Source organism: Pocillopora verrucosa, chromosome 3, assembly GCF_036669915.1.
Source record: "Pocillopora verrucosa isolate sample1 chromosome 3, ASM3666991v2, whole genome shotgun sequence".
NCBI classification, from domain to species: Eukaryota; Metazoa; Cnidaria; class Anthozoa; order Scleractinia; family Pocilloporidae; genus Pocillopora; species Pocillopora verrucosa.
The window spans coordinates 26,331,155-26,400,364 of NC_089314.1; the positions used below are offsets into that span (position 1 = coordinate 26,331,155).

Genomic DNA, 69,210 nt, shown 5'->3' on the forward strand with positions numbered 1-69,210 from the left:
TCTGTACTTTACATATATTTTATCGCATTGTTTAATTTAAAGTTGCTACAAAATTTATCTTCATGTTAATAATGTGCAATGCTGTTCTATTGTACTGAAGAATATTTTAAGACATGAAAGGATAAATTGTTAACATTTTGTATTTCAGAAGTGATCTGACATCTTTGTCGGTAGCAGGTCTACAAAAATTTGTTTCTTGCTCTTAACTTAACTGCTGCAAATTATAAGGACAAACTGTTCAAGGTTTGTATTTGAGAAGTGATTCAACACCTCTGTCGGTAGCAAGTCTGCAAAAATCTGTTTCTTGCTCTTAACTTAACTGCTGCAAGTTCAAAGTTAAACAGGCTGAAAATAAACATATTGATAAACTCCTGTTACCTCCGATAAGGGTGATGCGCTCTATTTCGTTCTTCTCCGAAGCTTTATAAAATATTATGGCTTATCAGAATGAGATAAAATTTACAAGGTAGAGTAAGAACTTAAAAATTCTCTAATGCAGACAAACAACAACGGTCTATTATTTTCCTCTTTTTGCACCTTTTGCAGTTGTTCATTCACTTTCGAAAATATATATTTAATATGAAGAAATTCATACCAGGTTTCTTTTTGTGCAAGGGATGACACAAGCCTCTTAGCATAACAACGTGTTTTAGGCCAATAACGAAACTGAACGAAGTATTTGCCTTCGAAATACTGTGCTAATTAAGAGTCTCTTTAAGTGGACAAAGCTGGCAAATAATGCCGAACATCTGCCTAACATCACTATCATATTTATTACCTTAAAATTTATAATTGCTATTTATAGCGATGCAGTTCAAGTTTTCTCTTCAACCGATCATTAGTATTCTCTATATCTTCCTTGGAATTATTCTCCCACCATGCATCTGTTGCACCGGTGAGTATAAATCCCTTTTTCAAATTTCTTTCGTTTCATCTTTCTGGTGTCGTTTCCTCAAAACCATGACACGAACTGCACATGCTACCTGCTGATCAAAGCAAATAATCTTTAAGCAGACAATCCGCTTTATCTAGCTCAAAATGTCTTCTATTATGGAATAAAAGAAACGAAAAGTCAGTGAAGTTTTGAAATAAAGTGGTTGAATGTGCCTTTTTCATCAGTGAAAATAAGAACTTATGTCGAGTGAGAACAAACTAAACGATTTATTTTTTTGCCTACCACAGACAACGATAGGCGACTCATCAAATTCAAGGACCCAATACCGAACATGGCCATGAAAAATCGCGCGATCAAAAGTGCAGAGGTGCCAAACGAAGGGAGCTGCAGAATAATGTGTTTGATGGAGCCTAATTGTGTGTCCATCAATGTTGGACCTGTTGCAGGAGGAAACCAAAAATGCGAGTTGAATAACGCCACGGAGGAAAACCATGCTCCATTTCTTCTCGTGAACAATCCGGGTTACACATATCTTGCAATCGAGGTAACATTTCACATTCTTACGAAAGTAAGAAGGTAGAAGAGATTGTTTCATTTTCTGAGGCTAAAGTGATCTTATTCTTGACATAAAAAAGATCTGCACAAAAGTTTACTTTGGTTTGTCAACAGAATCCATGCAGCATCAGCCCATGCTTAAACAGTGGCACCTGTCAAGCTGGATTCACTTATAAAGGTTTTCGTTGTGTCTGTCGGGAGAGATTCAGTGGACAAACCTGCCAAGTTGAAGGTGAAATTACGTGGGGCAGCCCCTCGTAGTGCGCGAGGAGTTACTCACTCAAGTACCAAAATTGACTTCAAAAACAAAATATTAACCACTGAAGTAAAGCTAAAAAGGAAAAGCCTATTACTGTAACTTTAAATGAATATAGCTGGTAGATATTAAGGAAAGAGAAATTATACTAATAAATGTTCAGAATCAAGTTTTATCAGCCAGAGCAACAGTCAGGAAAGCAAAAAAAAGGAACTAAACATCCAAAAAATCTAAAGTGGGAGTTCTGTTTGTTTTTATGTTTGTTTGTTTTTACTGATTTTCAGTCAAAAGAAACTGCGCAGAAATCTTCAAATCCACGGGTAAACCAACTAACGGTGTGTACACCATTAAACCTGATAATTTGCCTGCCTTTGATGTATTCTGTGACCAAACAACAGCCGGTGGAGGGTGGACAGTGTTCCAGAAAAGACTGAACGGCTCGGTTGATTTCTACCGCGACTGGAACGACTACAAACATGGCTTCGGTGACCTGAAAAGTGAATTTTGGTTGGGACTGGACGAGATTCACCGGCTGACTTCAGATAATAACAGTATGCTGCGTGTGGACTTGGAGGACTTCGAAGGGAATACGCGTTATGCTGAGTATAACTTGTTTGGTGTTATGAGTGAGAAAGACAAGTACAAGCTGATCCTTGGCTCTTATTCAGGTAAAACTGTCATTCCGTCGCTTCTATTCTAGTCATTCTTAGAGGGGGAGGGGGGTGGGGAGGAGAGTGCTGAATAATGTAAATATGCTTAACATATTTTACATCAATAGCTTTGGAAGACAAAAAAGTAATGTCAGTTCATCGATATGCAATCCTGAACAACGCATACCGGACGTTGATTAGTCCAAAGGTATTTGCCGGTGGATCATATGCAGCTAACCTGACTAACTAATCCAACTCTGATGAGTGCCTCGGCAAACATATTCATCGGCATCATCATATTGAGTGATTCAATCCCTAGAATCTTCGACATGAATCATAGATATTACTAACAATACTTTTACTCCATATCATTATGGTTAAATTATACTTATCTGATATTTCAAGGTTTCTTTTGAATTACGAACTGCTCATTGTCGGTCAAACGTAATGCTCATAGTGCGGATTGTTTTGTCAGGAAATTCTGGTAACTCTCTTGCTCTACATCGCGGTATGCCGTTCAGCACTAAAGATCAAGATAATGACAATCAGGGAGGTCGCAACTGCGCCATTAGGTTCAAAGGAGCCTGGTGGTACGAGAGGTGTCACCACTCAAATCTCAATGGTTTATATCATCGTGGCAATCACCCCTCCTTTGCTGATGGAGTGAACTGGAAACACTGGAAAGGATATCATTACTCTGTAAAGAGAACCGAGATGAAAATAAGACCAGTGGATTTCTGAACTGTCATGTTTATGGCACAACAATGATACAGTACCAACTTAACAAAGGAAACGAGTGTCTTCATCAAGTCTTTTCAGCATGTAATAGTCACTCTAAAATTGGAGCTTAGCGAAATGTTCTCCAGGTTTTCTTACTTAATCTTCTTTGTGCGTGTTTTTTTTCAAAACAGGAATAGTTGATTCTGTAGAATCAGCCAGTTAAACAGTGATAACAATAATAATAATAATAATAATAATAATAATAATAATAATAATAATAATGACTTAATCTGTGTAGCGGTACATGCAAAAAGTTCCTTATTGTAGTTGGAAATTGACAGCTAATCATAAGTAGCTCTGAAAAAACGCGTCTTTAATCTTTTCTCCGAAAACAGAAAGTAGAAAACTCAGTTTAAGGTTTATGGGTGAGACATTCTATATCCTGGGGGCAGAGGCTGAAAAGACCCTGTCTCCATAAAATTTAAGGTGGGTCTGAGGTATTCACAAAAGTTATGCTCGAATCTCAACGGCTTGTATCATCATGGCCATCACGCCTCCTACGCTCCTACAATCTCGGTTATACAAGTTTTGATTGTTCAAATTTTTTACTTGTCTTTTCACTTAACGGAACACAAAGCGATCACACAGTCTTCATTTTTTCTAAGTCAATATCAGAAGAGTAAACCGAGCCGCTAATTCAGTTCTAGTTCCCTTTGATTTCTATAACGAAACTCCAAACAATTACCCAAAGTTCTGGTGTACACTGGAATGCAGTAACGTAATGTCGAAAATTCTAAAATGCTTTATATGTTGTTTTTATTTGTATTTTCTTAGCATTGGTTAAAGTAAATACCTTGCGCTGTTATTGATAATCATATTGCACTTTTAATCATAAGAACACATTGTCACGCCTAAGGTCCATTTTGTAGATATGGCTCATCAGGTCATTATGTTACAAAGTGAGTTTGTAGAAATAAATGTAGGGATGAGTATTGACTGTTATTTTTTGTAATATTTTTGGGTCATATCGGTCGTTTCGTTTTGGTCGATAGGTTCGTTTTGTTAGGATGGTTTTGTTTCGGTCATTTCGGTGGTTTCACACGTTTCTTTTCGTTTTGCTGTTTTGGGTTTCAGTCAATGTCAATAATTTCCATGGTATCATTTCTTCATCCTGGTTGTCTAAGAGAAATGAAGTTTTCAGCTAACAGAGTGAAAGAAGAGAAGTAATGCAGTACAAACAGAGGGTGGAAAACCTGCTTTTATTTAATTATTTTACAGAACTATTGCTTCTGTCTAACTTCTCGAGTGATTTTGTCGAGAGCATTTTTTGCAAGACGTGTTTTAAATTGGAAAACCATAACCTTACATATATCACCATAACAAACTTCGGAGGAAAACGCGACACATTGTGTAGTTCTAAAAATTCATATTTTCATAAACTTTCAATTTAAAAGATATAACACTCAGATTATCTCCAGGGAAAATAGGACAACAGTGTGTAGTTCTAAAACTTCTTACATGTCCCGCTGAAAGTGTTTTGACCGAATAATTTGCAGCTTTGTTTAACAGTTAGACTATCTGCATAACGTTTTCAAAACATTCTACTGGATTTAGTTATAGAATTCATATTTTCATTTTCAACTTGAAAAACGTGAACCTGTCATAATCTATCACAACACATATCACCAAGGAAAATAGGATCACGTTGTGTAATTTTAAAACTTCTTACATGTCTCGCTGAAAGTATCTTAACCAAATAATTTGCATAAGAGTTAGTTATGTATTTCGGAACATACTACTGGATTTTCATAGAAATATTTCATTGACTGTCATATCCAGTGGAACTAATGATGAGACTTCGCAGTCATTTAGATTTAAACACAAAAGCTTTGACCATATGGCTAACAACAATTAGAACAGCTGAACAGGAACAAGGACTGTGGCGTGTAAAAAAGTGGTTTTGTTTTGTAACCATAGTTACAGAAGTTCAAACAGTTCTATAAATTGAAGAAAAGCACGACACCATAAAGTTTTCATTATTGATACCCTCAAGAACAAAACCAAGTAGGAAAAACACTTTTTCACCCAGAAGGTAAGAAATATATTTCTGTGAGCTACTTATCTACATTTCTTAAACCAAGCCTTTCTTGCTCAGACCAACTGTATTGATTTCAGAAATGATCAAGAAAAATTTTGATTAAATTTCTGTCAATTCAGCCACACGATATTTCACATTCTGTCTCACCCTTCTGGTCAAAGTTGTTACAAATTTGAAAGTTTTTAGGTTGAAGTTCTCAAATATCATCCGAAAGTCATAGAATGCTTGTGACCTGTCTAACTAAGATAAAATCGGGTGATGTTTAATGCTAACTACCCTGTTCAACTACTATGAGTAAAAAGAGCCATAAAACATTTAGTCCTCTGTACTTTACAAAAATTTTATCACATTGTTCAATTTAAAGTTGCTACAAAGTTAATCTTCATATTAATAATGTGCAATGCTGTTCTATCGTACTGAAGAACATTTTGAGATAAAAAAGGATAAATTGTTAACATTTTGTATTTCAGAAGTGATCTGACATCTTTGTCGGTAGCAAGTTGCAAAAATTTGTTTCTAACACATTGATAAACTCCTGTCATCTCCGATAAGGGTGATGTGCTCTATTTCGTCCTTCTTCGAAGCTTTATAAAATATTATGACTTATCAGAATATGATGAAATTTACAAGATAGAGTAAGAATTTAAAAATACTCCAATTTTGCGCCTTTTGCAGCTGTTGACTCACCTACGAAAATGAATATTTAATATAAAGAAATTCCTATTAGGTTTTTTTTGTGCAAGGGATGACACAAGTCTGTTAGCATAAGGTGTTTTAGACCAATAACATAACTGAACGATTTGCCTTCGAAATATTGTGTTAATTAAGAGTCCCTTTAAGTGGACAAAGCTGACAAATAAAGTCAAACAGCTGCCTAACATTTGTCAACTTTCAAATTTACAGGAAAACGGGAAAGTTTATATTTTGGGACGCTCACTGTCATATTTTTCACCTTGAATTTACCTTGAATCTATTTACAGCGATGCAGTTCAAGTTTTCTCTTCTACCGATCATTGTTATTCTCTATATCTGCCTTGGAATTATTCTCCCACCATGCTTCTGTTGCACCGGTGAGTATAAATCCCTTTTTAAATTTCTTGTGTTTTTCCTTTCTGATGTCGTTTCCTCAAAACCATGACACGAACTGCACATGCTACCTGCTGATCAAAGCAAATGATCTTTAAGCAGGCAACCCGCTTTATCTAATTCAAAATGTCTTCTGTTATGGAAAAGAAGATACAAAAAAAGTCAAATTTCAAAAAGACCTCACCACATGCACATACTTGGCTCAAAATGATGAATTAAAACAAAGGATTCACAGATATCGCAGGAAGGTGATGAACGCTATGAAAATATTCTTGATATATTTTTAAATATTTTCTTCCGCTCATTAATTCACAGTCAAAGATTAATTTTTGGTAATGAAAGCCTCCCAGTTACGTTGAATTTTCAAGAGATGAGAATCACCTTTTAGGAAATTCGTCAGGGTCCTAATGCAGTATAGTTTCATCAGTGAAAATAAGAAATTTTCTCGAGTGAGTGAAAACTAAACGATATATTTGTTTTGCCTACCACAGACGACGATAGTCGACACATCAAATTCAAGGACCCAATACCGAACATGGCCATGAAAAGTCACGCGATCAAAAGTGCAGAGGTGCCAAACGAAGGGAGCTGCAAAGTAATATGTTTGATGGAGCCTAATTGTGTGTCTATCAATATTGGACCTGTTGTAGGAGGAAGCCAAAAATGCGAGTTGAATAACGTCACGGGGGAAAACTATGCTCCATTTCTTCCCGTGAACAATCCGGGTTACACATATCTTGCAATCGAGGTAACATTTCACATTCTCAGGAAACTAAGATGGTAGAAGAGATTGTTTCATTTTCTAAGGCTAAAGCGATCTTATTCTTGACATAAGGAAGGTCTGCAAAAAAGTTTTCTTTGTTTTGTCAACAGAATCCATGCAGAAGTAGCCCATGCTTAAACAATGGCATCTGTCAAGCTGGATTCACCTATAAAGGTTTTCGTTGTGTCTGTCAGGAAAGATTCACTGGAGAAACCTGCCAAGTCAGTGAAGGTGAAATGACTGGATTGTGTGGGCCAGTCTCGCGTGTAGTACGCGAGGAGTTACTCACTAGAGTCCAAAACTTGATTTCAAGAACAGAATATTAACCACTAAAGTAAAACTAAAAAGGAAAAGCCTATTATTTAACTTTACATGAATATAGCTGGTAGATATTAAGGAAAAAGAAATGGTCCTAGTTAATGTTCAGAATTAAGTTTTATCAGCCAGAGCAACAGTCAGGAAAGCAAACAAAAAGCACTCAACATCCAAACCATTTTAAATGGGTGTTTTGTTTGTTTTTTTGTTTTTACTGATTTTCAGTCAAAAGAAACTGCGCAGAAATCTACAAATCCGCGGGCAAACCAAATGACGGTGTGTACACCATTAAACCTGATAATTTGCCTGCCTTTGATGTATTCTGTGACCAAACAAAAGCCGGTGGAGGGTGGACAGTGTTCCAGAAAAGATTGAACGGCTCGGTTGATTTCTACCGCTACTGGAACGACTACAAACATGGCTTTGGTGACCTAAAAAGTGAATTTTGGTTGGGACTGGACAAGATTCACCGGCTGACCTCAGATAATAACAGCATGCTACGTGTGGACTTGGAGGACTTTGAAGGGAATACTCGATATGCTGAGTATAACTTGTTTGGTGTTATGAGTGAGAAAGACAAGTACAAGCTGATCCTTGGCTCTTATTCAGGTAAAACTGTCATTTCGTCGCTTCTATTATAGTCATTCTAGGAGGGGGAGGGGGGTAGGGGGGGGGCTGAGTAATGTAAATATGCTCAACGTCTTTACATCAAGGGCTTTGGAAGTAAAGAAAAATGCGTAACCTCAGCTCATCGATATGCAATTCTAGACAGCGCTTACAGGAAGTTGATTAGTACAAAGGTATTCACCGATGGCTCATGTGCAGTTAGCCTGACGAAGTAATCCAACCCTGATGAGTGCCTTTGCAAACATATTTATTGGCATTATCAGATTTAGTGATTCAATCCCTAGAATCTTCGACATGAATCATAGATATTACTAACAATACTTTTACTCCATATCATTAAATTATACTTATCTGATATTTCAAGATTTCTTTTGAATTACGAACTGCTCATTGTTGGTCAAACGTAATACTCATAGTGCGGTTCGTTTTGTCAGGAAATTCTGGTGACTCTCTTGCTCTACATCGCGGTATGCCGTTCACCACTAAAGATCAAGATAATGACAATCATAAAAGTCACAACTGCGCCATTAAGTACCAAGGAGCCTGGTGGTACGAGAGGTGTCACCACTCAAATCTCAATGGTTTATATCATCGTGGCAATCACTCCTCCTATGCTAATGGAGTGAACTGGTTTCACTGGAAAGGACATCATTACTCCTTAATGAGAACCGAGATGAAAATAAGACCAGTGGATTTCTGAACCGTCATATTTATGGCACAACAATGATACAGTACCAACTTAAAAAAAAACACACTCGTCTCAATAAAGTTTTAGTTGGGTCTGAGGTATTCACAGGATTTATCCTCGAACCTCAATGGCTTTTATCATCATGGCCATCACGCGTCCTATCTTGGTTATACAAGTTTTGATTCTTTAAATTTTTGACTCGTATTCTCACTTGACGGAACACAAAGCTATCACACAACCTTCATTTTTCTAGTTCAATATCAAGAATAAACCCAGTCGCTAATTCAGTTCTAGTTCCCTTTGATTTCGCTTACGAAACCCTAAAAAATTACCCAATGTTTTGACTCTAAAGAACGCTATCAGAAAAACAAATATTTGAAGTTTTAGTGTACACTGGAATGCGTAACGTAATGTGGATGATTCTAAAATGCTTCATATATTGCTTTTATTTGTATTTCCTTAGCTTTTGTTAAAGTGAATACTTTGCACTGTTATTGATAATCATATTGCACTTTTAATCATGAGAACACATTGTCACGCCCAGGGTCCATTTTGTAGATACGGCTCATCAGGTGATTATGTTACAAAGTGAGTTTGTAGAAATAAATGTAAGGATGAGTAGGTGAAATATGTTTTGTTTTATTCCCCCTAGCCTCGGAGCCATTTTAGAATTTTGATATATTGAAAGTGGCCCATTGGATCGCTTGTGATCATTGGTTTGCAGGCTGAAGGAGGACTCCTTACAGCTTTACTTACTTATAAATGATTAAAATCTATGAGACATAAAAGTTTTCGGTTTTTCCCAATTTCAGCACGATGGGGAACGAAATTAAGATACTAAGGCCATTCTTTTGGCTCGTTCTGCGGCTATGGCGTGTAAGGTTTTCAATTTAGACGTGAGTTTTTCCATATCTTTAGGTACACGCCCCAGGTACTGAAGAATCTACTGGTAGGTTTCCACCATCCACGCTCTGAAACTCATGGCTTCATGAAAAATAAATACGAAAAATAATTTTTCGTATTTGGTTTTGTTCTTGGAGGTATCATGATAGTAAAAACTTTATAGTGATGTGCTTTCCTTTAGAGAACCGTTTGAACTTCTGTAACTATGGTTACAAAACAAACCGCTGTTTATACGCCCAATCCATCTTCCCGTCCAGCTGTTTTTTTTTTGTTAGTCGTCGGATCAAAGCTTTTGTGTTTAAATCTGAATTTATTGGGGAAAAGGTGACATCTTGCAGAAAAAAAATTATTTCATCCTTTAATGCTTTAACCTGTGCAACAGACGTCTCCATCCAATTTTGCAACTCTCTCATCTTATTTCGGACACCTCTGATTTAAGACACTTGGGTCTGGTGTTGAACTTTTCCCTCGGGAAATGGAGCAGGGTTAACAAAGGTAGCAGGATGTTAGGGGCAGGGGGAGTAACTAAAGAACCAGAGAAGCAAGGGGTGCATTAACTACATACGGAAAAGCAACAAATCAGGAGTTAAAAAATAATAAATTTGATATATTAAACAATTTGTTTAGTATTATCAACTTTGTTAAAATATTTTTCTATAATTGTAGAGATTTAAGTTACAGTGTCACTGTATGCAAGAACATCAAATGCATACAACTCTTCCAATGTTATATCTTTAAAAATTAATAATTTAAGAACATCAAATGCATACAACTCTTCCAATAATGTTATATCTTTAAAAATTAATAATATGATTAATATAAGTAAATAAAGCTGACTGAATTTCTGACTTTAAAAGAATGACTCACAGATATTTTTGAAAAAGATACCCAAATTTTCTTCTCCCTTGCTCACTTAATTTTAATCATTTTAATTTTTACCCAAAGACACATTCTTGCTCATAAGACACCATTTTCTCTTTCCTATTAATCATTTAAGTCCCAAGAACAAGATAGACTTTCTGTAATTTCCAGGAAATTAGACTGAAGTGATAACTTGTCTGTGAGTAGTGCATGTACATAAAATTAAAAGGTTCAGCTTTTTTATTTTTTAGGCAAAATTTACATTTTCAGTAATAAATACCAAAATTTAAAAACATCATACAAGTATTGATGTATGCTGAAGAGGTACTAAATTACAACCTAGAAGAAATTAAGTTGATTTTTTTCATCAAGCAAAACCTGTGACACTTTGTGTGAAAATAATAGCTGGACAGTATAAAAGCAAATGACTTGACAACATTAGTTACAGACACATTAAAAAACAATAAGCGAGACAATGCAAAAGACAGCAAATTAAAATGAACAAGAACAAAGTTGTCCAAAAATAAAAAAAAAAATTGCTAGTCTCTAGGAAGCTCGATGCAATCTAAATACTGAGAAACTTGATCAGCAAGCTCCTTATTTCCAGCAGCCAATATACGACGTGCCATCAAATCCAGAGGCTTACCTGTTGCAAGAAAATGTTTTATATTAATGTAAGATTTTAAAAGGTTAAGATCATGAAAACTATTAAGTTATAATTATAATTCTGCAACTTGCTACAAGATGAGTAAATGCTGGTCACCAAATTAGCACTTACATAGCAAATTTAATTGCCAAAATTTAGCTAATTGTCATGGCAATCAACAATGGTCGAAGCTTGATATGAATCTTCAATGCAACCAAAATACTTTATAGTAAATATTTATGCAAGAAATCGGGTTGTAAACACATAACATATTTAAAAACCTGAAGGATCCAGTGTGACTCCACCAGCTTCTTCCACAATTATTCCTGCTGCTGCAATATCCCAGACATGGATACCACATTCATAATACAGTTCTGCCTCACCACTGGCCACAGAGCACATGTTAAGGGCAGCTGATCCCTGTAGTCTGATGCTGGATAAAATAAAAATATATAATCTCTTAATTAAAGTGATTTACTTTTATGTATAGATGTCTTTCTATTAATCTTTACCTGTGAACTGCAATGGGCTTCTCTGCAAGCCTTCTGAGATTTGACATCACAACATTTATGATTTCAGGATCCCTTGAAGAGCCCAGTTCCGTGATAACAAGAGCTTTGCTTAGATCTGTGGAATAAAGTGGGTTGAGATTTGTGACATCAAATGTAACCAGGGAGCAGTGATGTTCCATTCATCCATCTGCCCCTATAGCAGCTCTGTTTAAACATCTACCACAGAGACGGCCATACTTTGGCTGTGCACTGAGACTCTTTTTTACCACATGAATCAGGTGATCGAATAATGCAGCTTACAGGACAATGGGCTAAAACTGACCTTGGTCAAAGAGTCGGTGGAGAGAAGCAATGTAAAAATGTAAAAGTTAAGTGTCCAAGATTGTAACACAATGACCCACCCTAATCTTGGACCTAAGGGTATGTAAAGGTTTGCCTTGAGCTAAGTATCAGTCCATCTCCAGGTTACCCTCCCCCCCCCCCCCACTTGAATTTCATTAGGTTTCCCTGACAATACACCAATACCCGTTTCCACTCCTAGGTGGAGAGGGGCACTGTGAGAATAAAGTGTTTTGTCCAAGAACACAATTCAATGACCGGCCAGGTCTCAAACTAAGACCGCTAGACCTTGAGTCCAGTGCACTGACTGAATAAGGCCACTGTATCTTCTGAGCTTTTGATCCAGAGTCCATGGTAATACAAATTATGCCACGGTGTCTCCTACAGATTGATTAGAATAAATAACAAAACCTTCTTCTTCATCATTATCTCCTTACTATATTTAACAATTAAGTTTACCTGTTACACTTGAGCAGTGAATTTTCTTTCCATTACAAAATGCCCCAGTGCCTCTTCTTGCAGTAAACATCTGATCTTTAATTGGATTGAATACTACCCCAACCTCCATCTAATGGAGAACATTAATTTTAAGTCTGTCACTGAACAATATGCACCTTTCAATAGCACAAAAATTCTAAACTTAAAGCCTAACTTATATTCATGTTGTTTGCTGCAATCTGTGCTTGCTGTAATCAACATCAATATGTCTATTGTAAACAGAAACAAACAAACAGTGGAACCTGTATTAGGTGGTCACCCAAAGGGTGAGTACTTATAAATGTTGACCACTTAATACAGGTTCCACATAGATGAGGGGTATTGGAGAGTTTTAGATGCACATTTGGAGTGTTAACTGCAAACATCAAACTGCAGCCAGCAGTTTTTGGTTAGAAGTAAGAAGTCTAAAGACTTTCAGCTTTTTAGATCGACGTCAGATTTCACCTGAAAAAATCAACATACATGCCACCATCTTGAATTACACAAAGGATGGAGGTCCTTCATTTCACACACAAGATGTCCCTGGTGAAAATCTTTCAAGGATCTTTAAGGATCTTACAAGATCTTCATGAGGACCTTTGAGGATCCTCTTGAGGATCTTCATGAGGATCTTCAAAATTCTTGTTAAGATCTTCAAGGATCCTTCATTTTCTTGCCAAGATCTTCAAGGATCTTTCATTTTCTTGCCAAGATCTTCAAGGATCTTTCATTTTCTTGCCAAGATCCTCAAGGATCTTTCATTTTCTTGCCAAGATCTTCAAGGATCTTTCATTTTCTTGCCAAGATCCTCAAGGATCTTTCATTTTCTTGCCAAGATCTTCAAGGATCTTTGATTTTCTTGCCAAGATCTTTGAGGATCTTTGACTTTCTTGACAAGATCTTTAAGGATCTTTCATTTTCCTGTCAAGATCCTTGAAGATCTTTACATGAACTTTGAAGATCCTTTAAAGATCTTTGAAAATTCTTTGAGGATCTTCCAAATTCTTGTTAAGATCTTTGAGGATCTCTCATTTTCTTGACAAGATCTTCAAGGATCTTTTTGAAAATTTTGAAGATCCTTAAAGATCTTGGAAAGAAAATAAAAGACCCTTAAAGATCTTGGCAATAAATTTGAAGATCTTGGCATAAAAAAGAAAGATCCTTGAAGATTTTGACAGCCAAATTAAAGATCTTTGCAAGAGATTTGAAGATCCTTAAAGATCTTGACAAGAATGTCAGTGAACCTTGAAGATCCTGGCAAGGAAATGGAAGATCGTTGAAGATCTTAGCAAGAATGTTATAGAACCTTCGAAATTTTGACAATAAAATAAGCATACTTAAATCCTCATACTAAGTTAAAAAGAAAAATTGAACCAAACATAAAAAAATGAAGATAAAACTTTTTTTTATTGCTAAACGAGAATTACCCATACTCTTCTAGTAGGACTACTTCTACACTATTTCTGTTCAGACTTTAGGTTAGTACTAAGATTTTCATTTTCCAAAAAATCTGGCAACAGTCCAGCTCAAAGATAAGAAGACCTAAATATATGTGTTAAACTTGTCTAGGACTAGACTTATGACCAGAATCAGACTACTCTTACAGAGGGGGTAAACATGAAAAAAAGGCAAACAAGAGTACTTCAATGACTATATTTCTGAACCATATTAACCTATATACCAAAGGAAAGCTTAGGAATCACACATACTGAATATAACTAATATGTTGCCCTAAACTAATTTGTTATTTGACATCAGATCAATTTGTCCACCACATGGTGTGAAAAACCTAGGTAAACTTAAGAAAAGATAACTGCACAAAGATTGCATGAAATCAAGTGTTTTTAGTGTCAAAACAAAGTACTAGGGTCGTTCTTTTGGATGAGCTGAGGAACTTTTTGAGTCGTTTATATTATGGGCACAATGCCCGTTCAAAGTTCACCGAGATTATTAGGTGAGTTATTCCACAACATCTTACTTAAAATTCAGCTTATAGAGAAACTGTCAGCTTATCCAACTCAACTCAGTAAGAGGATACAGCCCTGAAAACTTCAGATTAATTGAACTAATACATCCTGAGGTACAAAATAAGTGTTTTCGGGAATTCATATGACAACCTCTAAAAGAGCTTTTTAAGTTGGTTACACAGAACCAAGTAAATTCACACCTTCTTCAGAAACATGTCCTTCAGTGAGCGTCGAGGAGAATCTCTCTAGATCGATAAGCCTGTATCCTTGTCCCTGTAACACATCATTTGCATCCTCACTCTCCAAGAGCTCAGAGTAAGAATCATTAGGCGAGGATGGCATCTTCATTTTCTTTCCAGAAGTACCAATGAATTCTTTTTATTCAGCCTCACAGTCAGAGCAATCGCGAGACCTGCTTGGAGTTTGATTGACGATTTCGGTTGTTTCTGTCTCTCTTTTCGCTTGTTTCTGAACTCCAGAAAACGCCTTTCCTTTACCTTTATTTCTGTGTACATTTTCCCTTTAGTTCCGACCATTGTCGATGATATTTGCCGTAAAAACGAGCTTCTTATGTTTTTATGCGACCGTTAAAAATCTCAGCGCGTATAAATTCCTATCCCATAATGCAAAACCCTATTTGTGGTCATGTAAGTAGTCACAAAGTTTCCCGAAAGCCTCGAGCATGGCGTTGCTATGCGGTAACCTTCATTACACTCATTGCACAATAATTTTCTGCGAAAATTCCTTGTTGTGTTTGAATTATAAAACAGTGAGCCCTCAATTTACAATTTTGTTATGTTTGAAATTACTTGAGGATTTCAAAGGAACCTAAGTCATAATGCAGAGATGTGGTAGAGATCTTGACATAGTTGCCTTTGAGATCCACATCAAATTCAAAAAGGACCCTTACAAAGAGCTGTACAAAATCATGAAATGAATCTTTTAAAGATATTTGGAAGATCCTTTTCAATTCCTTGAGGATCTTAAAGGATTGTAGAACAGATCATGCAAAGATCTTGACTAGGATCCTTGTAACTCCTAATCAAATTCTTAAGGATCTTAGCAGGATCCCTAAAAGGTTCTTTTGAAGGTCTTTAAAAGATCCTCATTAAATCCTTGAGGATCCTGAAGGATCCTTGAAAAGATCCTGCAAAGATCTTGACTTAAGGATCCTTGTAAGATCCTGATCAAATTCCTAAGGATCCTGGCAAAGATCTTTACAGGATCCTTGAAAGGATCTTTTGTAGGTCTTTAAAAGATCCTCATTAAATCCTTGAGGATCTTGAAGGATCCTTGAAAAGATCTTGCAAAGATCTTGAGTAGGATTCTTGTAAGATCCTGATCAAATCCTTAAGGATCCTTGCAAAGATCTTAATAGGATCCTTGAAAGGATCTTTGGAAGGTCTTTAAAAGATCCTCATTAAATCCTTGAGGATCTTGAAAGATCCTCAAAAAGATCCTGCAAAGATCTTGACTAGGATCCTTGCAAGATCCTGATTAAATCCTTAAGGATCCTTACAAAGATCTTGAAAGGATCCTTGAAAGGATCTTTTGAGGGTCTTTGAAAGATCCTTGCTAAATCCTTGAGGATCTTGAAGGATCCTTGAAAAGAACTTTGCGAGGATCCTTATGAGGATCTTTGTAATATCCTTTGAGGATCTTTATCAAATCCTTGAGGATCTTAACAAACGTTTTTGCTTACAAAGATCTTTGAGGATCTTTTACAGATCCTTTAAAGATCTTTTAAAGATCCTTGTCCTTAAGGATCTTTGGCAGGTCTTTGTCAATCCTTGAAGATCCTCAAAGATCCTGTGAGGTTTTTCACCAGGGGTAGCTAAAAGATTAGTTATTAAGAAAATACTTCACTTCACATATATTTATAGAAAATATGTGAGAACTTTCAAACAGGAAGGCAAAAAGCATTAAGGGAGTTCAACTATCTGAAACTGCCTTGCCTGAAGTTCAAACATGGATGGGTAACAGCAAATGCAACCACTAGAGTCTGATCACATGACTCCTAGACTTTTGCAGTCACACATATTCAGAAACAAACATGGATCTAAAACTCCCCATTATGAACAATGATACACAATGCCATGTTATGCCAAAATAAACCAATTAATGTATAGAATCTTGCTCAAAATCACTATTTACTTTCCTTGATTTTGAGAGAGAAACATGGATTAACAATTGCTTGAAAGTTATTCTTAGTTTTATCTGAGTGGTTAAGCTTCTAGTGACCATTCAGTACAGGTGGAAGACAATACAAACAGGCCTTTGGGACTTAGTAAAGGGTGACTGTGACTGCTTAATGAAGGTAACCCCTAAACAGAGACCCAGTGTAGCAAACAGGACTTTAACAACTGACTGCTTAATACTGTGCCACAGGTTCAACTGTCCACTAAATGATTTGAAACTAGTACTAATTGTCCGAAAGTTGTGCTTGAATACACCTATTGCTATTAAACTGGTGGGGTGAAAACATAAAACTGGGCCCCTGTAGTTAAATACTTAATCAAAACAAGACCAACAGGTTTGTACTGAGGGCTTACTAAATGTTATATGAAATTTACCTGTTTATTGATTGCCAGACCAATACAAATAGCTACCATAGGATATCTGAGGAAAAATAATTGTTTGTTGCTTTCACACCATAGTGATTTGAAATGTATATAAAATTACAAGAAATGAGTCATAAGGCTCATCTGTGAGATATAACAGACAAAAATTCATTTGAATCCTTTGTAATTATGACCAGTCCAATGGCTTAATATCAAATAATTTGCTGAAATGACAAACTAAAGAATTTTATTGCATTTGATCAAACAGTTTAAATTTATATTATTTTTTTTTACAGCTAAAGGGAACACCCTGAAAGACATTAGCTACAATTATTCCTTGTGTAAATGACAGATAATTAAAAATTCTTTTTTGTTCCATCCTTTTTAGGGGGGGGGGGGGTTAGTATCATAAAAGGATGTAGCTCATTTTAAAAGATAGCTCAGATGGATTTTTCTGTTTCTGTCTAACCTGTGAACGAAGTTTGTTGTACCATCAATTGGATCAATTATCCACGTAGGATTATCTGTGAGAATACTTTTCTTTCCAGCACTCACTGACTCTTCGCCAATAAAACTGAAAATCACACACAAATCATATGTTTAATTCAACTTTTTGAGACTAAGAAAAACCCAATTTTTTATTTGACTTGTACATGTTTACATACACAAGAACATTGCTCTGAGTCTGTATAGTTTCCTGGTATTAAACCTTTAGCTTCTGATTTCTCCTCACAATATCACCCTCAAATCCAATTTAAAGGTCATAAGAAAAATGTAAATGGAAATGATCACTAATTTAAGATACTCCTGATTGTCAAACAAATTTTCCTTGTCATTACCACAAGAATGAAGAGAGATCAGTGTAAAGAATATGAATACCAATGTTAGGGTGTACAGGGTAAATTGTAGCGAGTATGATATAAGGGTTTCTATAACTTTTTCCTTAAGCAGCTACAGATGGTATTATCAGCAACTGGAAGAGGAGGCATAAAGCCAAGCCTAAGCATGTGAGGCTGCTTGTAGACTATTATAAACAGATGGTGGTAGGAGGTCTTACAGGCAGTAGCAGACTGACAGGAACTGGCTTTTATTGAAACCCCTATTATAACAATGACAGTTATTAATAATAATAATGAGAATAATATATATCAAACACATTACATTCATTTTTATTTAAATCTCAGATTTGATTGGCTCATCATAAACTTGTTTATGACCCACCTAAGGGTTTTTTTATGTTTTCACCCCACCTCAACTCAGTAAATTACTCAATATAATATCATTACCAATGGATATAACATCATTAAGCACAAAAATAACAGCGTCACCTGTGAGATGGGAATTTTTCTGCTAGGGTTCCAATAATCAATTCCTCCACATACTTGTCTGTTTCTGTCACCAAATCTGTTCCACATGACTTTGTGTCAATATTCTTTTCCTTGTGGAAAGCTTCAAACACCACCTAAACACATGAGGTTTGCAAATAAGCTAAAAAAACCTATTAATAAGTAACAAACAAGTGCTGACTTTTTTAAAGCATGGGACAATTCTTTTGTTGACGACTTAGTTTCATCTGAGAACACCAAAATATTTCTAAATGCGTTCCAAAAATTTCCAAAATTGCCTTGAATAGTTTCTATGCAAGTTTCTCTTCAACTACACTCTATTGTTGACTCCCTTCCAAAATCTAAGTTTATTTGGAGGGTACCATGATATTAATTAGAACTCTTTTTTTCAAATGCTAGCTTGGTTTGAGCTTGTTTCTTGTTTTGATTGGAAATTTTAAATCAAGGATGGAAGTCTTTCACTAATCTTGATCTACTGGATGATGGGGTTAACCCTATAACTCCTAAGAGTTATTGGCTTCTAATTTCTCCTTAGTGTATCACCCTTATATATAAAGGATATGATCATCAATTCTAGAATCTCCTGATTTTTATACAAATTCTCCTTGTCAGTGCCATAAGGACTGTAAACAAAAAGTGTGGAGAATATGAATATTAATGTTAGGGTGTAAGGGGTTGGGGTGAAGTCTTTTATCCACTGATGTGAAAATCACAGCTGACGAATAAAAATTGGCTGATATAAGATGCTAGCTACCATTAAAAAAAAACTGTTTGATTTAACTGGCAAAAAGAATTAAAAGAATCAAAGTAATATTTCTTGTCTCCTCTCTCATCGTGCATGCATGACCTTCACGAATTTTGTTTTTCTCACACAATGGTCACCATGATTTGCAAACCACGCCCACTTCTAGTTATCTCCAAGAGGACAACCAATGAATGTAGAACGTGAATTCAAGCCTGATTACTATTCGTTACGTTTACTTAATTTCCACAAGTTTCCCTCAAGGACCTGCTCGAGTACGATGATCAAAACGTATATGGACTATTTTTGCATTGTGTAATTGCGGAGAAATGGGAAATAAAGTATTATTAGATTACCTGCCCTGCCTGTCGTGCTATTTTTACCGCAGTATCAAAATATTCCTGAATGTCTTGTTCACCTGTTTGAACGGAATCGTCCGCCATGTTGAAATTTTTCTGCAAAGCGCCAGGTGGATCATGGGTGAACTAAAGTCACGCCATCTAGGTTTTGGCGTGAAAAGAAGCTTTCATCCGTGAAACCTATTATTTCGATATCAAAATTTCCAGTGACAATGAGTCATTCTGATGAAACTTCCAGGCCGTGTATCATTGTTCACGGAGGTGCTGGGGAAATCCAAATACAGCGCAGAACACCCTGTCTCTCTGCCGTGAAGGAAGCGGCCAGGATTGGATATCTAACGCTATTGGAGGTAAGTCGTCCGGAAAATTTATTAGCTATGCGCGCGACTGATTCTGTGGTATTGTTTGTTTTTTTAAATTGATTGGTGTTGATTATGTTGTTGCAGTAAACTTACAGAGTTGACAGTCCTATTAGGTAAGAGCCCTACGCTTAGGTGAGGAGGGGTGGGGACGAGGAAGTAGATGTAGGTGGACATATCATATATCCAGCATTCACTTATAATGAACAAATCTCAAATCTATGCGAGGTTTTTTTTTTTCTTTTTTTTTAGGGAAAAAGTGCACTGGATGCCGTGGAGGCAGCTACACAGAGTATGGAGGACGGTGGAGTTCTAAATGCAGGACAAGGATGTTACCTTACAGAAGAAGGAACTGTTGAACTTGATGCCATGATCATGGATGGTCAAACCTTAAACACTGGTAAGTTTATTATGGTATTTTGCCTTTATTATAACTGAAGCAGAAGGAAAACAGTAGATGGCTGACAACGTTCCACTCTAAAGGGTGTATTAAGAGTCAAAATTTAAAATGAACCTCCATTTTTTATTATAAACCCCTTCTATCATAAAATGTTGGACTATTATAGAAAACGAGATGTAATATTGTGCAGGTGGGGGGGGGGGGGAGAGGATAAAAGTAAGGATATAAGAAAATAACAGTTGGTATGACCCTATTTCAGAACTTTTTGTTGTTGCTGTTATTGTTGATTGTAGTTACCTGTACGAATGTAGCAGTTATACAGTATCTGAAAATGGGCCAAGCAACCTCACTCTCTATTCCCTCTGGGAAATATATTTATTGCAATCTACTAATTGTTTACTCCATGTTTGGTTTCAAGGAGCAGTAGCATGTGTCAAGAATATTGCAAATCCCATTTCTTTGGCACGCAAAGTAATGACAAACACATCTCATTGTATGCTGGCTGGGGAAGGAGCACTGAAATTTGCGAAAAAAATAGATTTTCCTGTTTTGGAAGACCCTAGCTTATTGATTAGTTATCGTTCACGACAGTTATATGAAGATAAAAAGTCCAAGCATGAAAATCTCGGAGAATCTGCAAGTTCAAATAGCAAGGAGACAAATGTTCAAGATGACCCCAAGAAGAACACAGACATGCAACTTGAAGTTCATGATACAGTTGGTGCTGTTGCCATGGACACTAATGGACATATTGCTGTTGGTGTCTCAACAGGTAATGAACCATACATGGGTGACTGTTCAAGTTTACCAGCAATTTATATATTAACTAAATATCATTTCATAGTTGATTTTAATTTTTGTTTGGTGTGAGGAATCAGTTTTATATTGGCTTTCAATCTACACTTGTGTCATGATACAAACTAAGCCTAATTGAGTCAACCCTTTGTACCCTAACATCATTATGCATATTCTCCATACTGTTCTCTATACATTGCTTAGGTTCTAACAGAGAGAATTTGTAAAACCATCAAGTGCTTTGTTAGTTGCTGATAATTTCCTTTATTCTTGTGACTTAAACCTTTTATTCAGGGGTGATGTTGTAAGAAGAAATTAGAACCTTGTCACTCCTAGGGGTTAAAGGGTTAAGATTGTGGAAATTGCTGTGGCCTTATGGTGAGAATGCTGGACTTTGAGTCAAAAGGTATAGGTGCAATACTAGGTGGGGTCATGGTGTTTTGTTCTTGGTTGCAACCCTCTGACTCTCTTCACCCAGCAGTATTAATAGGTGCTAAAGAACTGTCAAGAGAATCTAACAGAATGCTGGAGAGATGAGCTCCAGCCAGATGGGCAAACTGCTGACATAACCTTGCTTTAAGATAGGAGTGTTTCTCCTTCATTTTGAAATGTGCCTTTTTTTTTTTATACCAGGAGGCACTTCTAATAAGATGTGTGGCAGAGTAGGAGACTCACCCCTGGTAGGGTCAGGTGCTTATGCTAATCAGCAAGCAGGTGCTGTATGTACTGGTCATGGAGAGTCTTTACTTAAAGTGCTCTTATGTAGAGATGTTGTCTACAATGTAGAAAATGGAATGACACCACATGATGCTTGTAGAAAAGTGATTAATAAGATGGCTGAGCTGACTGGAGGTCATGGGGGTGTCATTTGCTTGGACAAGTTTGGAAATATTGGACTGGAATTCAATACAAGAAAGATGGTGTGGGCATCTGTTACACATGAAGGTTTTCTGAAATATGGAATTGATCCCGGAAAAGAAATTATGAACCACGACACTCCAGTTAAGGAAATGGAATGATTTGTATTGCCTAATAAATTGAAGTGAAATATTTATAAGTTATTATTAATTGTTTAAAAAAGAAATGTAGTTGATCTGTAAATGATTGGGTCTATGTATTCTAATCTCTGTGAACAAAGAGGTCAGTAAAGTTCTTTAACCCTCTAACTCACAGAGGTGATTAACATGAAACTTCTCCCTATGATATCCATACATTATTCAGCAAACAAATAATAAGAATATTTGAACTTGTCAGGTAGATTAGTAGGATCTTGATCTAACATCAAGTTCTCAGAACTAATTTACAAGGAAATGTGAAGCAGCTGAGGGGAGAATTAACAATCAGATGTTGGGAGTTAAAGGGTTAAGGTTGCATCATGGAAAACAGTGTTAAGCTCTCAGAAGACAACAAATGACAAGTAAATTGATATTTTTAATCATAAAATTATCTGTATTGTCTTCATTTTAAAGGACATTTTTTAACTTTTAATCTTATTTAAAATATTAAATCTTTATTAATGGGTAACGAGGTGACCCTCATTATTGACGTGACAGGAAGCTGCGGGAAGATTTGAGACGAGCAGAGGAGAGGTTTGTCGGGAGTATGGGATTAATCTAACCTCATCAGTGCTACACTCCTTTCCAGACCTCTAGCCGGATGAAAACGTACGTACTTGTCATTAGGTCATGATTAGGTGACTTCCATGAAAAAGTTCTAATGTTAGACTATTTTTAAGATTGTTAGAATTGTCTTGTAGCTGTTTTTTTTTCAAGAGGGCCGCAGATTTGTTAGCAATATTATTGCTGTTACTGTTACGCGTAGGCTTTTCAACTTTTTTTTATTTTTTATTTTTTTAGTTAGCTACTTGCGTGCAAAGAGATGCACGATCTATCTCTGTTGCGCGCGAGTGAGACATTTCCTCTCGGAAATCCTCACACGGCGAAGAAGCATATATTCATCGTTTTACCGCATTGCTGTTTACTGTGATTGGTTAATCCTTCTAATTTATCAGGTGACGAACATGTGAAGAGATTTACTGCGCGAGTTGTCCGCGTGATCAAAGTTCTAAAGTTCATAGCACCTGCAGGGGAAAAAACAAAATGCAAATATTTTCCTATCGAACATTCTTGTCGGCATGGTTTTCGCGGTTGGAGATTCTTCCGGTCTGAAAAGAAAAGAAAACATTAGGCAATAATACTGTGACCACACACACACACGCACACAAACTGAGTAATGTGCTTCAGTGCTATAGAATCCGTTCTCTGATGAAATTCGTGGAAATGTATACTGACCATACCCAAACATTTGCAGAATATGTTTCGCTTGTGAGTTCCATAAACATGTCTTGTTTCACAGTTAAAACATACCATTTCGTTTTTTCATATCTAGAAGACCTAGAAAGTTTACATCTATGACCTTTTGTTGCTCGCCCTCTGCCGGATATAAAGGTCAAATATCTGTTGACGGGGGTTGGAGTGAAAATCCGTCCGGATGTGACATACTGGGAGTTGCCGTTTCTGTTTACCATAAGTTCAAGTTTTTTTTTCCCTGCAGACGAAGATAACTATGTTTAGTTTTCATCCTCTTTGTTTTTCAATGTTTATGGTTGTCTTTTTCAAACGATCACAGAGAATATAGCCACAGGGTGTTGTACAGAGACTTTGGCTTCCGGTTTTTTCTGATCGACCGGACTAATATAGATGGCACCCTTAGATTTTAGAACTAACGCGGGATTGTTTAGAAAGAGAGCTTTGCCATGAACTAAGGTGTATAAAAGAACTGAATACAACTTAAGTAAAAGCAAATAGGGCATTGTACAACTGAGCACCCGATCTATACCGACCTATGCCTACTGCCCCCCTTCCCAACTAAATAATTCAATATCCTCATTTTTCCGGAACATTTGTACAACTGACTCCTGCCCCCTGCGACATTTCGGCTATGGTAAACTGGTGTGTTTGCCAGTCTGGGATGGGGGGAGGGGGGCGGTTACTCACTCTTACAAGCTACGTAGTTATGTAGCTATGTGCCTTCTCAATATGTTTAGCTTGAGAGCCGTTTTAGTTTGAAAATGGAAATAGATATTGAACTTAACGGTTTTCAGGGAAACCATAACAGCTCATTCGTCCTTTCAAATCCAAAAGAATACCAGTTACTGAATACATGATTCGACCAGAAATACCGGGTTTCCAAATCACCCAGAGGCGAAGCTTCACAACGATAGAAACAGAGTAATAGATCCACAAATCGAGAGCAGCTAAACTTGTAATTTATTACAGCTCGTGCGGTGATTGGTCAGGGACCTTCAAGCTCCCCGACTCAAATTTATGGGTCGACTAAATTGACGTCAAATCACGCCACTGGACCTCAATTTGTACTTTGGTCGTTCTGTTTGGGTAAATTGTATTTGTACTTAGGCAACGAGCAATTTGCAGCTCGTTTTTAATTGGGAAATTATGCCCGTCGCAATGGTGCTCTCTTGTACAGTAATTGTTTCTGGCCTCTGAAATCTCAAATTTGTTTGTCAGTGGATTCTCAATTTTCATTTTCAGTTTGTTTCAGACAGGCTCCTCCGTCCGTCTTCCGTTGTTACAGACCTTAGGACAATATCCCCAAGAATGGCGGAGAAAAGGTATATAGTGTGTACGGTAAATTGCCTGAATTAATTCTAATTCCTTTCGTTTTCCCATGCCAAGATTGACCGGGGCTCCAGTGGAAATTTCCTTCCCGGCATAGTGGAGTTAACTGGGGAAACCTGGCATAGCGAGCGAGTGTTTTTATCTTTGGAGAATGCGATACATTTAGACTAAAAAAGATATGCACTAGCATTATTTAACTTGCATTCTCTTTCTTAAACACTATTTGACCTCCTCTGCCAGAGTCTCCCTGTATTAGGGAAACTCTCTTGGATCACTCTCTCGGTTTCCGAATTGGCGTATCCCTCTGTTTCCTCTTGCCTGCTAATAACTAAAGAATATTGCGTGACTAACTGTCGAGTGCCGTCTTGTGTATATGGCAAATTATTATCTCCTTGAGGACTGCTTACAGTGAATTTTTTTTTGTATGAAACGATAAAAATTCAATCCCATTTTTACAAAGACTTCACCATAGGATAGTATGCTACATTTTTAGGAAAAGTTCTTGGAAATAATGTGGAAAAAGAAAGAAAGCGACGAAAAGAGTTCACATATACAACGATTTTTCTCGTAAAATCTGGCAATGATTAACGTGCACAGCTACTATATGTCATTTCCTGTTCAATTTGATACACTCAAGTTATCGCGCACAAGTTTCTCCTTAAGCCGATCGCAAGGGCACTTTCCGATTTACATGACAGCTACAGCATCCTAAAATTTACCAAAGAAAGCAAACGATCCGGACTTTTAGACGGCAAATTCAAACGGGTCGTGATGTTCTCAGAGATCGTTTGCCGAGAATGGAATTCTATTCGTGTGAGGTTCTGGAGTATTGGTTACAAAAAGCGGCTTTCTCTTCTGATTCTTCTGCTCTTACTTCTGGGATGTTTTCTAGTCTGGTCTTCGCTTATGGTGGATTTATCTGACCTGAAATTTACGCAAGAGAAAGACGATGGTGTTAATGACAGTAGCGTATGGGATAAATGGGTTATCGCAAACGGACTGCGAGCCATTGGAGACATCTACGATAGCTGTGGTGAGTTTTTTTTTAGACAGAATTTTCTGGTCAAAAGCAGTTTTTCAGTCAATAAATGTTGTTTGGAGAAGATAGATGAGACACTTTGGATCGCTCCTATTGAAAATCGAAATTCTCAGGCACAAAAGTTGGTTAAATCAATTTGCGGGCGTAAATTGTAGGAGCATTGATATAAAGCCATAAGTATGGAGGGAGGGATGAAATCTTGCTCTCTTATTTAACACTATAGGAGATATCTGTTGATAAGGTTTTAATTTACAGCAGGATACAGTTAGGAAACAAAGCATAAGAACCCCTATCTTTCTGATTATTTTTTCATCGTCTCCCGAAAACAGGAAAATGTGTTGACGTGTAAAAATTTACCTCTAGTGTGCCCCGTACCCACGCAATCTCTTACCGCGAACCAAATGTCAAGAAGCGGCCTCTGTTGAAGTTATTATAAGTTGCTCCTCCTAAGAATCGTAACTATTCTTATCTTCTGTCTTTTTTATTGAAAGCGGAAGGAAAGATTATGACGTGGGTTTCTCCTTCAAAAAGTTAATAACCACGAAAGTGGGTTTGTAAGGTCATTATAAATAAACCTGAAAATCGAATTTTTAGCACAAAGGTCAATGTTAGGGTTCGAGATTACACTATCTCGTTGTCACGCAAAACGGCAGAAACCGGAAATTACAGTATAACGCCCAGTCGAATACTATTTATGGGGGAGGGGAGAGACAGGGCATTGGTGGACTTGGTTGGTGGTAGCCTGGGCAGCAGTTCTCTGGGTTCTCAATGCAGAGAAGGATTTACTGGCTTTGGAAGATATGCAAAAGAACATCTTTATGTTAGCCACAGAAATGCAGAAATTAATATAACTGGGAGTAAAAAGAAAAGAGAGACATATATTTAAGTCATTCAACCCTTGCCGTCTGAAAATTGTGACACTTCTTCTCTTAAACGTCCATACTGAATTGGAGAAAGACTCTGCTGTAATTGATATGTAGTGCTATTGTATTCAAACCAAATGCCACGTCAGCTGTGTTGTTTTGATTTGCAGATCACAATGAGGTGAGGAAAAAGATCGGAAAGATTATCATTCATTATGACCCAACGGAGAGGAGAGTAATAGGAACAGCAGTTGCGAATTTTACAGCAAGTAAAGTGAAGTCTTTTACTAATACTTGTTTATCTGGGGTGAAATGAGTTGAAAACTTGTCTGAATCTACCTTTAAAAGATCTCATGTACAGGGTGTTATGGGTATTTTTACTGCTATTATAACAATAGCTATTATCTATCTTTATATTGTGATCATTTTCACTATTTTACTGTTATTAATATTATTATTATGATTATCATTATTATTGATAAACCTACCCCCTTGTCTCTATGGGACTGAAGGGCCTTAAATTCTGGTAACAAAATGATTCTCAAAGGTGAATTGCAATTTAAAAAATGAAGTAAAAAAAGCCTGAAAGAGAAAAAAAAGGAAAAAAATTCAGGCTTTTTACAGGATTTGAACAAATTCCTCCTTGATTAGGGGGTCATTAAAGCCACATGTTAGGTGCAAGACAAATTTTTACAAAGTTCTTTGTTCCTACAAAGGAGTGTGCTGACAGGTACTTGAAATCAATCTTATTTTGACCTGCAGATGATATACAACAAAAAAATCTATGTGTACAATTTCTTTCATTGCAATTGACCTGTGAGGATCATTTTCTCACTTGTATATCATCCTTAGGTTAAATTATTCTTAGCCCTTTAACTCCCAAGATCTTATTGTTAATTCTCCCCTCCAGCCTGTTACACATTTCCTTGTAAATTAGTTGTGAGAGCTTGTTATTTTTGTTCTTGTGTTTGTGGTTGTATAGCCAATGCAGCTTGATGTAGTCAAATCCAACTATAGTTTTTCTTATTGTTCCCGCAGAAGTCAGCTTGAAAGGTGGTGTAGTGCATGTAGTGGCTCAATTTGAAGGCAGAACCCTGTATGATGTCAAACACAATGTCTGCAAAATAGAAGCTGCAACATTTGGTTGTCCAATGCATGAAGGTGAGTGAGTGCTTTATTCTCACCAGCAGTTAGGCTTTTGGGTAAATCTCAATGAACTCAGATCTCATTCCAGTTCATGCTTAGTGAATCACTTAAGCTCATTACAGCCTCTACTAATGTATTTTCTACAACAGCTTAAAGTGGAAGAGTTTAAATCAATCAGAGGAAATAAATCTTTAAAGATGACAAGTCTTTCCTGAAACCTCCGATTTCAGAAGGGAGGGTATTGAAGGGGAGGTTGAGAACAAGTAGATTAGTCAGTGGTCAAATCTTGAAGGATAATAACTGTTCCAGCCTTTCTCATTCCTGATCTTTGTTTTTATTTGTTATTTCAGGTCAGGAATTAAGTATTTATGAACCATTTAAACTACCAAGACACATTCCAAAGGTATATAAAATTCTCCTATTTTGCATTTTACAGGGCCACTACTCTTGACAAAGTCATTTAACAAGTTTTATCAATAAAATTATAGGAAAAGAACAATGATTCCAATGGAATCAAAGGACAAAAGAATGCAAAGATTACTAGGAGTTTAGATTAAATTCATCACTCCTCTCAAGTAATCATATTTGTCAGTTCTGTGTAAATAAGTCAGTAACAGTAGTAGCCTGTTACAGGCATTAGTAAAACAGAGTGAACTAGTAAAGGGCACAAGAGTACAAAAAAAATGAGAGTTGGGTGGCACCAGAACAGTAGTTACACAATAAGTTTCCAGAAAGTTTTCTATTGATAATGTTTGGACTCACTTTTAAACAGACAGGCTATCAAAATTGAGACTTTTATCATACAAGGGATGTGGTTTGGGTGTAACACCAAATTTTCAGAACTTACTAACAAGGAATAGAGAAAAGAAGAGCTAGCCTGCCTAGCTGGCATCAAGTGGCTTGTAGTGCTGGCATCAAGTGGCTTGTAGTGCTGGCATCAAGTGGCTTGTAGTGCTGGCATCAAGTGGCTTGTAGTGCTGGCATCAGTTACTTTGCATTTTTCAGGCCATGAAGGTAAGTGCAAGTCAAGTGCAAGTGGGGGAGCACAAAAAAAGAACTAGCTCTTTGCACTTGCCTCAGGATGGAAAATAATCATAATATCTTTCCCCCTCTCAAGAGCTGTAGGTTCTAAAATCTTTGTGATTCAACTTGCTAATAAAGTTTCTCTTTTCTTTCAGGGTAACTACTTTGCAACTGCAAAGCTGATAAATGAGGATGGAATTTGCCTTGGCATGACAGAATCCAACATAAATCTATGAGATAAATTTAGTGTACAAATATAGAAAAATGAGGTTAAGTGTATCACTTAACAGCAGCTTGAGTTAGCTTCCACACAAACAGTATGAAAATGCACTTGTATTTCTAAACAAATTACAATTTGCTCATGGAATTATGTTAAGTGCATTAAATTTAATAAATTATCTTAGAACATATTTATCAACAATTTCAAATTAAGTGATGTCTGCACCCCAAGTATTATCCAATTAATATGCATTAAAAATGTCTGATTATTCAAAGACAAGAAATCACCTTTGAACAAAGGCCCATAGAGTCATTACCAATTCTTATCAATTATTTCTCATTACATCTCAATACAATATGAGATAATACTGTCCAATGTACTGATAGCTTTGATTAGTACAGTAGATGAAACTTATTTGTCTCACGATGGAGTCACTTTGGATGTTGATTGCAATGTGTTGACTGTAACACTGCTAGTCTTCATCAGGCGGTGAGGTTGATTGTTTATGTGTTGTTATTTGTAGCACATTAGTTTGCTGCTGTTAAACCAACGTGCTACAAATAGTGAGACAAACAATCAACCTCATCGCCTGATGAAGACTATCAGTGTTGCAGTTGAAATGTCGTGATCAACATCCTTGGTGACTCCATCGTGACATGAATGAATAGAGTTCATCTCCTATCTTACGCCACAATGAACAATAACCACACATTTTATTACATTTGATTAGCATGTTAACAAAAGACAAAAGTATAATTGAAGATCATGGAAAAGACAAAATTTGATGTGGATCAATTGGATTAATTTTCTTTTTGTTTCACTTCATCATCATTCATTATTAACAAAATGTTTCTTACAGTCTTCCAGATGAAAAGGGAAAACAAATTTTGATAGTCGAAAGATACCTTTAATTTTGTTTTAAAATTACATTAATATTTATTTTCAGAAGCTGCTTTTTTTATGTAAGTGCTTTGTCTGAAAAATAAACAGCAGAGTAAAATATTCCTCTTAAATTTAGATTTATTACTTGTCTATTATAAAATTGCTCGGTGAAATAAAATTGTTTTAACATCTTTTTCAAGGATATTTCTTGCAGAGAACTTTAACTCACTTTTACAGGTCCACCTCAATGTAATTTAGTCCACAAACCATAATTGTCATCCACAAGTACTTGTTTTCACACCTTGAACAAATCAACCCTGCAAAAATTCCCCTTAAATTTGCAACAGTGTTACAATGGACAGCACCATTTAAAATCTTGTTCAACAACACAACCTCTTGCCTGTGATTTGACAAAGTTTGAGGAGTTCCACATAATTTTGGAGAGCGACTACTCAGTATTTTCTTGGTGAAAATTATAGGTGCTTTATTTGATTATCACAGATACAAGGCTGGGGAGAAAGAGAAATTCCTACTAAAGAGTGAGCGAGGGTTCTAAGGAAGGAGTAAGGAGGTGTTAGGAGATAGAAATTCTTGCACTTCCCAAAACCCCACCATCAACACTAAAATCAAGTCAAACATGGCCAGTGGAGTAAACAATTGCAAGCCCTAATATGAAGCCTGCACTGCAGGCTGACTCTGAAGTTTAACTTTTTCCATTGCTCAAACCCCAATGGTGAGAAAACAGAAACTTGTGGAATAAACACAATGAAACTGAGAACAAATCTGGTAGGAAGTTTGGTGGAAAGCTAACACTCACAACAACTAGAATAAAACTCCTGTGCCCTCACCCCCCAAGTCAAAAGCCCCCCTGAATAAAAAAACCCATCCCACCCCCTTGGCATTAATGTTGATGAAAGGAACAGTGGAAATTTTTGTCTAAAAATACTTTAATTGATGTGTTTCTGACAATTAATGAATATGGCACTAGGTATGTAAAGAGTCAGAGTGCATAATTAGAAACATAATAGCCAATGAGTTACACCTTTAAACCCTAAGTGACCAGCATCTAATTTCTCCTTACAGTATCATCCCTGAATCATCTATTAAGATCATGAGTAACGCAAATGATTGCCAATATAACCTTTGATTGTTAAACAAATTCTCCTTTTGAACAAAGGAAATGTGTAGAGAAGAGTAAGGAGATCATGGATACTGATGTAAGAGTGTAAAGGGTTTATGACTGACTACAAAATATTACACTTTTATTGACACCATCACAGAGGATGTTGCAGTCCTTGGGTAATTGGCATGTTCAGAATATGTAAAGATCTCTGTTCTAAAATAGGAATGCTTTAGTTTCAGTATGTCACAGAATTTGGAAATGAAATAGTTACCATGACATTAAAAACTATAATAATAATTATCTTGAATACTACATGTACCTCAGCACTACTGGCAGTTCAAATCTAAATACAAATATGGAACACATTATCTTATTGGCAGAAAGCCAATCATGTTACCAACAAGGGCAAACTATTTGTTATTTCCATTTTACAATTAATTAACTCAAGCATAAAATCACATCTAAGAGAAAGCTTGAAAAATACTTCAATACTACATTTTATCCCAAGATAGTACAGAGTAAGTCAGCTGAAAATTAATTTTCACAATTACTATTTTAGTGTTCTTTTAAAAAATCAGTTACAGGTAAATACTAGTAATCATTCTACAAGACAATATGTCAATATGTTAATAGGGGCAAATGATACAACAAATCTCCCCATGCCCACAGAAAATTTAAGATACATTTGTTATAATTTCATTCAAAAATCCTCTATTATCAACTAATTGCAGCAAAAAAGCCTACAATGCACTAACCACCTTTCCATCCAAAGGGTCCACTGTTCTTAAAAATATCTTCATCAATAATGAAAGAAACCAAACTATTCCTCAGATAAATGATACATTTTGAATCATCAATAATTTCAAAGAAAAAACCCTAAAACCTACAATCTACATTATTAATCACTTACAACTAAATGAAGCTACCAGCACAGCAACACGATAAAAATATCATCTCAATATATTCCTATAACTTCAGAAAACTGTGGAAATCATTAAGGAGAAATACCTCCAATTGATCACTCTCAGAAAAGACACCACTTCACAGTACCACAGCTTAATACAGAAAAATTCCAAGAGTAATTATTGATGTTCTCAAATAGCCATTTTTGTACTTGTTCCAGATTACACTTTAGAACTTAATGAGAGTGAGTTAGCCTAAGTTTAGCAATTCGCATTATCTTTGGATACAACAGTACTAAAAAACAGTCAATGTTATTAATATTTCTATAGCCTTTAAAAAATACTGCAGTTTCACTAGCTCAAAGTGGACCCAGTAATTAAAAATTTGAGCAAGGATTTATACTTCCCCAAAGACTGATGAATACAATAGCAATAAAATTAATCAAGCTCAAGGTAATATTCTTGAAGCCAACAAGAACTACAGCAGAACACTGATTTAGTCTAAAGGACATAAAAAAAACATACCACTCTCATGAAGCTCAATGAAGACAACATCTTTTTTCACACAAAATCAAATTTACTTAAAGGTAACAGCTGAAAATGGCATGTTTTTCCAATTGTTAAATAAACCATATAAAACTAAAAGATAAACAGCTATAGTTTAAAAGTTATTACTATCTTAACCCTTTCACACCCAATATGTCAATAAAAATTCTCCTCACTATCTGCCATACATTTCTCATTAAGTTTGTTCTGAGAATTTAGTGTTGGATCAAATGATAATCCCCTACTTGATATTTTTATATTTTCTCATCACTTGGCTGCTTGATATTGTGCTGATACTGTAAGGAGAAATAAAGTCTTGGTCTCTCCTGGGAGTGAAAGGGTTGATACAAATCCCTAAATTATGAGATCTGACCATGGTACTTATATTCTGCAGATACATCTTGCAAAAGTGGGGAGTGCAATGTGGCATATAACAATAACATTACTACAAAAGAGTAGTGGATTGTAATGGAAAGCCACTACTCCAGAACCACAGGATCAACTGAACCATCAAGTAGAGAAGTGTAAAGTTTATATCCCATACCACACAACTCAAGCAAAAAGTCCAAGGCGAGTTGTTTTTGCTGAAAGGAAGGTGTGCATAACGAAAACCACAGGTTTTGGACAGCCATGCAGATCAAGTTCTAAATCTAACTCCTGAAAATAAAGAAAAAAAAGTGGAAATACATTCTCATCTTATTAAGACAGTCCTTACAAAACAGATGTGGCCCTGAAGGTAAGCAAGGTTGTCAATATAGGTAAAGGTTGTGAAAAACAAAACAATACCTGATCAGACTCATCTGCTCCAAACTCTAGCCACAACATTCTCTGTCCATCATCTGCTGAGCGCTTTAGCTTCTCAAATGGGAAATACCATAAGACCTGAGACCGATCATTGCCCTCATTAACGCGTGCATGTGTGAGGGTGAACCCATTTTCAAAGTGCACAGTTAAACGTGCCTCTTGATCTCTCCAAGTCACAGCTGAAAGAAAAAATTAAACTTAATCACCTTAAAATTAAACTTAATCACCACAAAAGAAAAATAGCTTTAAAATTGTGTGCCCCCACTTCTCTGTAAGAGAAATCTGACATAACACAAACATGAAGGCTTCAAAATTATTAATTTAAGCCTTCAACTCCCATGAGTGACCAAGACAGAATTTCTCCTTACAATACCAATAAAATATCAACCAGATAAGTCATGAGAATAAAGAAAAATATCAATTTGGGGATAATTAGTTGATCCAGTATTAAATTTTCTGAGGTAACATCATAAGAATTATATGGTTGGCAGTAAGGAGAAAGACAAATCTGATCAGGGAGTTAAAAGGTTAAATAACAGAAAAGATGTGGGTATTTGCTAGAGAAACCCTGTCCCCTTGCTAGTGTGATTTTCAGCCTAGCAAATCATTTTGCTCTTATAAATGGCTTGGCTATTGGCCAAAATACCTTCCTTTTGAAAAACCACTTCCATTGATACAACAGCGGAGCTCATTCTTATTGTTTCTGAGTTTAGAATAACTCTCCAACATGAAAAATAAATCACAGTTTTATTATTTTAAAATCATAAACTTCTCCTCTCCACCCTATTTTTAACTCAACTAACATCTTTCTAAACACATTAAAATTTCCCTGTGTTGCACTCATTTTCATAACATGCATGTAACTTACCACAGTTTATTTCTTTGATCAAGGCTGCAGCATCATGAGATCCTTGAACCAGGCTCCGTGACCAGTTTGCCAATTCTCTTGGTGTTTCCACTCTAAACATGTGTGCCTCTACTCCTTTTCTAGTTCCAGTTCGTGTTCCGAATGTCATTTCTTCATTTTGAATGTGGTTACTACCTTGTCCTGAATGAACAAGTCTGCAAACCAATATGAAACAAGATGACTCATCAGTAGTTTTCATGCCTTAGGGTTGTTGCTAAACACCAGCTTCTCATAAAATTTTCAGGCTGAGAAATAGTTGATGACCAGCTGGATTTTGGCTGATGATTACCTGATCAACGTAAGCAGATGATATTTAGGTGGTGCATACACAATGGTTTGATATCAAAACCTATATTCTCATTGAAAAGGTTTCAATAAGCCCCTAGCCATCTTGAGTACCAGTGCAACAATAACAAATACAAGTACTTAAAACAAAATCCCAGTTTGAGCAAGTGTTTGACCTGTCCTCTTTCCATGTTATTTGTTTGCCATCTTGTTAATATAAAGCTTGGTAGCCTTGTGCAAAGGGGGTTGTAAAAGATTGGGAAAAAAGTTTTTGTCGCCAGATTTCCCTTTGCACTGATACGTTTGATCTTAACTGGCATAATATTTGCTCAGCCACCACCTCTGATGCAAAATTACATCTGTGTCAAATAGTTAGTAACATCATTCCCACAATGGTCAGCATTAAGCTACCACAAAATTTATATTTCAAAGCAAATAAAGACCTGTGATTTTAAGTCAAAAGATAACATTTTGGGTTTTATTTTGTGGATGCAATCTGACTCTTACATGCCCTGGACAATTACAAAGAGGAAACAAAAACCAAAATTCATAAAACTTCAGAAGCCATCTGGAGCATTACTTAACACATTAAAATTGTACCCACCTTGTAGCTAAGAGTGGATGGCTCATAACTGGTGCACTCCAATCCTCACGTGACCAAGGAGCAGCCATATACAACAACATGTCTTTTTCTGTTAAAGCAACAAACACAGGCTTCCATTCTGTGTGGGAGCTATCGCCACCAAGATGAACTTGTTCACTAAGCCAACCCATAGCTCGGACTTCACGATATCCTGCATTGGAACTGAGCATGTCATTCACTTCCTCAATGGCTATATAAAATACAAAGAAGGAAATGTAAGACCAACTGATTTAGAAAACAATATAAAATTGATTTGTAGCACTTTTGCTAACTCTAATACCACAAAACATTAGAGACTTTCACCACAGACGTTCTAACACATCTTCAACTGAGAAATAATTGGCTTAACCCTTAAACTCCCACAAGTGATTAGCACATAATTTCTCTCCATACTATCCATACATTATCTAGCATATAGGCAATGAGAATACTCAAACTTATCTGGTAGAAGTTGTTATCTTGAACTAATATCATATTCTTGTGACAAATTTACACTGCAATTCGTCACAGCTAAGGAGTGAATTAACAATTAGACTCGGGGTCAAAGGGTTAGGAATGAGTAAGTACTCTCAATTTCTGAGCCCATAAGGTTTGGAATTCAGGGAAACTAAATCTGTCAAACAAGCAATGAAATAAGTAAATAACTCTCCTTGATACAGGTCACATATAAGTTGAAATTCTAGGAATTTCATGTTAAGTTAAACAAATCTTCCCCTATTGATATCATTTCTTCTCATAACTTGTCTACCTGAGAATGTAAGAACATTGTGAGGAGAAGTTACAGATTGGTCATTCCTGATGGTAACAGGGTTCATTTTGAAAAACAGGGCCTAGTTATTAATTATTCTGGAGAAAAAAGTCGAAGAAATATTTTTAAAAAAACAGCTGTTACCTTCTCATGAGTTACTTTGCAATAGAGAAACATAAAGAACCACCCTAAAACCCAGCCCAGACAAGAATGATTTAAATACCATTATTAGAATTTTCACATCTATTTTTCATACACTGTATGTATCGGTAACAAGCGCTACATATGTATCTATGACTATCTGTGGATTTGAAAAAAGATGCGTTTGTTATTTTTATAAATTACACTTTAAATCTCCTAGAGCTTTTTTGGCAATTGGCCACAAATGTCACATAGTGGAAAAAATTATTCCCAACCTCGGTCGAGTCGGTTTATCTAAATTTGCAAAATAAGAAAATTCATTTTCTGGTCGATCGAACTTGAATTAAACTTAAACTTACGACGAGTAACTAAAAAGAGTGGCAATGTATTTTTAATGTGTTTTGCAATCTACGCGAATTCGGGCGCGATTTGCTTCCAATTCAATATAACGCCATTAAAATTTCAAACTTTCAGTTACAACAAACTGCCTGAAAAAAGCGCTGTCTTTACAATCCATTCGTGTTCCGTAAACATGCCATTTTAAATGACAAAAATGTTTTGACTGTTTACGACCATTGAAAATTTATACATGATTCAAACAATAGCGACAAGCCGTGAACAATACGGACCACTTCGAACTGCCGGTAATGAAAATTTCAACTATCCAGACAGCTGTTCGCTGGATTATTATTCAAATACCAGAAGGAAATACTTGAAGTTGTAGAATGGGAACGAAACACTCAAGTACTTTCGAAATAGACACTAAAAATCATATAAACGTTGCACTTTAAACCGAAGTATTAAAATTTCGCATCTTTATCTTCTTCACGTGACAACCACAACTTGATTTACTATGAAAGAATGAAGATATGAAATATGAATTCGATAGCTTGAATAAATGTTCTTTATTTTTGTCTAAATCTGTGCATTAGTTCATTCACCCCGCCTGGAGTCGATAATTGCAGTGTTAAGTACCAAATCGGGCGAAGAAATAGAGACCATTGCTGAAAAACTTCTGATATTTTGCGCGAAAGGACACGCAACAATTGACGAAGAAGCAAAATGACATGATACGCATACCTGGTGCAATGAGCCGTGTTATATTTGTGTGGATGTCCGTGAACCATTGACTCGCCGACGAGGTGTCTTTCCCTCGCAGAATGCAGGCAGATCTGGCGTCCGGATTGTAAAGTTCGAAAGTTCTACCGTGATTTTCTATCTTGGGCGAAACATACTTTGTGACGAAGCATAGCTTGAGAGGAATTTTCTTTACTTCGACACAATTTGGTTTGTTTTCCGGAGCTGCTTGTCCTTCGCCGTTCACGCTCGCATTTGCAACAGCATTAGCGTTCAGTTCCGCCGTACGATGAAAGTAAGGTGTAACTTCTTTCACATATTTCACAGTCAAATCGACCTCCTTCCCTGCACGTTTCAGCGCCCTTACAGCTTCGTCGTGGGTAGCATTTCGGAGGTCTTCTCCATTTACCGCCAAAATCGCGTCTCCTATGTATAAACTTTCCGTTTGATCCGCAGCTAATCCTTTGAAAATCTTCGAAATAAGTATAGGCATCTTGTTTTCCTTGCCACCTTTGATACTAATTCCTAAGCCGCCGACTTCTTGCTTTATGACTCGCACAGTTCGGATTTGATCCGCTATGGTTTGCGGTGGTTCTACATGGTCGTTTGCTTCTGGTGAACGGGGAGGGGAGCTCGGTGAAGGCGGCTGGCCATTAACTACAGGGTTATCTTCCACATTCAGAGTCAAAACATCGTCATCAAGTGTAGCCAACACTCGTTTCCATCCATCTTTGGTGAAAATTTCTAGCATTCCCGAGCGCGAAGTGGCCGCCATGTTTGGGCCTCACGTTACCCTTATGCTTGCCCTCGGACGTGTTGAGCGAAGAGTCTGGTAATGAGTCGCATGATATCGAAATCTGAAAAGAATCATGGATGGTGTTCGTAAAGAAATAAAGAGATAAATAAATATCAAAAAAGGCTTGTTTAAAGACCTTCGCGAGAGTGTGAGCGAAAGAACGAATAATCCAATTCATCTCAATAGATTCTTTTGAGTGCCTCTCATGTTTACAGCAAATATACATATTCATTTATTTTAATACAAAAATATGCCCTTTATGTGCACGATGCCTCAAGGTATTCTTGGCTTCAAGTGGAGAAACGTGTTTTAACGCGAAGCAATGAGGCTGTTACTACCTCTGTGTAAAGCCTTTTCCCCTTGTCTACAAGAGACTTTGGATCCAACGCTTCTTGTCCTTTGACACAGCCAACATCATTTTAAAGTGAGAAAAGGTAATATTCATGAAACAGACAAACAATTATTGCCTACGCCTAGATTAAATACCGTTTTATTTACAACTAGGGCGGCTTAAATGACGTTTTTCTGTCGCTCAGAACATAGCGAATAAAACGTTTGGAAATTTTTAAATCAAAATATATATCCTGTAGGCTTTCTACGGCTCCTTCGAAACAGCTCTGAACACTGGTGAAATATTTCTTCAACTGTTTTGATCTCATTTCAACACATGGTCGTTCTTTGTTTCCTAATTTTTTCTCTTTTCAGCTACTTTTGACTGAGCACATTTCAGTTGCCGAGGGAAATCATGAAAACAGCGAGTTTTATTATCATTTTGGTCACCGCCTGCATGGTTTCACAACTGGCACGTTCCGCCAACCAGTCAGTAAGTTTTTCGCCGGAAGCGAAAGAGTTCGATTCAATTATAACTACATTTCATGAGAATACTTTCGAACTGAAATATCGAAGGCTTTCTATGAATCTATCTGGAAACTAGGATTCAGTTAATAAACCCTCTTCTATCGCAATTTGCGAATCATTGTAAATCATCATTTTCTAAAGTCTTTAACTATGGACTGGTCAATGGGGTGATGGCTTGTGCGTCTAACGCTTAAAATTTTGGACATTCTAAAGCTAATCGCTAACCCCAAATCATGACAAAACGACACATGAAACATTTTAGAGAGAAAAATAATTCACAAATAACATTTTGAACGACTTACGGTTAAAATTGGTCAATTTGTACGCCGTACGGCTAAATATTTTGGCCGCCTTACGGCTAATGGTTAACCCCAATGAGACTCTCGTATGGAATAAGTCATTGGAAATTTAAATTCACAACGGGGAGAATATAAGATGTATACCTAGAGTCCTAGCTTCTGTCAACGAAAGTTTTATTTTTCGTCACTTCTGCTTCATTGAGGGGATATTTCTTAGGCCTACATGCTCAAACCCTTTCCACAGATTAGAAACTTTCAAGCGTAAAAAAAAAAAAAAAAGGAAAAATGCTGAAAGTCAGCTGGAAATTTTCAGAACATGATACCCGAGATTTTTCTCCCTCAAAGTGGTAGAATTTGAGCGTTTTCATGTTATGTCATTTTATGTCAAAATTTCGTCGGTTTTCTTGTTGGGCCCACCAAGGCCACCAATATGTATATTTGTTTGAATAAATGTTAAGTTTCAGTGAATCAATTATCCCCATCAGACATTAATCTTAAAAAATTCAACAAAAGTCAAAAGTTTCGCATTAAAATTTCGTTAATAAGGCATAAAAAGTAGAACAGAGACCTGAAATTGGCATCCACGCTAAAATATCTTTTAACGCATCTACAGGCGAGTAAAATACAATACAATGCAGTTTCTGGTCATGAAGGAAAAGGAGGGTCTTTATAAGTTTTTTACGTTTCACATCTAAATTTTCTTATTTCGAGCTTACTTAAAAACACTTTCTCCAAATTTCACCTATTGATCTTATTTTAAAGGCCAAGTCTCCAAGCTGTCCCTCCACTGGCTGTAGTGGCGTCCCTGGTGTCCCTGGGGTTCCAGGGCTCAATGGGAGAGATGGAAAAAATGGTAGAAATGGGGCTAAGGGGGAAAAAGGACCTGAGGGGGCACCGGGAAAGATGGGCCCTAAGGGTCCTGCGGGTATCAAAGGCGAGCCAGGTGCCAAAGGAGAACCCGGTGCCCAGGTCTCTGGTCAGAAAAACTGGAAACAATGCGCATGGAAAAATATTAATGATGGGAGAAACTATGGACTAATAAAGGTAAGGAAACAACGAATTTCATGTTGGTTATTCTTTCAGCAGGAAAGCAGCTGCAGAAGCAAGTCAGGCCTCAACGACTTTATTATTTTGTGCAAAGTGAGATGAAGTGTTTACAGTCAGTGTGTTGGGGGTTCTAGGAGTGTTAAATCGATATGTTTAAAGCTGTAATTCTTATTCAATCAGAAAACTAAAAAGCGCTCGGAATCTGCCTGTCGCCATATGGTGTTCCATAAACTTATTCAGGAGTAAACAACTTCCTAAAAAAATCAACAGCAAAGTATATCTATCTCGTTTTTTGATCGTCCATCTATTTATCAACTAATTCATTATACTTATTTTCATCTATTTTTCTAGGACTGCTCTTTTGTTAAGCAGCATTCTGCTACGGCCTTGAAAGTCGAGTACAATGGTGATTTCAGAATAGCCTTTTGCTGGGAATGCTGCAAGCGCTGGTACTTTACTTTCAATGGCGTGGAATGCAAAGGTCCCCTCGCCATCGATGGTATCTATCATATTCAAGCGAACCACGGTAGAAAAGACTACAACATTCACAAAGTAACTCATATTGCAGGCTATTGTAAGGGAATTCCTAGAGGCATCGTGAAAGTTGGAATCAACGTCGGAGACTGTGTGGGGAAGGAATCAGGATCTGATGCTTACACAGGGTGGAATTCTTTCACTCGCATTATGATCGAGGAAGTCCCTCCACCACAGAAGTAGCTGAAGGATTACACAGAATCCAAACGGAGACAACGCCTTGGAAAGATTAGCTACTATGGTTTAGTTTGGGTGACGCTTAATAGCTTTTGGTGTAATAAGGTGAAGGAAATAACTGCTTCATTGGGAATTTGGGAATAAAAATGTTTTCCAAAACACGAGTCGTTTAGCTTGATTATCCAACTGTGCTTTTAGGGTGATTTAAAATGGTTTCGTTTTACTGAACACACCACTTTTACATGAAGGATCGTTACCCCCACCAATTTTTCATTCAAATAAAGTTTACTCGCTGAAAATGGCACAAAAAAAGGCCACCTATTTCTCAACAAGTCACGGGAATTTTTTGTGGAACCCAAATATTTGTGATTGAGTTGTGATCAGCATCAAGATTCATTTTTCTGCGACGAGATTAGATGCCTTATAGCCTTCAATTGATTCGCAGACACTCACCGCTCTCTGATAATCCAATTTCATATCAGAGTAAAAGTAAGTCAAAGATCAAGTCCAACCCTCCCCCCCCCTCTATGAAATATTTGGTCATTGCTCTGACGACTGAGTTTGAAGAACACTTGTCACGAACTGATGCTCAGACTCTATCCGCATTGTTATTAGCCATTTTGAATTGCGCTATTGGTCCTAGACTCCCATACCCAGTTTCTCCTTCCTGTTTCCAAGTTTTTCTTTCCCAGTTCCCTGCTCCCCGATCCCCGTTCTCCGTTCTTGATTTTAGTATCGTGCGTGCTAAGATTTAGTGACACTGACTTTGTTTAACTATTATAACAATATTAGCTATACTAGGTCGTCGTCTTAATTATTTGTGGCAAGCTTTTAATGCCTTTTTTAAATGCTTCTGTAAACCTAAAAATAAAATACTGGTTTAATTAGGCGTCATTTCAAACGACGACTGATTTAGTTCACAAAGAAAAAAATTATCAAATGAGCGGTTTATTTACCACAATGTTCCAACCTTTCTTAAGGCCTATTTACACGGCACGACTTTGTCGCATGCGACAAGCTTACGACAGGCCTACGACATGACTTAAGAGTCGTAAGCGAGTTGTAGGTTTGATTTACACGAAACAATTCGTGTCGTAAGCCTGTCGTAAGCTTGTCGCATGCGACAAAGTCGTACCGTGTAAATAGGCCCTTACTCAATCACTTTATCACAAGTATAACTAGGTTCAGTCGCCAGCGGTGTTTCGGTGCACCCATAATCCTCTCCGCACTCGGAGCGAATCGTGCACCGAAAATCCACCGTTGGAGACTGAGCCTATGCTGTAATCAACTCAGCTAACTTAAAGGAAATTGATAAAGAGGAAAATTTTCCACCTTCATCAAACGAGAAAGTGTGAATCAATCTTAGAGCACGATTAACTATGAAAAATACTTTGGCTTTCTGAGCATAATCAACTTTGATAGTTTCTTACTTCACTCTATGAATAATGAAATGTTACCATCTTAAAAAACCTGTATAGGGAATCAAGTTTATAAGAAATTGATATTAAATTTAAGTTTACATGGTAAATAAGTCAATAAATCATTGATTGAGCTTTTCACTGGAGGTTTGGTACGATTCTTAATCTGATTTTGAAGCTTTCCTTGTTTCACCAGGAAAACCTGTCACAGAGAATGAGAAAATAAAGCTACGATTAACTTTTCGGTACTAATTTTGTTACCAACCCCACTATCTTAGTCTGCACTTCAGGTTACGCACCAAATTTTTTTTTTCCACGCAGATTTATGTCCCAAGTGTGAAACTTGGATACTTATAATTTGTCTGGGCTCAAATAGAGAGGGTAATTTTAATTTAAAAAGTTTAGAAAATTCAATTTAGTGAGGGCCACATTGAATTATGGCCTGTTAAATTATTGACTTATCATAGCGCACGTAATAACTGGGAGGTATAAATACTATCTCTGACCAGTTGTTAAAACGTTGGCCTCTAAACTTTCAACTGTGACTTTGTAATTCCGAATCTCTTTATAATGAAAGTCTTTTTTTACAATCTGGTTAATCAGATTTTAATTAAAAACTTTCATGGTTAAGAGGTCCAGGAAGTCCCTAAGTTTCATTCCGAATGAGGGCCCTTCTTCCTTCTGTGATAAAAATCCAAGATGGCGGATGATCACTCACTCCTACCCAGCAGTCCTATCAGGCCCTAACCCTTAGGGTACCCCCCTCAGAATCCTCCGTTTAAATGTTACTTTTCTCAGTATTTGTTTTTTTATCAGTGATGAAGGGTACGGTGCTAATTCGCCGTGCAAAAAATCTTAATATTTAAAATATATTAATTATATTATTTGTTTACCTGTTAATTTGGCAAACTCTCTAGCATCACTGGCAAACTTCAGCTTCTCTGTGACGAGCAGACTGTAAGAGACATTCAAGAGTAAATATCTCTGCTTCCTCATTCTATAAAACAAAGTGCACTTGCAATGCTTTTAAACCAATTTCTTCACCACAAATGGATTCTCAGTTTTAACCTTAGCGATTAACAAATGGCATCAATAGCTGTGATAGTATAACAAATGGAAATTGGTTTTTGCTTACCTAAAGAATTTCTCTCTCTTCTCCTTAACTGCCGTCTGTGCGAACCATGAAGGCTCACACAGAATGATACGGAGGACTTGATTTTCAAAGCTATCAAAAACCCAAGTAAGTTTTAAGAATGTTTAGAGAGACGGAAGAAGCGCAATTATTATATTTTAATTTGGTACTTTTCTTTTCGGGTATTTATGGCGGAAAACTTTGTCACTTATTATCGATCCCAGGAACTGACCGTTCTTAACAAGAGTTTTAGGTACCTTTACGGCAATTTTCTATTCACATATAGTTTAAAACAAAACTCGATCTTACAAAATTTGAGCACATCATTGTCACAGGAAACAAGACTGTCTCAAAACTCACCGACTGCAAATCCTGTCCAGGATTTCTCCGCTCCAGTCGGACAGGTATGTTGTGTTGTTGTCTGAATTCTTGTACACAATTATGAGTGGCTCGCTTGAACCTTTAAGCACTGTGGCAATAGCATCAGGAATGCAACTGTATTTACAACAGAGAAGGAAAACAAAAATAAAATGACACCACAGTCTAACTGGAAATGTTTTAAAAGAAAAAGGCTTTGGCCTGGAGACTGTGATTTGTGGCCCACCGTCATTAACAACTTGTATAGAAATAACTCCACCAATGAAAGTAAACCTCTGAATCAGAACTTTTATCCAGTTAATACCGCTCTTCCTTCCTTTACAGATCTAATATTACATTATGCACAGGTCACCCCCACCCCACCCCCGACACACACACACACCCAACCTTTGAATGACACCAACACTTACTTGAGGCTCATGTCGTCAATAGTCTCATTCAGAGCGGAGCTGTACAATGTGAACCAATGAAAACCTTTTTCATGAAAGCCTGGAAAAAAGCGATAAACATTGAAAATATTTTCCCTGTCTAAGTTCGATACATAACCGCTTAAACACACACAAAAAAATTACAGTGCAGTACTTTTATTTTGCAGTCTCCTCAGAAACCCTTGCTTTTTCTTGTAATGCTCTTTGTTAAAGGGTTTCCGCCTCTTGAAAAGGTCCTTTAAAAACATGTTTTTTTAATATACCTTCGTAATGAAGACAGGATGGAAGTTCTTTCTCCAGAATTGTATTATTTTCTCGTTCGCCTTCCTTCTTTACATCACATTTCTCTTCTAGATCTTCGGTATCTTTACCGACCCTTCTTGCAACTTCCTCGTTGTTTTCCACTCGCTTACTGTAGGTAACTGAAATAGAAAAACAAAAAATAATTAACCTGATGACTTTTAAAATTTTATCAATATTTATTACTAACTACAGCTTTATACAAAACGATCAATACTCAAAACTAAAGCGTTTTTTGTTTGAGTGTCGTGAGACTGAAACCTAAATAATCACAATAGCTTATCGAAATAAAAAGAGAAATTGGGTACCCTTTTGAATCTGATTGGTTGAGAGGGAGGCACCAATTTTCTACGCCAATCACAGCGCGAAGCGAAACAAAACCAGCGCAGTGCCGGATTACTTTCTACAATGAAAGGAAAATTACACAAAACGTACCGAGTTCAGGGACACTATCCTCATAAAGGTCTTTGGCGCCCATTAGCCATATTAGAGTACTAGGCACTACATCAGGGGCATACCATCCTGTGGTGTAAATTTTCGGTGTAACAGACCACACCCTGGGTGTAGCAGAGCTGCTGCTAGAAGTATGGAGCTTGTTATTTTTGCTGTGAACATCTTTCAGAGACGACACCACGTACTTTTGGCCCTTGGCCGTCTGGATAATGACATCAAAAACAATCAAAGTAAAGGGCGTTTTACACAAAATAAAACATCCAAATATCAGTCAAAACGTTTGGCAGGTTGCAAGTTAACTGCAGATTTGGAACCCGAACTGAAAGTTATTGGCTTATGAATAAAGTTTCTGTCGATCCGTAAATCTGTCTATCTATGGTCAAAAGTTCTTGAAGCGTCAATAAATGTTTACCCGCTGAAAAAAAGATACCAACCTTTTTTCTTCTGAAGACTTTTGGAACACGGTGATTGTCACCGCTAAAAGCGCATCCCATTTTCAAGTGTAAGAACTCACAAAAAGTTAACAGAGGAATATATCCCGCGAGTTGCCCCAGACAATCAAAATTACTCTTGGAATTCTTTTGCAAATCTCTCGTTGAAGTTGTACAACTCCTTTATGACGTTAGAGCACGCGCGTGTGCCAGTAGTTCGAAGAAAATGTTGATTGGTTGAAAAATTGTAATGCTTAGCGTAGGTTCGTCTTGAGTGCACAAGTTACTATTTTATTATATATAAAAATTCATTCAGCTAAGAACGTTTTTATCAATTGCTCTTGTTGTCCCGAGTTTCTAATCTTTTATATGATAGGAAGTAGAACAGGTTTGAGAACGGGGAAAATTACTCGATCGATACAGTCATGATAATTGCTGTAGCAATGGAGTTGTTTGAGCTCTTCCTCTCGGGATCGCCTGGAATGAGGGCCAAGAAAATTTTCATGAGCGCACAATGCAATCAGAAGGGAAACACAATGGCTCACTGTTCGTCCAGTAATATATACACAAGATTTTTGGGTCGTTCAGTCTCTCAAATTTACATTTAAGGCTCCGTAATTTAAATCCGACACCGTTCCCCCAAAATTTATAAAAGTTATGAAAACGTGCCTTACATTACATGACCCCAAACTCGATAAGCGTTTTCATTGGCGAGTTGTAACAACTCCTAATAGTGGAAATTCTATAGACTAGCATAGGGAAGTTAACACTTGAACTCCCATAGATTTTTTCTCAAAGTGCCTAAAGTCTTGAATGTAGAGTCGGGTTCAAAAAGCTTCTTAGAATGTGCGAATGAAAAGCGCAAAAGCGGGATGATAGCTAATCAGTGTATTAAAGATTAGTCGATATTTTGATATTTCTTTGAGAGTTTTGATATTGTGATGCCGTTTTCATATATTATGATTTTTATAAGGTCTTCGTATTTTGACCCACATGATCTGTCGTGATTTATAGGTATTGTCTCGATCTTTTTATGTTTGCAAACTGAAAATTATTTGCTGATATCTTGATATGAATACGAGGTTTTAATATTTTGATATGAAATAAATGTCATATAGGTTTTATTTTGAATGAAAGTTAATTAATTATTTCATTTCGATTACAATAGACGCGCAGTTGGCTATTTGAAGAACTTAGACAACGAGGCAATTACCGATCTATTTGTATGTGAGATGTTTTCGCTCTATGTTTGACATGGCTAACATAAATTATAGAGATTATGACTACTCAGTCTAAAATCCTCTGGAGAAGGGCATTTACGTCAAGGAAAGTTGAAGTGGCTACAACTCAGTAAATATTCATCATGGAAGTACCTTGCAAAACGTCCAATTCAGTCTTACTTTCAGTTTCATTCCGCTTCCTTTTAGCCAAGCGGATGAGGTTGTTATTTAACTTTTACAAAGCGACCGAAAAGGGATTGAAATGAGGACTGCTCAAAAACATTTGGTTCTCTTACAGTTTTCATCTCTGTGGCCGGGTGTTTCCAAACATTATAATTATAACAAATCAATTTTGATATTCAAGAAGCGCAACCGTTTTACTGCGTCAAATATTACAACTTTCCAGCCAATCAGTATCCTCTCCGAACCACTGAGGTCCACTGACACGTGCGCATGCTCTTCCGTCATGAAGGAGATGTAGGGGTTCAATTCGAGATTTGCATAGGAACTCCAATAGTTATTTTGATTGGCAGGTTTATTGGGATTGTATTTATTTTTTTACCTCTCTGTGGATTTTTATACTTAAAAATGGTGCACTTTTAGCGCCAGTGCCCTAAGAGTCCCTCGGTCATTTGCGTATTGACACGTCCTTAGCACAGTAAGGTCTTTGACTGAATTTGTGAAGTTTAGTCAAGGCGGAGATTTTAGCCACAGTTTTCTTGTTGAAAATTCAGACTTTAATTGCCATTGACGTTTTTTGAAAATAAGTTTCAACAGATGCATTCACGTTAGGAAAGTTTTAAATGGTTATAAGCTTGTTAAATTGAGTATGGTGTACTCTGCATAACGGTCTATTTTCCGGAAATGAGCGATCGGAGATTCTTTTTTCGCTAAAATTGTGTTGACGGGCCTGTATAACTTTAATATTATAGAACTGATAGTCTCTGTTACTCTGTATAATTTTCGAGCGTGAATAATAGACAGCATGTTATTCGAGACAGCTTTGTTCAAAGTGTCAAGAGTTCGAGACGATATTGTAAACAAATAGAAACGGCGAGAAATTTTAAAAAAGATATAAAGCACGCGCGTGAATTCCGTAAAATTTGAAGTCATTGCGGCGAACCCTTGTATTTTGGACAGACCACTGGCCACGCCTTACTCTTCTTGAACCGACAATTTCATTTCGCGTTATATATTTTACTGGATTTCGTTCAAGCAAATGTCGGTATGATTGCGGTTCCCTTCAGTCAGTTCAAAGTCTGACAAGGGAAAGTTACCGGCTTGACATGTGGCTATAGACGAGTTCGTGAATTCCCAGTTATATTTTCAATTGCTTGATGCTGATTTTTCTACTAAACATTTCCTTGTTTTGATCAAATTACACGCTATATTCGAGTATGCGGGCACAGAAAAAGATCAGTCATCTTTTTAACTAAAAATTGCAACTAAAAATTGTAATGCTAGTCTTATTGATAGACTCTTTTGTGTACCTGTCGCAAGTTTAACTGGATCTTTTGTTTATTTAATACGTCTTTCACATGCATATTGCTTCAAGGACTGTAACATGTTTTCTCGCGAAGCAGTGAGGCTGTGCTAAAGATAGACTTATGGATCCTACATAAATGCCCTCCGTGTAAAGCCGTTTTACCTTGTCTACGAGAGCGTTTGGACCTAACACTTCTTGTTCTCTAACACACCCAATCATCATTTTAAAGCGAAGAAAGGTAATCCTTACATGAAAGATGACTTAAGAGACGAACAATCATCGCCTGCAACTAGATTAGATAATGTTTAATTCACAACAGAGGCGGCTAACAGACCGCTCTGATTCAAAACATTGCGAAACAAACGTTTGGAACGCTGGATTAACAAGACACACGTCCTACTGGCTTTTATTCCTTCGAAACACCTCTGAGCCTCTCTCTCCAACGATGTTGAATTTTTTTTATCTCATTTAAACACGTTTGGTCCTCATAATTTGCCTTCATTTTTCTTCTCAGCTTGTTTTGACTGAGTACATTTCAGTTACCAAGGAAAAAGCATGAAAACTGCCAGTTTAATAATCATTGTGTTCACCGCCTGCATGGTTTCGCAACTGGCGCTTTCCGTCAACCAGTCGGTAAGTGTCACGCCAAGGCGGCAGAGTTCGATTCAATTATATTTACATCTCATGTGAAATCTTCTCTTCTCTTTTCTGATGACATTGAACACAAAATAGGAACGCGTTAAGATTGTGTCGAAGTATAAAACCATGCCTCCTAAGAAGTCGAAATATTACTTATTCAGTTTTCAATCTTCATTTATTTGGAGCTCTCTCTGTCCTAACGAAGCTTTTTTATTTGTAAATAAATATCTGAAACATCTTTCATATGAAGTAGCGACTTCCGCGTCAGCTAATAAACACACATTCGCCTAAAAAGTTAAAATAATAATATAAAGTTTTTATTCTCTTGTTGAAACGAAAACCATTTTAAAACCTACTAGCATTTCAAGGTGCGCCTCAACTAAACTAAGTTTCAGTATTTGGCTACTTCGTTTTATCTCAGTTTGTATATCATCGAATTAATAAATCCAAAACTCGGAAAGATTTGGAAGATCTCAACAATAAGAGAACTCCTTTGAAATTGAAATTGATAGGGTTCATCTATATCTTGGAGTTCTTTTATAGTGGGTCATCGAGGATTTTGTCGGTTTTCACTTCAGTTTCATTTGAGAGCTATTCCTAACATATAGGCTTAAAAGCTCGCGCCTATAAGCTAAGCTAAATAAGTTTTTTTTGTCCTTATCGACGCCCTTCCTTGGCCCGACGCTACAGAGCAGCAATTTTTGACGCCATTTACCTGTTAAAACAATTTCATCAAAAGTCAGCAGTTTTGCGCCAAAATTTCGCAAATAGAGAGGAAGAAGTAAAAACTGCCTGAAATCGGCCTCTATCGCTTAATTTTATGCCGTGCTTCAAGATGTAATGGCGCATCTGCAGGAAAGGAAAGTACTCTACGGTGTGATTTCCGAAAGAAAAACGGAGTGTCCATAAATTTCGTTCGATAGACAACTATATCCCGCCTTACGTCGAACTCACTTAAAAACATTTTTTTCCAAATTTCACCCATTTTATCTTATTTTAAAGGTCAAGTCTCCAAGCTGTCCCTCCACCGTCTGTAGTGGCGTCCCTGGCGTCCCTGGTGTCCCTGGGGTGTCAGGGCTCAACGGAAGAGATGGAAAAGATGGTGGAGATGGGGCTAAGGGGGAAAAAGGACCTGAGGGGGCACCAGGAAAGATGGGCCCTAAGGGTCCTGCGGGTATCAAAGGCTAGCCAGGTACCAAAGGGGAACCAAGTGTCCAGGTCTCTGGTCAGAAAAACTGGAAACAATGCGCATGGAAAAATGTTAATGATGGGAGAGACTATGGACTAATAAAGGTTAGGAAACAACGAATTTCATGTTGGTTATTCTTTCAGCAGGAAAGCAGCTGCAGAAGCAAGTCAGGCCTCATTTATTATTTTGTGGAAAGTGAGATGAAGTCATCTTTTGATCGATCATTTTTTTAGCAACTAATTAATTATTCTTATTTTCATCTATTTTTCCAGGACTGCTCTTCTGTTAAGCAGTATTCTGCGACAACCTTGAAAGTCGAGTACAATGGTGATTTCAGAATAGCCTTTTGCCTAAATTGCTGTAAGCGCTGGTACTTTACTTTCAATGGTATGGAGTGCAAAGGTCCCCTCGCCATCGATGGTATCTATCATATTCATGTGCACCACGGTAAAACAGACTACAACGTTCACAAAGTAACTCATATTGCAGGCTATTGTCAGGGAATTCCTAGAGGCACCGTAAGAGTCGGAATCAACGTTGGAGACTGTGTGGGGAAGAAATCAGGATCTGATGCTTTTACCGGGTGGAATTCTGTCACTCGTATTATGATCGAGGAAGTCCCTCCCCCACAGAAGTAGCTGAAGGATTACACAAAATCTAAACAGAGAAAACGTCTGAGAAAGATTCGCTATTTTCGTTTAATTTGGGTAACACTAAATAGCTTATGTTGTAATAAGGTGAAAAAAATAACTGCTTCAGCGGGAATTAAAATGCTTTGCTTATTTTTCAATTGTACCCTTAGGTTGGCTAAAAGTGGTTTCTTTTCTTTATTGAACGGATCAAATAACTTCCAAGACTCTAAAATAAATTATTTTGTATGAAATTTTTCCTGTGATCCCATTGCAAAGTTTCATAAGGAAGTTGCCGCCCCCCGCCCCCCACGGCAATAGCTGAAGGCGATCCAAGGATTTCAAGGGAAAAATGCCATGGCAGGAAAATATAACAAGAGTAGTTTGGCAAAAGTTTAATTTATCTAATCCTCTCTCTCCAGTATTCTTTTGTACTCTCTCACGCTCTATGTTCCACCTCAGTTTGCAATCTGGGCGCGATGCAGGAACCATGAAGGAAAAAAAAAAAAAATATATATATATATATATATATATATAAATAACTAAAACGTCGTCTGAAAAAGGAATTTAATGCGTATAACTTTGATATGAGTCAACTAGGCCTTGAAGAATCTTGTTGTTGTCCTTTGAACACTGATCATACTCAAGGACGTGAATATTTTTTTGAACTTCATTGGACCTAACGCACTATCGGGACACTACACAAAATGCTGCATGATTCATATAATTTCCAGATTCTGCATTTTATTTTATTCCTGAGACCCCATGATTTTACGGAAAGCGACCACATATTGTTCTGTCAAGGAATACCTTCACCATGATGATCATGAAACTTTAAAAATAATGTCATTGGTAATCCTTTTTAATCCTTTTCGCCCTCAAACATGCTTGTCATGACCTAGTCTGTGTTTAAGATGACTTGGTTTATCTTCGTCAGAGCGAATAGGAACATTCTATTCGCTGTAACTCTATACCTATATAATAATATAATAATATATATATAATAATATATAACTATAGACTCTATAACTCCTCTATCGCTGTAATTCTATTCTGTGTCCACACCGACACAGCACCACAGTTTCTTTAGAAAATTAGTCTCTTTCGTTCTATATTTCAGTCTATTTAAGTCGAGTAATCCTCTGGAGTCTTCTTAAAGTTGAAGGTGGTTCCTATGGTTTTCATAATTAGCGACTCAAAATGCAGTAGCTAGATCACATCCGAAATTAATTTACCGTTTTGGGTCGGCGCTAGACTGAGGCTGTCGTATTTCGCTCCCTTAACTGTAACAGACCCTTTCCATGAATATGATTTTTGGATCGCTTCCAATAATCATGGGAGTAGGGTATGTGATAGTGAGTAACGACAGCGAATTTTGTCTACGTTCGTCTCCTTAAGTAGCAAATATTGTAAAAAAAAATTTAATTTAATTTAAAATTTAAAATTTAAAATTTAAAATTTAAAATTAAAATTTAAAATTTAAAATTAAAATTTAAAATTTAAAATTTAATCTCAACGCTCAAAATCAAGGAATGATAAGGAAATTAAATGAAAGAACGTACTCAGTCAAAGAAACAGCTGTGAACAAATGAAGTAATGCATACAATAAGAATTTTAATCGAAATGGTTCTGCAGCTTAAGACAATAATTGCGAGGACACTCTTAAGGTGTCCGCCTAATTTAGTTCTACAACAAACCTTTTCCGACATGAGCATATTTGTTTCTGCTGCGCAGCTGCTCCTGTGGAGGAAGGATCTTCTCGATCATAATACGAGTAACAGAACTCCAGCTAGGTTTAGCTTGACCTGGATTTCTTCTTACACACTCTTACATTAACACCATCAATTGCGAGTGGACCATTGCCTTCCGCACCATTGACAGTGACGTACCAGCGCTTACAGCAATGCAGGCAGCAGCAAATCCTGAAATCACGATTTGCGTTTTCTTTCGGCCTGGCTGCTCAGGCGTTTTTTTTATTGTTAACAAAAGGGAGAAGCGCAACCCAACGGAAAGATGTTTCAAACGATTCGGTTCCTTTTTACATTTTCGTTTCTAGGTTACTCATTTTCAAACTCTTTTGCACCATTCTCTCAACCAGTTAGAAAGAAAATCAAAACAAATCATTATTGGTGCACTCGAAACGCAGCTGTTTACTACGCAAAAAGTTAGAAATTTTTCAACCAATCAGTTTTCTGTCCGAGCCACTAGCACGCGCCCGCACTCTAACGTCATAAAGGAGTTGTACAGCTTCATTGCGATATTTGCAAAGAAATCCAAGAATTATTTCGATTGTCAGGTTCATTTGGGTTTTACCTATCTGTTACCTTTTTGTGAGTTCTTAAAATTCAAAATGGGATGCGCATTTAGCCGCAATAATTGCCGTGTTCCAAGAGCCTTCAGAAGAAAGAAGGTAAGGTTTTTAAAAGCGGGCGAAAATTTACTGACTTTTGAAGAACTCTCGATTACAGATAAACTGATAAATGGATCGGCAGAAAGTTTATTTTCTTGTCAGTATCTTATAGTTCGGGTTCGGAATTTGGGATAAGCTTGTAATTTGTTAAACGTTACGACTATTATATTTTGGTGTTTCTCGTTAGCCGGACTTAGTTTTTGGAAAACGCCCTTCACTTTGACTGTCTCTTATCTTATTATCCAGATGGGCAAGAGCCAAAAGTATGTTGTTTCGTCTCTGCTAGACGGTCAAAGCAAAGATAACAAGCCTTATATTTCTAGCAGCAGCTCTGCTTCACCTAAGGTGTGGTCAGATACACAGAAGATTTACACCGCAGGATGGTACGCCCCTGATGTGGCGCCTAGTACATTGATATGGCTGATGGGTGCCAAAGACCTTCTTGAGGACAGTGTTCCTGAACTAGGTGCGTTTTGTATAATTTTCATTTCATTGTCGAAAGTAATCCGGAACTATATTTGTTTTGTTTTGCTTCGCTCTGTGATTGGTCCAAAAAACTGGGGCCACCCTTTCAAGACTTCTCTCCACCAACCAATTCAAAAGCGGAAAAAGTTATGACTTGGTTGCGCGCGTTTTCCCGCGCTTGAATCACTTGCCTTTTTCCCTTTTATTTCTTACTGGCTCCTGGTGATATTTCCCTTTACTTGATTGGCTGTTGTGATTATTTTAGTTTCAGTCTTACTATTGACACTCTATCAGAAAGCGCCCTAGTTTCGAATTCTTGATCGTTTTGTATAAAGCTGCAGTTAGTAATAAATATTGTTGAAATGTTGATTATCATCGGGTTATTTATTCTTTCTCTGTCTCAGCTACCTACAACAAGCGAGTGGAAAACAACCAGGAAGTTGTAAGAAGGGTCGGTAAAGATACCAAAGATCTAGAAGAGAAATGTGATGTAAAGAAGGAAGGCGAACGAGAAAATAATACAATTCTGGAGAAAGAACTTCCATCCTGTCTTCATTATGAAGGTATATTAAAAAAATGTTTTTAATGGTCCATCCTGTCTTCATTATGAAGGTATATTAAAAAAATGTTTTTAAAGGACCTTTTCAAGAGGCGGGCACCCTGTACTAAATAGCATTAAAAGAAAAAGCAAGGGTTTCTAAGGAAACCGCAAAGTAAAAATATTGCACCGTAATTTTTTGTGTGTGTTGAAGCGGTTATGTATCGAACTTAGACAGGGAAAATATTTTCAATGTTTATCGCTTTTTTCCAGGCTTTCATATGAAAGGTTTTCATTGGTTTACATTGTACAGCTCCGTTCTGAGTGAGACTATTGACGGCATGAGCCTCAAGTAAGTGTTGGTGTCATTCAAAGGTACATTGATATCAAGAAAGATGATCAATTTGAAAGAAAAGTACGAAACTGGGTGGGTGTGTGTCGGAGGGGGGTTGGCCTGCGCAAAATGTAATATTACATCTGTAAAGGAAGGAAAAGCGGTATTAATTGGATAAAAGTTCTGATTCAGAGGTTTACTTTCATTGGTGGGGTTATTTCTAAAAACGTTGTCAGTGGTTTGCCACAAATCACAGTATCGGGTCCAAAGTCTTTCTTTTAAAACATTTCCAGTTAGACTGTGGTGTCATTTTATTTTTGTTTTCCTTCCCTGTTGTAAATACAGTTGCATCCCTGATGCTATTGCCTCAGTGCTCAAAGGTTCTAGCGAGCCACTCATAATTGTATACAAGAATTCAGACAACAGCACAACATACCTGTCCGACTGGAGCGGAGAAATCCTGGACAGGATTTGCAGTCAGTGAGTTTTGAGACAGTCTTGATGTGCTCAAATTTTGTAAGATCGAGTTTTGTTTTAAACTATATGTGAACGGAACTTTTCCGTAAAGGTACCTTAGACTCTTGTTAGGAACGATCCCTTCCTGGCATCGATAATAAGTGGCAAGGTTTCCGCCATAGATACTCGAAAAGAAAAGTACCAAATTAAAATATAATAATTGCGCGTCTTTCTTCCTTCTAAATATTCTTAAAACTTATCAGTTTCCAGGAATAACATCACTAATGCCGTTTGGGTTTTTGATAGCTTTGAAAATCAAGTCCTCCGTATCATTCTGTGTAAGCCTTCATGGTTTGCACAGACGGCAGTTAAGGAGAAGAGAGAGAAATTCTTTAGGTAAGCAAAAACCAATTTTCCATTTATTGTACTATCACAGCTGTTAATGCCATTTGTTAATCGCCAAGGTGAAAACTGAGAATCTATTTGTGGTAAAGGAATTGATTTAAAAGCATTACAAGTGCACTTTATTTTATGGAATGAGGAAGCAGAGATGTTTACTCTTGAATGTGTCTTACAGTCTGCGCGTCACAGAGAAGTTGAAGTTTGCCAATGATGCTAAAGAGTTTGCCAAATTAACAGGTAAACAAATAATATATTTGATATAAATTATTTTAAATATTGAGATATATTGCAGGGTGAATTAGCACCACACCCTTCATCACTGGTAAAAAATCAAATACTGAGTAAAGTAACAATCAAACGGAGGACTCTGAGGGGGGTACTCTAAGGGTTAGGGATAAGACTGCTGGGTAGGATTGAGTGATCATCCGCCATCTTGGATTTTATCACAGAAGAATGAAGGGAGTGAAACTTGGGAACTTCCTGGATCTCTTAACTATGAAAGTTTTTAATTAACATCTGATAAACCAGATTTGAAAAAAAAATAAAATAAGTTCGTGAGTAACCTGAAGTGCAGACTGAGATAATGAAGTTCGTAAGAAATTTATTACCAAAAAGTTAATCGTAGCTTATTTCCTTATTCTCTGTGACAGGTTTCCCGTGTGAAACAAGGAAAACATTACAGTCATACTGAGAATCATACCAAATTTCCAGTGACAAGATTTATGGATTATGTATTCACTTATTTACCTTGTAAATTAAATTCAATATCAATTTCCTATAAGTCCTTATTCAGGTTTACGATGTAAGCATTATATTATTCATAGAGTAACAAGTGAAGCTATCAGTGTTCATCAGTTTCCCATAAGTTAGCCAAGTAGAGTACAGTGTAGGCTCAGTCTCCTTCTCAGTCTTCAACGGTGGGTTTTCGGTGCTCCCACGATTCTCTCCGAGTGTGGTAGGATTGCGGACTCACTAAAGCACCAGCGTCTGTAGACTAAGCCTAATGATACTGGTGATAACATGATTGAGTATAAGAACGGTTGGGATAACCAAATGAAGTGAGTGGTAATGTCCGGTTAATTAGGCAGGTTTTCATGCCTTCCGTATCTAAATAGTATTTCTGAACCTGATACATCAACTAATTGCTGAAGATTAAGTTGCATGTATATTAAAGGATTGAATATCCTGGAAATCTACGTTCTTTTATAACACACAAATAGTGTTATTTTCGAATCAAATTGGGTCAGGTTAGGTTCACCATCTCCTACCAACCGGGGAAAGCTTAACTGATAAAATCCCAGAAAAACTCTCTCTCTGTGAAGAATCTTTTTTCTAGCAAACCATGAACATTGTGATTAATAAAGTATTTATTCGTTATATTTTATCGTGTGGACCACGCATTTTTACGACCAGTGGCCTAGCAAATTTGGGCCCCCTAACCCATTATCACCAGCGGATTTGGAGCCGATCCACTTTCTCGGCGGATTCGGATCCCCGGTCAAAACCCCTGTCAGAAATGGGCCTTCGTTTATTTTGACTCATTTCCTGTAAAATAAAAGCGTACAGCGTAATCTAATTATTTTATACTGTGAGGGAAGTTTCCAAATATTTTTTAGAAAAGATACAAACTTTTATCTTAGTTTACTAGTTGTTTTAAAAATGGAAATGACGTATCTTTTCCTGGGTTTGCGGAAGCATTTTAAAACAAAATATACATTATTAGAATAGCCTGTACAGAAAAATTTTAGACGATAACCTCGTATAGCGAACGTTATTATTACAGTTAAAAAATTTAGAAATGTGTTACTTAATCTTCACACAACATAAATCATTGTTTCTGAGTGTTTTATCCCAACCTCTCTCCTCCTAGTTTCATCTGTCATTTTCCCGCCATTGCGCAAAACTTATAATGACGTTGGAAGACTCGGTTCTAACGCTTACCAGACCCCCACGACCGCGTGATACATTCTGATACACGAATCTGTTTTGTTTCACGAAATTTTGTTTTCATATTTTGATCTTCTTTTCCTTTCGCGTGAGTTTCGCGTAATACTGTTTTAAAGCAGTTTTATTTTACCTTAAGTTTCGCTATGGTGGTAAAACGATGCCCAAACTGCGATCAGACGGTAAGTTCAAAATGTAAGTTGTAATATTTATGACATTTAGGCAACGCGGTGATTTTAATCGCAATTTTCTCGTTTAAAATTCAAACGTTAATTGCCATAAATGCCTTTTAATAAACTTGAGGGAGAAATAACATATAATTAATTGATCGTTTCTTGAATTTTCCTTTTTACGGCTGATTTGGACTTTTAATCATGGAATCGCATATATCAATTAATTTGGTGCCACTCGAAAACCTCGATGTTTCATAAAATTGGCTTACCCAAGCAATTTACTCAGTTACATTCAAGCACATCGTTTGTTTGAAATTTTTTGTCGGAAATGTATTTTAGATTCGAACATTTCCAAAATAAAAAAAATTCGCTTTGTGTCTAATCTAGATCTTAAGCTATGATTAGATATTATTTGTATCAATATTGGAATACTAAGCGAAGTCTTATATTAAAGTACTTCAAATGTTGAAGATTTATCGGGTTGTAGAAGATAAAAGAATAATTTGTCAAGTCAGATCTCTTAAGGGAACGTTCTTACATTTTTTGGACGGTAAATTATATTTTTAAAGTTGTAATTATTTTTCTGTGTCAGTTCAATCATTCTTAATTAGCAGGAAAACTAGTGACAGCACTGAATATTACAACGATGATCCATATGAATTCATTTTATGGTGACTGGTAAAATATAAAACCAATCAAGACACAGAGGTCTTTGTGGTGACCTCAGGGAAAAATAAGCCATTGTACCATTTGTTTCCTTGATGAAATGTATTTGTGCAATCACAAGACTTTGTAACTTCCCAAAGGCATTGATGACTCTGAGATTGAAGTTGAAAAGTTTGAAAGATCCACCTCCCCTAAAGTTACAGAGTTCTAGACGGTATTTAGTTGATAATTAAGTCAAAAGGGTATATGATGCTGTTTAAAGTTGTAAAAAATATTGCTATAAGGCCTGTAGAACTCCTCAAAAGACTTTAAACTGAGTAGAATTTATTTTCAATCTGAACTGTTGAGATTTTAACTCCTCTTGTCATAGTAGCAAATTAAACAATTTTTGTAGTGCTCAAATTTTCAATTATTACAATTTTTGCAAAACATCAGTTCTTTGGTTTCTCTGTTATTGATAAATGTTGATTATGGTAAAAATTTAGAAACCACTAAAGTGTTGATAGCTTTCCTCATGTGTTTTGCTTCATCAGCTCCCTGTGGCATGCAAATCATGTCCATGTGGTCACATTTTTATCAGCCGAAAACTGCATCAAGCTCAAGTCAAAAAAGAAGGTTAAAATGAATTTTATTTGTCTCCTAGTTCTCAATGTTAAATTTATCTCCAATTTTTTTTTTTAACTCTTTCACCTAAAGAAGTAACCAATACATAATTTCTCCTTGTACCATCATCATTTGATCAAACACCCAACTCTCAGAGCAGAATTTATAGGAAAGGTATGACAGACAGTAAGGAGAATTTTGTTTTGGGAATTAAAGTATTAATTAAGATAAAGGTTTCTTTGAAAACATTAAATGTATTTTGGTTTTACAGGAGAGAATGTGAATGTTCTAGAACGTGACAAAAGACTCCGTCCTGAGAGGCCTAAGAAGGAAAATCCAGATTTTGATTATGAATTCCCTGAAAATCTTGTTTGGGTCAACAAAGACCAGATGCCTCTTCCTTTAACTCAGAAAGATACTGTCAGAATTGAGAAATTACAAGAGAAACAGATATCACAGATATCACAGGTATGAGACATAACTGTTTCCATCCTTAACTTCTGCATTGCCAATCAGTATAAGTTCATGTTTCACTTGATAAAAATCACATTTCTGTCTTGAATCTTTCCCTTTTGTTGTTTGCTTTCTGGAAACATGAAAAAACATGGTTTTTTTTTTGGCAATGCAAGAACTGCTATTTTGGATGTGTTCATACTGTTTTGCATAAGAACTTTAGGAGTTATAAGTTGGTATGGTGGTCATTTTAGGTTGAACCTTGGCATAATCATTCTGCTGACTGCTCTTTGCCAAAGAATATTTTTATCTAACAGAGCTCCTCACCACCCAAGAGCATAAATTTGGTAGTTTATCTGCATTGGAGTGTTATCACAGTCCAGGGGGTGTGGGTAGCAATGCTCTTTGTGTCACTTGATGGGAAAGAAAATTGGACAAGCTGTGGCAGGGGTGGGCCATACCATTGTGAGCTCAGAGGAACTTTTCTTCAGCATCATTACTTTAATGGGAATACTTTGTTGTATGTAGTGTTTGTCTAAGAACAAATTAAACATGCAATGAATTAAATATAATTGTGTTTTGGTTTGTAGCTTCCTCAAACTATTGATGGTGTGGTTCTTCCCAAAAAGAGAGGTCGGCCAAAAGGATCAAAGAACAAAGTTAAGACTGACTCTGTTACAGGGGAAGTTATTCATCCACAACCACAGGTAGATATTTTGTACTGACAGTAACTCTTGAAGGTTCATTTAATTCTCAACACCCTTGGATCAGTATCCATATTCTCCAATCTCTCCTCTTTACAGAGGTACTGAGAAAGAGAATTCATATTAAAAGCAGTCAAGGCTTCTCAGGATAGTAATCATTTCCTGTATTTTTATGATCTGCTGAATGATTCAGCAGTGTAACTGTAAGGAAAAATGAGATGTTGGTCACATTTAGGGTTTAAAGGGTGAAAGGGAATGAAAAGAAAGATGACTCCCAACTCAGGGATATTGTTTTATAAAACTTTAAATTCTCAGGGCTAAAATGATGTCCACCAATGGTTAGAAAAGCTACTCTTCTTGAATAAGGATTGTCAACTGTAGTTCACTTCGATTCTTCACAGTTATGATTACCCAGGGACATTAACCCTTTAACTCATTTTAACTCATATGAGTGACCAAGACACCATTTCTCCTTACAATATTGATACAATGTCAAGCAGACAAGTGATGAGAATAAATGCAATATGGACAAGGGATTATTAGTTGATGGAATACCACATTCTCCAAACTAACATCATGAGAATTGTATGTTAGACAGTTAGAGGAATTGGTGAATGGGTTGAAGAACCCAGGTGCAATATAGCAAAAATATAGGGCTGGTGCAAAACTTCTGGTGTTATATGGTGTAGCTTTGGGCTCAGATTGTGAAGGAACAGATAACAGCTGCTCAAGAGGCATGACTACATGGTGACATCTACTCTTGCTCTGTTTGACCCTCCAGCTTGAAAACCCTGGTGTGGAGTGGGTATCAGTCCATCTAACTGTTGTGTGCTTGGTTGCCAAGCCTTTGAACAGGAGTGAGGCTAAGGGTGACCTTGTTATGATACAAACATTTTTGCTTTTCAAATGTAAATTACTTTGTTATCATGCTAACTAGATACTGGTCTCTATCACAACAAGGTCACCTTTAGCTTTTCTCTAGATCAAAGATGTGGCAACTAGGTACACAACTGTCAAATGACATAGTGATATTACAGACTGATATAGATGTCTTATTGAACAAAACTCTTTCTCTTTGCAGCCAGTTCAGCTTGACGAAGATGGCATGCCAATAAAACGAAAGAGAGGTCGTCCAAAAGGCTCCAAAAATAAGCCAAAACCACAATCCCTTTTATCCCCAAACAAGTCAGTTAAGAATGGAAATGATGATGGTGAAGATCAGACATCCAGTGGATCTGATAACAAAGAACCTGTGGACGTCATGCCACAGATTTCTCGTGAAAAGGCTGAGATGTACTCCCTAATTTTGAGTGACATCAACCAAAAAATGATGTCACAGTCATGCATGAAGTATGTGTAATATAGAGATGGATGTTGTGGTTGAAATGATTTCAATATCAAAATTATTTCAATTTAGGTGAGAGAGTAGGAGAAGTTATGAGTGCATGGAGTGCAAAGTAAATGATTTGGTATAATTCCCTCTTAATTGTCTAATGCACAATTTGGCTGCTAAATGCACATTATTGGTTGTATCAGTAACAAATTTTGCAGAGAAAAGTTTGAAGAACCCTGCTCATTAGTAACATTTTAGGATGTGGTTTCTTTGATTTCTTTTGCTGATACCAGAAAAACAGGAAAAAAAACTTCTAACTCACAGGTAGTTGTATTTGATGATTGAATGTGTCATTACACATTAATAACATGATATTCAGACATGCAGTTGACCAATGAAAGCCATTTATTCTAGATATGATCATGAGTATAACTTATAAATGAAAGATATTGATTGTTCCAGATCAGTTACCTTAATCATAATCATCACTAAAGGGTAAAAGTGGAATATGTCAGTCAGTGAAAATGAAATCATTTTGACCACAAATTCATTTTGCAGTACAGCAGGCATGTGAAGTCTCGCTACCAGCAGTATAGTATTTATTATTAAAATTAAATTTAGGTATGAAATAAGCTTACATTGGCACAGTTCAAGCTTATATGTATATAGTTTTTGCTTTACAAATGAGGCTAGATTCAAGTTCGAACTATAAATCAGTTGATGGACGAAGATGGTCTTGTGGACTGCAGATATGATCAACGATTCCTCATTTTTGTGAATCAAACTGATCCAAGATTGAAACAACTTCATAATTTTGTCAGTTTACAACAAAACAAAATGTGTGTTGGTAAATATTTAGTGGAGATTGTATATGAAGGCAGGTCCTTCACATTTTGCTTTGAAATCTTCCAACTGAACAATAGTAAGTACTTAACTGTAAGTCAAAGTTGCTATTGTCAATTAATTGCTTTTATTAATGATATAAATTGTGGTAATTTTTATGATCTTTGTATTTAGATACAATCAACAAATGAATGTATTTTCAAAACTATTAATAATAGTAAACTTTACAAGCATATTTTCCTTGCTACTGCATAATATAATTTTGTAACTTGTAAATAGCCACTTTACCAGGTTTGTAATACTTCATAGGCCTAATTGTAGGTTTTCTGATAAGAATGTTTGGAGGAAAGATAATGATTATTTTTGTCTTTTATGCTAGATTTCCTATTGTATATAAAAGTAATAAAAATTAGTTTTCTTGTCAGACATTGCTTGTTCCGGATCAGTTACTTTAATCATAACTAAAAGGTTAAAAATGGAAAGTGTCAGTCAATGAAGTTGAAATCATTTTGATCAAAAATTCATTTTGCAGTACATTAGGCAAGAAAAGATAACAATTATTTTTGTCTTTTAGGCTTATATTTCTTGTTATATATAAAAGTAGTAAAAATTAGTTTTGTTGTTCAAGGGTTATAGAAATGAAGCAGTAAATAGCTTGAGCCAGTCAGTGGCAGTTGTTGTCCATGTGTTGTGAATATGAAGGTCAAGGATATCCTGTAAAAGATTGTAAAGTGTGATGATGATGATGACTGATGTTTCAAAATCCCAGACAAAAAGCCACTTGTAAGTAAAAGGCAAAATTGATTGAATGGATGGCAACTGTTCAGGTCATTGTTCAGGTCAATGTGGCTTCACACTGTGCTAAGGCAAGTGTGGTACAGTCTAGCTGTGAAATTTGGCTGTCTGAAGAGAATGAATTTTTTTAAGTTATGAATTGTACTCTCAATAGTGTTGCTATCCTTGGTTAGTGTTGTGTGATGCCCTCTCAAGAAGATTGGCTGGTTTAATTTTGGTTCAACACATTGACACAATGGGTCCCTTCTGGTACACTGCACTCATTAAATGCACAATAAGCTGGGTGGCACTATTAGTTCCATCTTCTAACCACTCTCTATCCTCATTACTTCAGAGTCAACACCCTCTCCACTAATCCACTCAATCTGCAGGCATGCATCATTTTGCTATTTATTACTTTCAAAATTTCTGGTGTAATCTGTGGGCCTCATGTAGTTGCAATGTGAACAGAAACACTCCATGAAGCAAACTGCTGTTTAATTCCTTACCTATTTAAAAAGAGGTAAAAATTATGGGGAAGCATGCTGTTTACTTCTTACGCGAAAGCTGTTGTGTCATGGAAACCTCACAAAATAAGCTGATAGTTATGGTCATTCATGTTGTGCCAAAAAAAAATCACTGATACAAAATATACTTTTATAGAGAACAACTACACAAACTGCAAGCAGGGTCACTGCCACCTCTCTTACAAGGAGGGGGTCTCAAAAGCTGATTAAAGTTTTAAAGGAAAGTATTGAGCCATTTCATGTCAAGACAGGTGGAGGTGTTCCAAAGAAACACCTATTACTGTGAGGGGAACAAATATTTGTTCCCAAATCTCATTTGTAATTCTCTCTACTGTCTGCCATACAATTATTAGTTAGGTCAGTTTGGAGAATTTGGTATTGAAACAATTAATAATCCCCTAATTGACACTTTTTTCAATTCTCATCACTTGTCTGCCTGATATTACATTGATGTTGTAAAGGGAAAATTACTCACTTATGGGAGTTGAAGGTTACCCAAGAGTTAAGCAACCAAGTGAAAAGAAATTTGATTTAACAAACATCTAAAGATGCACTGAACCTTGTCTCTTGAATTTCACTGCATTTGGGATTGATCTGATGTACATCTGGTGAATAACTTTTTAATTCATAAATATAATAAATTAAACTAATGCTTTAATCTTAATTGTAATGCACACATAATAAATATTTCAAGTGTTCAACGTTGATGGTAACAAAATGTGCTTGCAACACATAATAATTTATGAGGTATCAATGTTTCTTGTCACACTGTGGCCAGATGGTAGATTGTGGCATTTCAACTGAACAATGATAACTGTCGTGTGCGATAAGTTACCAGTATGCTGATGAAATGTTGGGATCTACTGTTTGTCACAGCTGACCTCACTGTGACACAAACACTAATTGGAAACTTTGAGAATAATTTTCTCTCACCACAATGGAAAACCTCAACCTTATTAACTTCAACTTTATATTTACAATAACACTACAAAAAAAAGTTATGTTTGATTTGGTACTTTTAGTCTTGATAAGTACTTGTACTATCCATCTTGAGATCTTTGGACACTTCAGAATTGCAAGGGGAAGCTCGTTGTTGTGATTCACTTTATAATTCTCACTTTTTTTTCCAGACTGTAATCCATCCTCTGCCACTTTCTGTATTCTCTCTCTCCTTCTGAGTGGCTACTGATCCAACAAAGACTCCATACTGCTACACACCCTCTCAAGTAAAAAAAGGTCACCCATGCTAGTTACAGGCCATTTCAGTGATCTTAATACCCTCATTTTTAAAATAAAGCCAAGAGTAGAACTTAGTCTTATGAAAATGAGTTTTCTTTGCTTGAAATAAAATTCATTCTCAGATCGAAGGCAATGTAATTGGCTTCCTTTTAAAGATATACTTTAGACATCTTGAAAGTGGCTTATTTTGCAGCTTAATGTTTCCACATAAACCAGAAAAGTCAAGTATTCTACATAACATTCCCATTCAGATCCAAGAAATAACATATCATAAATTATATTACAAAATTTAGTAATCCTAGTAACTCAATCCCACTGAGTTATAAGGCAGAGTTGGAATCTCTGTATTTTTGCATAAACTCTTGATGGAAGACTTTAAAACGTTCAAACAGAGGCTTGAGTGCTTCAATGGGAGGCAAGATTGTCAGCCTGAAAAACAACCAGAGGGAAAAAACCTTTGAATTCACATAAAGTTATTGCATTTTTGGTGTTAAAGTGTGAGATAAAATGTGGAAGCTTTTTAATCTTTAAAAATCTTGCAGAATGTCCTAATGTCTTGCACCACCCTACCTGAAATGGAATGTTCCATCTCTTTGTCCAAAACCATTTCCTGGGACAACACACAGTCCTGTTTTCTCCAACAACTCCAGAGCATAAAAACTGTCAGGATGCATACCTCTGGACTAAACAAAAGGAGGAAAAATTATGAGCAAATCAACATTTACTTCTTAAACCCAAAGAGCTTCAAGTATCCTATTCCTCTTGACAGTATCACTGCTGAATCCATCACTAAGCTCACAAGAATAGTGGAAATGATTGCCAACTAAAAAAGGTATTAGTTGTTAAAAATAATTTACTTTGTCAGTTCCATAAGAAATGTGTAAAGAACAGTGCAGAGATTAGGTAACATTGGAGTTTTATGGGTTAATAAAGGGAGGGTAAAAACACTGTAATGTTTCTCCTATTGCAGTGTGATTCGGGGTGAGGGTAATTCTGAAAAGGACCATTTTTGGAGACTGTCACAAGTATGTTATGACCACCTGATCTGAGGACTTCACCAAAGTAAAAAATTCATCATCAAGAATCAAGGTCACAGCCGATGTTTGGATTTGTCAAACAACATGCTCACTCTAAAGAGTGCACTGCAAAGGAGACCACAGAATTCTTATTTTGAGAACAAGATCTAATGATCATATCAAATAATTGTCATTTACCTTTGCCTCTTCTTGTGCCCTCTTAGGGATTGACACGTTGGGGAAGGCATACATGGCACCCATAACTTCATTACATTTAATACCCTCCATTGAGTTGAACGTCTCGGCAACCAGTTTAGCCCTGTCTTTAAATGACTGAAGCACTGCTTTTTTCTCCTAGCAATTAAAATTATATGAGTTAGACACAGGTGTAGCTGTGAAAATTTAATTGCAACCAACTGACTGTTGAAATATTCTTTGGTTAACTAGTGCTTATTTGATTACACAAGGCCAGAACCTGGTAACAACAATTACTTTGTCCTAGCCATACTACTTTCAAAGGAACTTGTGTTTACAAGAGCAACACACACAGCCACATTCCTTGTCAGATGAAAGTTCAGCTGCAGTTCTTTACAACAAGACCAATGCCATATCTATTTTTCAGGGTAATAAATTTACTTGAAGAATACTTATATCAATCTTTTTAGACTAGTGAGGCCCAAAAGTTGCATAGAATTATTTTGCTTACATATCTACTGTCATTTTAACAAATGATTCTTATTCCATGAAATCATCTGAACATTTTTCACTGCATAGCCAATATCTTTAGACAAAATCTCTGCCAAAAGCCACACAACACTGTCCCTAAAGCAATTGCTGTCCCTTACCTCAATGAATGTGTTATATGATATGTCACCAGGTTGAGGCGGACTAACTAAGCAGTCCATCATTGCCTGAGCAAAAAGGATCAAAATGACAAAAAAGTAGCTTAGGAAAACTTGTTTCAATAACTGCCAAAGAGTGAACAAAATAAACTAAAAAAATAAATAAATAAACAGTAATCATTCACCAAATTCGACTGAAAGGAGAGGAAATGGCTCACCTGTCCTGTGATACAAGCACAAAGTTTTGCTGACATCATCTTTTTCAACTGAAATCTGACTTCATCATCCATTCCTGTAATTTCCATATAACCTCCTCTAAAGCCACATCTAACAGAACACAAAGGACAGTATGCAATAAGTCATCAGCTCACTTGCTCACTCCAAATGAGAAGCTAGTTCAGCATAAATCACTTAGTCATACATGTACCCTTGGACAGAGTATCAAACAAATTTGGTCAAAACTCAAACCCAGACCTCTTGGATTCCAGAATTCCAACAACAAGGCCATTGTCTAACACAATACAACAATATAACCAAGTTCCTAACCCAGATTTTGTATACTTATATTCTTGTCATACTTATACTTTATCCGTACAATTTTACTATTTCTTTTGAATCAGTAAAACTCCAATATTAGTGATAAATTTAAATCCAAATTCATGATAACTTTAATCAATTAAAAGTATTCTTCATTACTATCTTACAGGCAGTAAGAAATATGGCTGGGCAAGAGTACCATTCACTAATTAAAATCATTTTTAAGAATTAGAGCCATTGACTTACTCTCCAAGGAATCCTTTGGATGTTGAATGGAATGAAATCAGTTCAAAGTCTTCATAATCTGGGCCCAAGTCTCTAAGGACCTTTTTGAAGGAGTGGAATTTGGCACCTTCTCCATAAATATTTGCTTGGTAGACCTAAGGAAAGAAAATTCAAGATGACATGATGACAGCACTCAAAAGAGCATTGACAACAGTAGCCAACTCAACAACCCAACACTCAAGAAAAATTGTGTAACTATAGTTTCTGTGCCTAGTTAAAAAAAAATTTGCTCTTTTTCTGCTGGAACATTGTATCTGTAGTGTGAGGGTCATGAGATGATCAGTTTTAACTGATAACTGTCAAATGTTACCTGCATTTAATAAAGATTTACTTCAATCAACTACTACAACAGGTTATGCACAATTGAAAGTAAGCCAGCTCAAATTATTGAGAAACTTTAAAGAGACAAGTTTTTAGAGCACACCTACCTCATCTGCGAGTAAAACAAGTTTCTCATCTTTACAGAATTTAATGATGTCTTTGATGTTGTCATAAGAAAGAACTTGCCCTGAGGATGAAAAAGTTGATCCACTTAGTTTGCAGATTGGGAAAAGATACAAGCCAGAGTGTTGAGGTTTACAGCAGGGGTTTTCAAGACCAATGCCACCAAAGGTGACTTATCACATGGAGGGGAAGGCGGTGAGCCAGCTCTATCATTTGGCACTGGTAAATTTCCTGAGGCACTTATTCAAACTAACTTTAACTCGAAGATACTGTTCAGCCCTTCAACACTTTTCTTAACCTTTTAAAACCCGGAGAGTGACTGCTGTTAGCTTCTAATTTCTCCTTACAGTAAAACTGCTGAATCATTCATTAGACCTTGAAAATAAACAAAATGATCACCGACCTAAGAATTAAGCTTTAACTGTTATACAAATTTTTCTTGATCTTAACAACTTAGCTATTATCATTACTTTCATTTTCATCATCATTTTTAAAAAGGTTCTAATACCTGTTGGATTACCAGGATTTATGACACACAGAGCACGCGGCATACAATTAGGTCTGGCCTCATTTAAAGCCCTTTTCATGTCTTCAGTGTCTAGTGCCCATCCATTGGCTTCATCAAGGTAATAGTTGATCTGTAAAGAAAAAATTCAATAATAAAACATCAATGCTGTGTGTAAGTATATGAAATTCATTTTAACCAATCTAAAATTGAGGAATAAACCAACAGAATCAAACAGTACAGTCACAAGAATAAAGGAAATGGTGGACAACTTATAATTGCAGCTCTTGCACGTTAAACCAATTCTCCTCATCAGCACTTTAGGAAATGTAACTAGAACTGTATGGAGAATATGCATACTGATATTAGGGTGTAAAGGGTTAATTGACCTTGAGTTACCTGATAAGAGTTCAGCTCAGACAATGTCGCTGAATAGAGGGGATACTGTGGTATCGGAATCATAATACCAGCCCTGTTATTTCCAGTGTTGACACTTGTTTGAAGTAATTTTAATATAGACTACAAAAATAAACATTGATATCAATAAGCATAAATATTAAGTTCTGGTTGGGTTGTTAAAGATCAGTGACATTGCACCAGGCCTCTCAAGTAGATATCAAGTTCTGTTTGTAGTAAACTGAAAGTAAATATAGCAGTTCAATCTCTTTAATTTAAAGTTGCTAATGGTTTGTGCACTGGACTCTGGGTCAAGAGGTCTGGGTCGCCTGTTGAGTCAATGTGTTAAGATTTTGGGTTAAACAGTTTATTCTCACAGTGCCTCTCTACAGCCAGGAGTATAAATGGACACTGGTGAATTGTCAAGGAAGCCTGTTGAAATGCCAGGTGTAACGTTACCATGGACTGGCATGCTAAGAAAACTGAGATAAGCTCTCACTGAATGGGCTACTTGGCTTGAGCCCAAACTTTTCATCTAAAATGTTGTGAAAAAAACTTAAGCTTCTCTTCTTTCACAGAAAAAAAAAAAATGCATGAATATTCAGTTTCTCTCCTGGGCCAAAATGGATGGAGTGACCAAAAATTAGACCTATCAATAGTAAGAAAGTTTCCATCCCTTCTGGTTGTAATTTAGACAAGCTATTTTCAATTGGCTTACTCTTATACCCTCACTGGCACCACTTGTGAGGTAAATGTGACTAGGATCTGATGGGTAACCATCACGTTCACTGATGTATTTAACCACATTTTTCCGAATATCTTCCAGACCTTGAGAATCTGAGTATGCACCTACAAGAAATAACACAATTGTATTAATTCTATAATGAGATTCTACCATGTTATATTTCTGAATCCTAAAAGTGTTACAAGCTTATCAAGCCTGTTCCACATTCTGAATAAAGAAAGCAAGAATGCGGAACAAAGGATATTGGGATCAACT

At 36.6% G+C, this 69,210-nt stretch overlaps 9 protein-coding genes and 1 pseudogene across 12 annotated transcripts in view; 7 read left to right on the plus strand and 3 right to left on the minus strand.

Annotated features, from left to right (window-relative positions):
- The first annotated feature begins 1,226 nt into the window (after positions 1–1,226).
- On the plus strand, positions 1,227–3,097 carry LOC136279687 (microfibril-associated glycoprotein 4-like). The gene is made up of 4 exons (XM_066163624.1): positions 1,227–1,463; positions 1,565–1,682; positions 1,991–2,374; positions 2,832–3,097. Exons 1-4 carry the CDS (start codon positions 1,227–1,229, stop codon positions 3,095–3,097), a joined length of 1,005 nt encoding a protein of 334 aa, XP_066019721.1.
- Positions 3,098–6,795: 3,698 nt separating this feature from the next.
- LOC131772342 (microfibril-associated glycoprotein 4-like) lies at positions 6,796–9,056 on the plus strand. The gene is made up of 4 exons (XM_066164183.1): positions 6,796–7,008; positions 7,134–7,254; positions 7,564–7,947; positions 8,400–9,056. Exons 1-4 carry the CDS (start codon positions 6,796–6,798, stop codon positions 8,663–8,665), a joined length of 984 nt encoding a protein of 327 aa, XP_066020280.1. The 3' UTR covers positions 8,666–9,056.
- Positions 9,057–10,938: 1,882 nt separating this feature from the next.
- LOC131772294 (inositol monophosphatase 1) lies at positions 10,939–19,464 on the minus strand. Its single transcript, XM_059088182.2, has 8 exons — positions 19,364–19,464; positions 18,248–18,381; positions 17,389–17,493; positions 16,932–16,977; positions 12,374–12,482; positions 11,576–11,690; positions 11,345–11,496; positions 10,939–11,063 (listed from the first exon to the last, which is right to left on the minus strand). The coding sequence occupies exons 1-8, from the start codon at positions 19,448–19,450 to the stop codon at positions 10,957–10,959; spliced, it is 855 nt and encodes a 284-aa protein (XP_058944165.2). The 5' UTR covers positions 19,451–19,464; the 3' UTR covers positions 10,939–10,956.
- Positions 19,465–19,525: 61 nt separating this feature from the next.
- Positions 19,526–22,896, plus strand: LOC131772354 (isoaspartyl peptidase/L-asparaginase-like). Of its 2 annotated transcripts, none has more exons than XM_066164057.1 (5): positions 19,526–19,716; positions 19,978–20,125; positions 20,544–20,897; positions 21,554–22,584; positions 22,777–22,896. In XM_066164057.1, exons 1-4 carry the CDS (start codon positions 19,579–19,581, stop codon positions 21,937–21,939), a joined length of 1,026 nt encoding a protein of 341 aa, XP_066020154.1. In that variant the 5' UTR covers positions 19,526–19,578; the 3' UTR covers positions 21,940–22,584; positions 22,777–22,896. The 2 variants fall into 2 exon arrangements, with proteins under 2 accessions (XP_066020154.1, XP_066020155.1); XM_066164058.1 differs by having other exon boundaries at positions 20,547–20,897.
- Positions 22,897–24,621: 1,725 nt separating this feature from the next.
- On the plus strand, positions 24,622–29,916 carry LOC131772315 (uncharacterized). Its single transcript, XM_059088210.2, has 5 exons — positions 24,622–25,591; positions 26,631–26,729; positions 27,499–27,621; positions 27,957–28,009; positions 28,785–29,916. The coding sequence occupies exons 1-5, from the start codon at positions 25,330–25,332 to the stop codon at positions 28,863–28,865; spliced, it is 618 nt and encodes a 205-aa protein (XP_058944193.1). The 5' UTR covers positions 24,622–25,329; the 3' UTR covers positions 28,866–29,916.
- A 757-nt stretch (positions 29,917–30,673) lies between these two features.
- Positions 30,674–37,709, minus strand: LOC131772343 (beta-2-syntrophin-like). The gene is made up of 5 exons (XM_059088244.2): positions 36,911–37,709; positions 34,903–35,131; positions 33,975–34,168; positions 33,089–33,285; positions 30,674–32,959 (listed from the first exon to the last, which is right to left on the minus strand). Exons 1-5 carry the CDS (start codon positions 37,680–37,682, stop codon positions 32,855–32,857), a joined length of 1,497 nt encoding a protein of 498 aa, XP_058944227.1. The 5' UTR covers positions 37,683–37,709; the 3' UTR covers positions 30,674–32,854.
- A 288-nt stretch (positions 37,710–37,997) lies between these two features.
- Positions 37,998–40,743, plus strand: LOC131772337 (collagen triple helix repeat-containing protein 1-like). Its single transcript, XM_066164113.1, has 4 exons — positions 37,998–38,137; positions 38,409–38,526; positions 39,623–39,904; positions 40,259–40,743. Exons 2-4 carry the CDS (start codon positions 38,449–38,451, stop codon positions 40,622–40,624), a joined length of 726 nt encoding a protein of 241 aa, XP_066020210.1. The 5' UTR covers positions 37,998–38,137; positions 38,409–38,448; the 3' UTR covers positions 40,625–40,743.
- Positions 40,744–47,954: 7,211 nt separating this feature from the next.
- On the plus strand, positions 47,955–50,390 carry LOC136279818 (collagen triple helix repeat-containing protein 1-like; annotated as a pseudogene).
- A 6,508-nt stretch (positions 50,391–56,898) lies between these two features.
- On the plus strand, positions 56,899–62,370 carry LOC131772280 (UPF0547 protein C16orf87 homolog). Its single transcript, XM_059088169.2, has 5 exons — positions 56,899–57,052; positions 58,243–58,324; positions 58,584–58,780; positions 59,356–59,472; positions 60,551–62,370. Exons 1-5 carry the CDS (start codon positions 57,017–57,019, stop codon positions 60,827–60,829), a joined length of 711 nt encoding a protein of 236 aa, XP_058944152.1. The 5' UTR covers positions 56,899–57,016; the 3' UTR covers positions 60,830–62,370.
- A 1,213-nt stretch (positions 62,371–63,583) lies between these two features.
- LOC131772278 (alanine aminotransferase 2) overlaps positions 63,584–69,210 on the minus strand; it is a 10,163-nt gene continuing 4,536 nt past the window's right edge. For all 3 annotated transcript variants that reach the window (XM_059088167.2, XM_059088168.2, XM_059088166.2), the window contains 10 exons: positions 68,929–69,059; positions 68,214–68,333; positions 67,818–67,947; positions 67,294–67,373; positions 66,827–66,960; positions 66,262–66,370; positions 66,047–66,112; positions 65,400–65,555; positions 64,756–64,868; positions 63,584–64,614 (listed from right to left, as the gene is read on the minus strand). In XM_059088167.2, coding sequence (XP_058944150.1) covers positions 64,506–64,614; positions 64,756–64,868; positions 65,400–65,555; positions 66,047–66,112; positions 66,262–66,370; positions 66,827–66,960; positions 67,294–67,373; positions 67,818–67,947; positions 68,214–68,333; positions 68,929–69,059 — 1,148 coding nt within the window. In that variant the 3' untranslated portion in view covers positions 63,584–64,505. The remainder of the gene's footprint in view (positions 64,615–64,755; positions 64,869–65,399; positions 65,556–66,046; positions 66,113–66,261; positions 66,371–66,826; positions 66,961–67,293; positions 67,374–67,817; positions 67,948–68,213; positions 68,334–68,928; positions 69,060–69,210) is intronic.

Coding starts and splice junctions, on each gene's coding strand:
- LOC136279687 (XM_066163624.1), top strand. CDS start 1,227: ATGGCCATGAAAAATCGCGCGATCAAAAGTGCAGAGGTGCCAAACGAA. Junction 1,464..1,564: donor CATTTCACATTCTTACGAAA/GTAAGAAGGTAG, acceptor GTTTGTCAACAG/AATCCATGCAGCATCAGCCC. Junction 1,683..1,990: donor ACAAACCTGCCAAGTTGAAG/GTGAAATTACGT, acceptor ACTGATTTTCAG/TCAAAAGAAACTGCGCAGAA.
- LOC131772342 (XM_066164183.1), top strand. CDS start 6,796: ATGGCCATGAAAAGTCACGCGATCAAAAGTGCAGAGGTGCCAAACGAA. Junction 7,009..7,133: donor ACACATATCTTGCAATCGAG/GTAACATTTCAC, acceptor TTTTGTCAACAG/AATCCATGCAGAAGTAGCCC. Junction 7,948..8,399: donor GATCCTTGGCTCTTATTCAG/GTAAAACTGTCA, acceptor TCGTTTTGTCAG/GAAATTCTGGTGACTCTCTT.
- LOC131772294 (XM_059088182.2), bottom strand. CDS start 19,450: ATGGCGGACGATTCCGTTCAAACAGGTGAACAAGACATTCAGGAATAT. Junction 17,494..18,247: donor GAAAAATTCCCATCTCACAG/GTGACGCTGTTA, acceptor TGTGATTTTCAG/TTTTATTGGCGAAGAGTCAG. Junction 11,497..11,575: donor AAGCCCATTGCAGTTCACAG/GTAAAGATTAAT, acceptor TATTTTATCCAG/CATCAGACTACAGGGATCAG.
- LOC131772354 (XM_066164057.1), top strand. CDS start 19,579: ATGAGTCATTCTGATGAAACTTCCAGGCCGTGTATCATTGTTCACGGA. Junction 19,717..19,977: donor GATATCTAACGCTATTGGAG/GTAAGTCGTCCG, acceptor CTTTTTTTTTAG/GGAAAAAGTGCACTGGATGC. Junction 20,126..20,543: donor TGGTCAAACCTTAAACACTG/GTAAGTTTATTA, acceptor TTTGGTTTCAAG/GAGCAGTAGCATGTGTCAAG.
- LOC131772315 (XM_059088210.2), top strand. CDS start 25,330: ATGTTCTCAGAGATCGTTTGCCGAGAATGGAATTCTATTCGTGTGAGG. Junction 26,730..27,498: donor AGTTGCGAATTTTACAGCAA/GTAAAGTGAAGT, acceptor TTGTTCCCGCAG/AAGTCAGCTTGAAAGGTGGT. Junction 27,622..27,956: donor TGGTTGTCCAATGCATGAAG/GTGAGTGAGTGC, acceptor TTGTTATTTCAG/GTCAGGAATTAAGTATTTAT.
- LOC131772343 (XM_059088244.2), bottom strand. CDS start 37,682: ATGGCGGCCACTTCGCGCTCGGGAATGCTAGAAATTTTCACCAAAGAT. Junction 34,169..34,902: donor CATCCACTCTTAGCTACAAG/GTGGGTACAATT, acceptor ATTGGTTTGCAG/ACTTGTTCATTCAGGACAAG. Junction 32,960..33,088: donor GAGCAGATGAGTCTGATCAG/GTATTGTTTTGT, acceptor CTTTATTTTCAG/GAGTTAGATTTAGAACTTGA.
- LOC131772337 (XM_066164113.1), top strand. CDS start 38,449: ATGAAAACAGCGAGTTTTATTATCATTTTGGTCACCGCCTGCATGGTT. Junction 38,527..39,622: donor CACGTTCCGCCAACCAGTCA/GTAAGTTTTTCG, acceptor CTTATTTTAAAG/GCCAAGTCTCCAAGCTGTCC. Junction 39,905..40,258: donor GAAACTATGGACTAATAAAG/GTAAGGAAACAA, acceptor CTATTTTTCTAG/GACTGCTCTTTTGTTAAGCA.
- LOC131772280 (XM_059088169.2), top strand. CDS start 57,017: ATGGTGGTAAAACGATGCCCAAACTGCGATCAGACG. Junction 58,325..58,583: donor AGCTCAAGTCAAAAAAGAAG/GTTAAAATGAAT, acceptor TTGGTTTTACAG/GAGAGAATGTGAATGTTCTA. Junction 58,781..59,355: donor AGATATCACAGATATCACAG/GTATGAGACATA, acceptor TTTGGTTTGTAG/CTTCCTCAAACTATTGATGG.